The 72,089-nt window shown below is 36.7% G+C and overlaps 1 non-coding gene and 1 pseudogene across 1 annotated transcript; both read left to right on the forward strand.

Annotated features, from left to right (window-relative positions):
* Positions 1-33,489: 33,489 nt before the first annotated feature.
* LOC120094983 (U6 spliceosomal RNA) lies at positions 33,490-33,592 on the forward strand. Its single transcript, XR_005489649.1, has one exon. It is a non-coding gene; the product is annotated as a U6 spliceosomal RNA (small nuclear RNA).
* Positions 33,593-51,029: 17,437 nt separating this feature from the next.
* Nono-ps13 (non-POU domain containing, octamer-binding, pseudogene 13) lies at positions 51,030-56,937 on the forward strand (annotated as a pseudogene).
* Positions 56,938-72,089: the final 15,152 nt, after the last annotated feature.

A 72,089-nucleotide genomic window follows, 5' to 3' on the forward strand; every position in this document is an offset into this window, starting at 1 on the left:
TAATTCAGCTTGAGGTTGGGGATCATGATTCCCCAATTGTTCTTGTATTGTAAAGAAGAGTTTTCACTGTCCACCAGAGAACTCCTAACCTGATAAACAACTGCAACAAAGTGTCTGGGTATAAAATTAACTCAAACAAATTGGTAGCATTCCTCTACTCAAAGGATAAACAGGCTGAAAGAGAAATTAGGGAAATGACACCCTTCAAAATAGTCACAAATAATATAAAATACCTCGGTGTGACTCTAACCAAGCAAGTGAAAGATGTGTTATGACAAGAACTTCAAATCTCTGAAGAAAGAAATTGAAAATCTCAGAAGATAGAAAGATCTCCCATGCTCATGGATTGGCAGGATTAATATAGTAAAAATGGCCATTTTGGCAAAAGCAATGTACAGATTCAGTGCAATCCCCATGAAAATCCAACTTACTTCTTCATAGAGGTAGAGAGAACAATTTGCAAATTCATTTGGAATAAGAAAAACCCAGGATATCAAAAGTGAACTTTTTTTTGCAGTAAGCATTTTTTTTTATTTCTCCATTGCCTTTCTAAGCACTTTCCCTTTGCGTCTTCTCAGTTTTTCATTGACTAATATTTTAAGAAGATAGTCTTCATCGGGGAGGATCAAGCCAATCAGTTATCCAATAGCAAATTGTCAGCACTGAAAACATATATTGAAGTAACATTATATAGACTAAGCATGTTATATTTAGGATTATATATGTATGTTCACATACGCATATAGTAACAATATAAAGAGACCATTCAATATCAAAGAAAATAAGGAGGGCTGTATTTGAGGGTTTGGAGAGGGACAAAGAAGGAAGTATAATTATAAGCTCAAAGATAAAGTGACTAAAATTAAGATTAATGAGATAGCATGCTATTTTTCTTTTTACAAAATGGCATTTTCCTTTTTGCACAAATTTAACTCCAAAACAAAATAAATAAAACAAAACAAATAACACAGTTCCCAACCCACCTATTATGTGATAGGGAATTTTGCTGCCCTAGAGCAAAAAGACAGGATAGAAGAGATCCTCTAGACATGAACTAAGAGTCAGGTAGGTCAGAGCAATCCCAGATTGCTACTGAAACCATATATTTGCTACTTTAAATCTTAGTGGACATGGGCTTCCCAGTGTTCTCTAACATAACTTGTCAATGCAATAGGAACGTTCATCACCTTCACTTAGTGGGTTCTCATCAGGAAAAGGAGCACTAGGCTCTTCTATCTTCCTACCTTCATACATGACTGAAAACAAACAAACAAAATAACAAAAAAACGCATGCTATTCAATCCAGATGGCATTAAGTATGTCTAAAGACTCACCCAGACCAATTTTGATCATGTAAATACATGAAAATACAGAGAGTCTAGGGATTCTCAAAGGAGGAACAGTAGAGACCAGAGTAATTTCAAACAGCAGCATCACCGGGTCCCTGACAGCTTTGTCCAATTTGCTCACTTAAACCTTCTGCTGTAGAAGTCTTTACAATGAGGTGGCACAATACTGATGTATAGGTTCATTTTAGAAATTATGTAGTCCATAGTGGAATAGTCTTGAAATGCCTGAGCCTTCATCGTCCATCGCACATTGGCTGTTTGTCTTTGGGTGTTTGTCACAATGCAGCAGGGTGAAGATAAAACCCATTTGGACACTTTAGTCATAAGAGAGGTAGATGACCATCTGGACCTCCCCTGGAAGCTTCTTTTTCAGAAAAGTGACTTCACTTCAGTGATTTAAGGATAGCCTTATCAACTTTCTTATCCAAACATAATAAGGTTGCGGATTCTCACTTTTGCTTTATTGTTTTCCATTTTCCTCCCTCTCATCCTCTGGTAGGTCCCGGGTCTCCTTACCACTGAAACCAGTTATTTTCTTTCAAACTCCTTGAGCTGCTGTACGCAGTACTCATTGACACATAATTATGCAGTCACTTAATTTCCCTGTAAAGTAGACCTTTTGCATATTATTCACAAAAGCATTTAGTCTTCTGCCATTTGCTCTGATCAGTGGCATGTCTCCTTCATAAAAGACACACCATCTGACCTGAAGATGTGTGAGCAGAACAGCTCAGCAATGAGCTATCACTAAGGGGAGATTTCATCGATTTCAAGCTTTAAAGACTGGAGAATGCCTTGTAGAATTTCTTCTATTTCTCTCTTTCTTATGCTAGCTAAGAGAAGAGCTCACAGCACTTCTTCACATTGTTTATTTTTATTTATTTATTTTTATTTTGCTCCGGTCACACATTTCCCACAAGATGTTTAGGGCCATACATGTCTATGGTACTCAGATAGTAGCTCATTGTAGCTGTCCATGGGACATACACAAAGTATATATAGTTTGAGGTAGTCCTTTTTCTTATTATCAAAACATTCAAACATAGGTTGCCAAGGAATGAAGAACAAGGCCCTAAACTCAAAATGACATTGTACAGAGAAGTGTTAAAAAATAAAATAAAACCTACTAGTGTATTTCAAGACAAGATTTCCCAGTCCCAATCTTGTCCCATTATTAAACACCTAACATGAAACATTGCCACACACTAAAGCCCTAGGAACAGAATAAAATCTAAGGCAGCTACAGAGAAAATACCTCTGTTACTAAGTCAACTCAGAATGCTAGTAATAAAAGTATACCTGCAAACAGAATCATGCCTGTTGTGGCTACCATGTGGATTCCTAACAGAAGAGAAAATGAAACAAATGCCAGCCAAAGGTCTCACTGAGTAGATCCCAGTGAGTAAAGCAATATAGTTCTCTAGTTTGCAGTACACATCTAACACTTGGAAAAGTTGTTCCCTACTATCTTATGCATATTTTGCAAACCACTCTAGTTTATTCAACAAGCACCTTGATTACCAACTGACCTTACCCTTATTTGGTCAGGCTATTATAAATTTGATCATATCCATCCTTAGTGACATCAATGAGTATTCTGGTCCACATCGTCTTAGATTTATTCAACTCTACCTAAGCAATGTCTTTCTTCTTAAACTTTTTCATTTCTTCTTATCTTTGCCATTGTCCTTCTCTGCCTCAGTATCCAAGAAGTTATTGTTTTTGATGAAAAGATCAAAGTTTTCAGTTAGTTTATTTTGATTTATGAATAGACATGCTACAATGTAGTACCACCAAGGCTTAAATGTAAACTTATTTTATAACAATATTTTCAAAGTACAAGCAAAGAAATTATCCTCTTCCATGACTCTCTTCTTTATACATGTATTGAAAAGCATCCTTTACTCATTATTATCATACATTTTTAAAAAATTGTCTTAAACTTTTAAATTTTTCCAATATTAGCCAATTCCTTGGATTATAACATTTTGAAAAAAACTTCATACTTATATTTCAATATAAATTATATTTTGTCTGCTTTTTTTAAAATTTTTATATAGCAATTTTAATATCTTAGAAATGGAAGCTTTATTTAGCCAGTTATCTGTTATATTTCTGCATAGTGTGGATGATCAAGATTATATTTTGCACATAGGATTAGTATTTTATGTCAATTCAATAAAAAATATTTGTCAACATCTATTACCCAATTTCTAATTCACTCTATGCAGTCTTTACTTTTGCTTTCAATAACATATTCTTTCTACTGTGATTTGAAAGGGCTTTTATTTCAATATTCTCATGAAAGTTAAAATAATATCTACATATTAATGTATTCATTATATTCTCCCTTACATTCGTATATCCTTAATAAACAAGTAGAATTCATATAATTTTAATATACACATAAATAAATATTATACTTTTTATTTAGTTCTTTAAAATAGTCCAAATTGTATATCTTGCCCAATTTTATATCAACTTTTTTTTAGTTATTCAGATTCTTGAATAAATGTTTTACTTTTCATTTGACTTCAAGTTTCTCTTCCATGCTTTAAAAATATAGGTTAGCTTCTTTAAATTTTTGCTTCATGCATATTGTGAGTTTTGGAGAGCTGTATAATGTGAAAGCTATATCATTACATTTACCCATTAAAAAATCAACTTCAAGTGTATTTAAAATACATCATCCATCACTGAACTGAAAATAACACATAATTATTTCAAATACCAACTTAGTCAACAACTTCAGGCGCTGTGCATTTTCCTCAAGAAGATTGAAGCAATGAGTTGCAGAGTGCCTATTACGCCTAATTAAGGTTTTAAAAGCACATCAGTAGTCTCACAACACAGTTTCCAAAACAGCTTTGTTGTCATGTGACTGGAAGCACAAGTCATTCCTAAGCAGGCTGCCTATATTCCAGACTATCTTCATTCCATTGTCTCTAGTCATAAAGTTTTATCCTAATGAGACATTTTAAAAACTCAACTAGACCTCATTTATAATATTAAATCATGGTTCCTACAAACTTGTCAATATTTGGGAATCAAGGGCATTTTCTTGCTCTTTTACATTTGATACATACTTTTATTTCCTCAAAATCTTTTCATTACATTGGGTAATTCTGCTTTGGAAGTATATTAGTAACTGCTTTATTGTCATCCAAGTATTAAATGCAGTATATAAGATTCAGCAAATATATTAAATTTGCATTATGAAAAGAAGTTTCACTAAATAATCCATTTAATAATCAAAAGTAAACAAAAGTAAAAACGGCAGCTATTTTCTTCAGAATTTCAAAATAACACTGGATACTTTGTTTCACTGCTTTAGGGTGGTGTGTGTAACCGTCCTTGAACATTCTTAGACCTTATTTATAAAGGATCCTCTTCAAACAAACTTGGACTACGCCAAAAGTCTAGTCTAATTGTCTAATTTATAGTGAGTATAGTGAGTAATTTATAGTGAGTCAGTCCTTTCTGACTTTCTTCTAAGGCAGAAATTAGAACCAGGCATCCAGACCCACTCTAAATTTCAATTGGTTCTAAAACTCTAAAGTTACATCTTGCTGTCACACTTGTGCGGCCGGTGTTTTAACAACTGAACAATCACCAAGTTCCTCTCTAGTGTAGATTGTTCTAATGGTATTTGTGTTAATTCCGTTCCCAAAATCACATGAGAATTCACACATCTGTGTGTGAAATGCTCGATTCCCTGCTCCCAGCTGGTTCTAATTGGTAAATGAAGTTGCTGGCGACCAATGGCTGTACCAGAAGACACAGGCAGGACTTTAGATTTCCTGGGCAAGGGAGCAAGAGAGAGTTTTAAACAACTGGAGGTGAAGCCCTTGATCCTGTGAAGGCTCAATGCTCCAGTGTAGGGGAATGCCTGAGTGGTGACGCAGGAGTGGGTGTGCGTGTGTGTGTGAACATGCTCATAGAAGCACGGGATAGGTGGGGATAGGATAGGATAGAGGGTTTGCGGAGAGGAAACTGGGAAAGGCGATAACATTCGAAATGTAAATAAGTAAAATAACCAATGAGAGAGAGAGAGAGAGAGACAGAGAGACAGAGAGACAGAGAGACAGAGAGAGAGACACAGAGAGAGACACAGAGAGAGACAGAGAGACAGAGACAGAGACAGAGACAGAGACAGAGACAGAGAGAGAGAGAAAAGAATGAATCACCATGCCAGGAAAGGAGTAGGATGCAAGCACAAGAGCTGCGGCAGAAGGGAACCAGCCATGTAATAATCGGAGAAGCACAATCCCTCGGGCCACTGCCCCATCTGGGTCTGGGGTAGCGGAGATGAAATATAGATTTCAGTAAGAAATAATTCAGGAATATCAGATGGGAGATTTTGTTAGCCATGGCAAGGTGTGAAAGTGGCCCAGTCTTTGAGCTGTTTAGGGTATGTTAAAAATAAGGCTGGCATGTGTGGGACTTTCATTCATGAATCTAAAACATGTGGCAAGTGGTGAGAAGTAGGCTCCCACTACTGTCTAGTGCATTTCATTTAACTAAAATATACAGTATGTTTCTGTGATGTTCCAGAGATTTATTATAAATTCAGAAAAACTTTCGACTATTTACTCATCAAGTTTGAACAGGAATCTCATATTTTCACTTTTGTTAAGATAATTTAACAAATTATCACATTTGAAATGTTTGTTGATATTAATGTTGATATTTAATATTCTTCAAAAGTATCTTAGATTTTTAAAAATCATATGTGCTAAATATTAGGTAGCCAGTAAATTATTAATGTCTTGATGGTCATCGTGAATCAACTCTATTTTCATAATCAGTAGCTCTGATTTTTTCATAAAGTAGATCTGAATCCTATCTCTGTGGAAACAAGGCATTTTCTATTGCTGAAGAGATCATAAGATCATTACCTAGCCAGAGGTTTTCTGCCAAATAACAAACACAATATTGCCTATATTTTTTCTTCAGAAGTATGAAGCAAATGGTCCTGTCACTCACTTTGGCAAAAATCATCTCTTAAAGAATTTGCTTGTTCTAATTATTTTAAGAAATGTTTTAAACAGAAATATGCCCAGGGCTGCTTTTATTTAAGGTTACCTAATATGAGGGCCCAGGGTGAGGTTGCTTCATTCAACCTTCAGGGGCCCAGATCAACAAGGGAGGAAGGACTTCCGGTGAGTGGATTTTCATGTTGCCCTAACTAACAAATGCTTCTATCACAGTCCCTCCATGATGATAATGGACTGAATCTCTGAAACTGTAAGCCAGCCCCAATTAAATGTTTTCCTTTATAAGAGTTGCCATGATCACGGTGTCTCTTCACAACAATAGAAACCCTAACTAAGACAGAAGTATATATTCTGTGTGCATTCATATATCTGTTTGCAAATACCTACATATCTGTGGGATATACATGCAAATATATGCCATTATTTCTCAATTTAAGGTAGAGTTATAACTTGATAAACATATTGTAAGTTAAAAACCTTGTCAGTTAAAAATACATTAGTCAAGCCCTATCAGTTAACCCACCAAGCATCCCAGCTCACTGCATCATCCCATGCCTCTATGATGTTCAGAATACTTGCATTAACCTACATTTGGGCAAAATTACCTAACATAAAATCTAACACATACACATTTTCTAGTTAGGAACTGAATAACTTGAGTAATTGATTAAATACTGCACCAAAAAAAAAATGGAAAACTAAACGTTTTATGAATTTGCTTTTGCAACATCATAAGATTGGAAAATTATAGGTCAAGTCATTATTAATTAAGGAGCCATCTATATACAGCACACACACACACACACACACACACACACACACACACACACACACACACACACCAGTCTTAATGAAAATCAAATCAAATGGGAATTTGATGTACAGATGTCTGTTTTCTTTGGTTTCTATCTCTCAGAAGACATGTTTTCAAGCACGTGTGCTGGGGGTGGGTCTCTGGAGTTTTCAGAATGGAGCTCTGGGGCAAGCAAGTCTGACTGAGGAAGCCTATCAAGCTCTATGATCAGTTCCTTTTGATCCCTGTGGGCACCACATTCCACCAGTGAAACCTCAACCTCCATGAAGCTTTGTGAAGTCACCGGAGATAATAGCCACATCTCCACGCTAGAAAAAGCAACATAGGAAGCCTAGCAGGGCTGGATGCCTTTTGAGGTCTGGAAAGTGTTACCAAGTTTGCATCAACTCTATATTTTATAAATAAAACATTTGAAGGAAATTTTAAAAGAAAAGAAATGTTGTATGTTTGAGAATGGAGTTCCTAACTATTAATCATTTTTACCCCTTGAGCTTGCTTACTTTGCAATGGTCTCTTTGAACCGTGTCCCTTTTCTGTTTGTGTTAGTACTTCTCTCCATTCCATAGCAAACCCCATGAATCTTCTATGGTATACCCCTGGGTCCTGTATGAACTCATCTGATAAATTCTCTATGCTTGGGAAGCCTAGGAAATTCCTAAGTGATATCTCTTTACTATGGAAGATATTGTAATCACCAACATTAACATATAAGAATGTTTTCATTAATTGATATCAATGCAAATTGTGCTTATATCTCCCTTTGTAATCTGACCAGTTGCCAAAAGTCTGTGCAGCTATCACTTGTCTACTGTGATGGGAAATGCTCTAGAACTGTGAGCCAAAAATGAACACTCATTTAATTTATTCTGTTGGGGTATTTAGCACAGCAGCTAGAAAAGTAATCAATATAGCAAATTTTAACATTATCTGTTAAAAACAAAAAACAAAAACAAAAACAAAAAAAGGAAAGTGACAAAAAAAGAAGGAAAGGAAAACAATACAAAGCAGTTTCAAAATTTTTGGAAAATTTGTAAAAGAGATATGAACACAGAAACATACATTTTTCTTGACAATTTAAAAAAAAATGAACTAATGCCCTAAATAATAATTTTATCTCTTTATTGTAAATTTATCTTTAAAATAATTGTAAAAAATATATACCCTATAAAGAGAAAAAATATTTTGTAAAATATTTTATAAAGGGAAAAAAACTTGCTATATGAGTGTTTCCCTACTCTGGGGGAAAAAAAACTGACAATGCCAAATCAAAGGGAAATTCAGGGATTATTTTATTAGAGATAGAGACAAAAGGAAAGAGAATGCATAAAGTGGGAATTTTGACATTTTCCAGGAGAAAGGAGATGGAAAAGAAAAGAAAAACTACTGGCATTAGAGATGAGGTGAGCAATGGTGGTCTTCAGCAAGGAGCTTCAGTAGCTACAAGAGTATTACTAAAGGAATTATCAGTCACCCCAATTCCTTGAATATCTTTAGATGTATCTGTTTTTATGAGCTAGAATCTCCTGCTCAGACGATTATCAGATGCAGCTCATAAACCCAATATTATATACGGATTTTGGAACCTTAAAAGTAATGTCTCCACTGAGGGCCAAAGTTGAAACTCTTTTGAGAAAAAGAAATAATTCACTTCAGGGTTTGAACAAAGTCCTGATTTTCTACAGTATTTTAAATTTTGAAGAAAGACTATCATATTTAGAGTAGATAAAACCTAGTATCTTTTCCTGATAAAATTTCAAAATAAATTAAAGACAATAGAGAATATGCTTCAGCATAACAAGCCCAGAGTCAACATTATCCTAAAAGAAGAAAAACTTGTTTTTCTATTTAAAAAAAAAAAAAAAAGCTAAGTCACCGGAAAAATCTTGAGTGAACAACCGCACAGCAGAAATAAAGTCCCCTGCCACCTTGAGAGGACCCCTCAAAGTCTTTGCATAAAGGACTCCTGTAAATCCTGTAGCACAAAGTCTAGAGTAACAGAGCCAATGAGTAAATAATCAATTACAGTCAAGGATCCATGATAAAGTCTGAGAAGTACATTCTGAAGGGAGGATATACACTCAAAACTTTAGAAAAACATAGTTTCCATTAAAATGTCTATGTTTAAATTTAGTAGGAGGTAAGTAACCTCACTGCTAATTTGTAGTTTGATCTAAAACCCTAGATTTTGCTTAACAATTCCCTAAGGCTACAGAGCAAAGATATATGTATACATTTTAAACCTCCAGTGAAATAATTAATTATAACTTCAACAATATACAAATGTTATTTCATGAAATCTTTTCAATCTGCTTCTCAATCGTGTGGGGTAGGGAAAAATGGCACATTTTCTCTTTCAGTTATCTAAAAATGATGGGATGACTGGGGTTAGGGGAAAACAAGGCTGGCTACTATACCTACTCCTTTTAATAAAGTGCTTGTAGCACTAGGTAGAGCAATAAGAAAATGGAATGGAATAAACGGAAACAAATAGAAAAAGAAGCAAATCCTTTATTTGAAGAAATTATTTTATACATAAATATGCAAATTCCCCAGAAATTTTACACATAATCAACTTTTCAGCAAAATGACAAGGGAATATATTTACAACTTCTAGTAGATTTCTATTTATCAGTAGCAAAACATTAAGCATGGAACAACAACATTTTAGAAATAAACCTAATCTAGTAAATAAAAGATCAATGCAGTGAGAATGCTAAATCTGTAAAGAAAATGATTGAGGAAGGAACTAGAGGTTAGAAAGTCCTTCCATGCGAATGGATTGGTATAATTACTATTATGAAAATAAACACCTACTAGAATCAATTTAGAAATAGTACACAATCTCAATTAAAATGTTCATTATTTTCATCAAAGGAATAAAAAATAGATTAAAATTCTTATAGAACATATACTACTTTGACTAGTCAAATTGAACTATGCAAAAAAACAATATTTGGGGATTATGCATTTCAGAAATCATGATAGATTATATAAGTATAATAATATAAACATTGGATTGGGAACAAAAGACATATAGATCAATGCCCAAATAAATTAGCCAAACATTAGTGTATTTAACTACAGCCATTTAATATTAAAGAAACAGCAAAAACATACAGTGGAAAAAAGGTAACCTCCTCAGAAAATGGTATTGGAATAATAGGACATTCACATGTAGATGAATGAAACGAGTCATATATCTTTCACCCTACAGTAATCAAAATGTGAAATAGATCACAGACCTCAACATAAAACCTGAAATATTAGAAGCAGTAGACTATGATATAGACAATACCCTTCAAGTATAGATAAAAAATACTTTTTAATAGGACTGTATTTGTAAATAATTGAAACAAACAAGAGACAAATGGGACATTATATAAACTGAAAGCTTGTCTACAGAAATGAAAGAATCAATTAAGTGGAAAGGTAGCCCGCATGTTAGCAGAGAACTTTATCAGCTACTCTATTATATTACAGAATATACAGTGCATATAAAGCAATCTAAATAAAAGACTCAATATCTAAAATATAGACTAGACTCAGCGTTAATGGAAGAAATCAGTTTTGATTGTAAGGATTAGCAAAATTACTTTATTTAAATTCAGACCAAGGAAAAAGAAACCATCAATATACTAATGCCTGGCAAAAACAGTTCAAAGTAAAACTAAGAAAAACAGATAAAATTTCAGCCTAAACTAGAGACCAATTATCCAATTAAGGATTGCTATCATAAACATATAGGCACCAAACTCAAGTGAACCCAATTTCACGAAAAAAAAAATCTACTACTAAAATTAAAAGCAGAGATTAATATCAACTCATTAAAAGTAGGAGATTCCCATATTACAAATTTATCCAATGGACAAGACATTATGACAAATATTAGCAAAGAAACATCAAAATTAAATGACATTATGCATCAAATGGAATGACTAGATACACAGATCTATGTCTTTTTCCAATGCAATGTTGTTTATATTATTATACTTATGCAATCTATCATGATTTCTGGAATCATGATTTCTCAAACATTGTTCCTTTTACATAGTATTAATTTGGCTAGTCAAATTATATGTTTGAACCACACATAAAAATCTATATATTCTACTTAGCAACACATACAACTTTTTAAAAAGAAACTACAGTCTGGGAGAAAAGCTGAATTTTTACTACTTTAGAAAAAATCAAATAACTCTATATTGTCCTAAATGATCATAGTACACTAATTTAAAATCTATGAATAAGTCAAGAAAAAAACAATATTGAACTAAATGAAAATGCAACACAAAAACGTCCACTGGGACAAATTAAAAACAGTCCTACATATAAAATGCACAACTGCAAGTGAACATATTAAAAATGCAAAAGAACATAATAAATGACATAGTAATGTAACTCCACAAACTTAACTAAAATCTATAGATGGCAAAAAAATAATAAAAATCAGAGGTTAATGAAATAGGAACAAAGAAAGCAGTACAAAGTAACAACAATTTTAGAGCCAGTTCTTTGACAAGATAAAGAAGATCATCAGACTCTTGAAACAACTGACCAAAACAAAATTATTTGAATCAAAAACGAACAGGCAATTATTACAATAGCAACCAAATTCATTCAGAATATTATATGGGAATTCATTTAAAACTTTACTGCTTTATATCCAAAAACCTACAAGAAAAAATTTCAAGATTTAAATAGACCACTGAAATTAAATCAACATGAGATCAATAACCTAAACAGACCCTTTACAAATAAAGCTGTAAAATTGTTATGTTTTCCAATTAAAAAATCCAGCGGCAGCTGGAATCAAAATATAATTCTATTATTTGATTTCACTAATCTAAAGTCAGCTCTTCTTAAACTATTAAGAAGTCTAGACATAGAAGGAGTACCCTAAAGTCGCTAAATGCTCCCAGTATAACTTTAACACAGAAATGAAAACAAAATATAACAGGAAAGGGACAGGGGTGAGGTGGGACAAAGGCCTGATAAGCTTCGATCAAAAAAAAAATGTAGTATATACCGTGACAAATTTGATTTCTCCATAATTTGCAAGAATAGTGCAAGAAACACAAGTCAATAAATATAATAAATTGCATAAATGGAATTAAAGCCAAAAATCATATCATCTAAATGGATTAAAAAAATAAAAAATGAAGATGCTGTATACATGATGACAGACATAGAAAACAAAACAGTACTAAACGGAATATACTGAACATAATAAAAGTTACACATGTGTAATCGAAACCACGGAAAACTTGAAGCAATTTTATAAAAAATTAGAAGTAATACTAGACTGTGCACTATCACTTCTCCTGTTTAATATTGTGCTTGAAGCACCAACGTTAGGAAAAAAAGAAAGATAAAAACATATAACTAGGAAAAGAAAAATAATTTGTATATTTACAGAAGTGATAATTTACATAAGAAATAAAAAATTCTACCTCTCAACAATGTAGCTGGATCCAGAGTTGACCTTCAAAAATCACCCATTCTATACACACAGAGCAAATGCACAGAGCAAGAAATTAATACTCTCAAAATATAAAGGATCTAGAAATAAAACCAGTTGAAGAACTATTAAAGGATATTCAAAATTGATGAAGAAAAAGTTAGAAATAAAGTAACACTAAAATCACAAAAAGATATCCCAGATTAATGGGTCTGTACAATTACTATTTTGTCAAAAGCCCTTTACAGATTTAACTCCAGGGAGAATATTTTTTATCTTCACAGAAATAGAAAAACAAAGAGATATATGAAATTACAAAAGATCACACATAGTATCAATCTGGACCTCAAGATATAGTACAGAATACAGGATGGTACTGGTTTAAAGCAGACTTATAGATCAATGGAGCAAAACACAAGACCCAAGGATGGCTACATGTAAGTACAGTCACTCACAATTCCACAAAGGTGACAAAATCATACAGGGCAAAAAGACAGCACCTTAATCAGATAGTGCTGGAAAACTTGGATGGCCAAATCTTATTTTCCCGAAATTTAACTGGATATATCCTGTGTATGAGACCTGAAAAACTGAAAGTCCTAGAGGAAAACATGGACAGTACCTTACTGGGTAAAGGTGTGGGGAAATATATTTCTAAATATGACTCCATTTTCCCAGGACCTAAGGGTAAACCTCAACAAGTGGGACTTCATAAAACTAAATATTTTCATTACAGATAATGAAATCATCAGACAGGTTAAGCAGAAAGCCAGAGATGGGATGGAAATCTAAGTATATACAGAACAGACAACACTGGCAAAAAGCAACCATCAGTCAAAAAGATCAGCTTTATCTTTGAACAAAGAGTTATCAAAATAAGAAATAAAAGGAACTTTTAGATATTTCAAAAATATTCATTATCCTTATTAATTGGGGAAATGTAAGCCAAAATATTATACTAGTTAAATCAAAATGACCAACAAATACATTTCTCAGTGAATGTGGGAGAAAACAAACCTTTACTCAGTGTTGGTTAGATTGTGGACTGGTCTAGCCACTCTTGAAGCCAATCTTGAGAAACGTTTTTTTGTTTTTTTGTTTGTTTGTTTGTTTTTTGTTTGTTTGTTCTGTTCCAGAATATTGCTATTTTTATAACACAAATATTTACATATGTAAATTTTTCACACTTTCTTTTTTTGGGTGGGGAAGGAGGTTAAAAATCTGCTAAGTTATAAGTCTACCGTATAACCCAACTAAACCACTCCTTGGTGTATGCCCACAGGGTACATACTCCACAGATACTAGCTCAGGAATTTCATTGCTTTATTTACAATAGCTAAGAAATGGAATGCAGTGCTTTGATTTGCCCTGGCTCCATAGGTTCATATATTTGAATCTTAGTCATCATGTAATGACACTATTTGAAAAGATTAAAAATGTGGCCTGCCCAAGCCAGTCTCAGTGGATCTCTCTTCCAGCTGTCTGTGAGTCCTCATATAGAACTCTCATCTACATCTGAATCCATGTCTGTCTGGATGCTGCCTTCTTCTCCATCGTGAAGAGAATTGACAATCGGAAAGTGCAAGCAATTTCCAATTAAATGTTTTCTTCCATAAGAGTCTCTGTGCTCATGTTGTCTCTTCAGAGCAAGAGGACATGAATTAAGACAGAAGCAATCTTGATGTCCTTTACCTAACTAATGGGCAATGAACATGTACTGCACATGTATTTTAAAATGCTATTCCCACATAGAAATGCAGTTACAATATTTTCAGGAAAATAGACCCAGAAAAGTTTACAGTAAATGTAACTCAGACCTCAAAACAAAAATGCCACGTATTGTCTTTCTTCTGAGGTTTCAAGCTCGAATCTTCAGATGTAACTATATAACCTAGAGTGACTTCAAAAACCAGAAAAATAAAAGGGAACTACGGGACGGAATGGTAAGGGGAATAACAGGTTACAAGTAAGTTGAATGTAAGAAGAACAATTGGGGTATAGATTAGGGAGGCAGGAGGAAAATAGTAGAAGGGAGTTGTAGAATATTACAAAAGTAAATATATCTAAAAAAATCTCAATGCGTTATATTATTATCTATCTAAATTACAAAAATATGCATGAATAATTTAAATTTAACTATTTGGTCTGAATTGGCAAGTCATCTCCAAATAAACTAAAAATCAAAATCCATCATCAAGCAAGAAAAGCCCCTTCTGAGTTATTGGTAAGGTTGTACAAAAGACTTCCAGACTATCCTAGGCTGTTGTTCTTTGCTTTGATTGCCTCCCAGGATAGACATTGGGTCACTATTGATAAAGTGACCATATACTTTTGACACAATGGCTAGATGAAATGACATGACTTATAAATCTCTCTGAAAACTAGCATGTACTCTTGGTATAGCCTCCACATTTAAACAATGTGTTTCCAGCTGAAAACTTACTCAGAAAGCCTAGCATCTATGCATTTACTTTAATTGCTTAAACCCTTAAAAAGCTAAGCTCTTATGCAAGGGATTGTTGGAGCTAGCTGTTGTTAGAAAATGCTAGGTTTCATTACAAAACTGTGTACTATATTCTTGTTTTTATATAAAAATATATAATTATAACCTGATGAATCAATATTTTGCTGTTTATGTGTATATGGTATCAGAGCTAAGTGTTTCTGGCAACAACTAACATATTTACCACTGGAAGAGGCTAATTTATTTTTTTCATTTTATTTTTTAATTTTATTTATTCTTTTTTTACACTCCAGATTTTATTCCCCTCCTGGTCCACCCTCTTACTGTTCTCCATCCCATAACTGCTCCTCAACCCCTGTCTCCAAAAGGATGTTCCCCACCACAACCATGCCTCACCCCACCAGACCTCTAAACTCCCTGTGGCTTGTATTTTTTTCTAAGTATCTAAAAATAAGATTAAGAAATAGGTACAAAGGACGATAGTAAAGCAAATTAAACAGAAAATTGTGTTTTGTAAGGCAGATATGAAGAGCTTTGAAATAAGCTTCTCTGAAGGAGTAATTGATTTTACAATTACAGCATTTTTATCTCTTGCTTTTCTAAGCCTTGACCTTTGCCCTCTACCACTCTAGGCATCCATCTGCTGAGGGTAAGATTAAAAAGTGTTACAGATGGAGTGAAAGAAGAAATACCTATACAGTATTTTTGACATTCAAATTGGATTATATACAAACAATATGTCTGAAAGGCCAGCTATTACCCTGAGGAAGGATTTTCAGGATTTTCTATATTGCTTATTTTATTTTAGCATATCAACAGCTCTACTCCTGAGGACTCCAATAATTCAGTATCCCCAGGAGAGGGGAGGCTGCAGATATACCTACAGTGGCTAAGTGAAAAGCTTATAAGAGTAGCAGAAGCCCAGCTGCCTTGAGAGTACTGCAGGGAAGGCGATGTAAAAGTAATTTTTATTCTCCTGATGTAATTGTGGTCTTGGAGACTTACAGTGTTTGTATGCTAACTGAGGCCTAGTCTTGGAAGCTTCTACGCTCCCTACAATATAAACTACACCTAGTTTTCAGACTCTGAGATTTGCTGCTGAACAAGCTCACTCCTTCCTAGTTCTTTCTGAACTTTGGCTGACTGGTCAATTCAGCTGTGCTGGCTGAAACTTCTCTTGAAGCTGACCTAGTCAATCTTGCTTCTCTCTCAGTCTCTGACTTTTTGCCTTCTTTGGGCTCAAACTAACTCTGGCAATCTGTTCTAAACTTCTGGCTCCTTCTTATTCTCTAGCTTATTCTGTCTTCACATGTACAGCTTATTCTCTTTCTACAATCTGTCCCAGTAAAATTATCTTTCTCCTTTTCTTTCTCTGTTCTGTTCTCTCTTAAGTAACCTATTGTTTCTTTCTGTTCTCCTGAGAATTGGGCATATTGTGTCCTGTCAAATCTTTATCTGATTTGTCACTTTGTGTGCCATTCAATCAGACATCATTTTCTAACACTGGTGCTCCTTCTAAAAACTATATTTACCTTAATTGTTTGGATGAAAGATGTATGCTAAGAGCATGTCTATATACCAGCCAGAGGGATTAAAAGTGTGTGCTAAATTTGAACTACATAAACAACTAGCTTTTATTGTCAAGCCTACAAAACACCATAAAGACTAGCAGGACAAAAAAATCCTATGCGTACAATAGTGGCATCTACAATTGAGGTAACCATCAAATATCTGTCTAGATGTAGGATCCAATCAGCAAGATTGAAATCATGCCTGGTACTGGAAATCTAGACAGCTACCTAGGAACAATGAAGACACGGAACTTGGTGGAGAAACTATAACTATCTCTTTACTCAACTTGCATAATCCCTATCTATATTATAAATACTTACCCTCTATCAATTAACTCTTAAGTATACATTTTGATTTCTCATATTTGGGAAAAGACTTTAGCAATAGTAGGAAAAAAAATAGTGTTCATAGACTAGTACCAGGTCCTTCAGGACCTGGTAAATTATTCTAGTCTCTACAAACAACTGCTAGCTATAGGAAAATATCAGCAACTTCTCAGTATATCATGATTAGAGAAAGATTCTTTATGTAGCCTCGTATGCTTCTGGATCCCAGAGGAATAAAGAATCAGAATTGAGTCATGGCAATTACAATCAAGGTACTATATTGGGACCAAGTTAAGAAGGCAAGATAAAACTCATAAATATTTTAAGGATTTTGATCATGTGTAGCTTGTTATAGAGAATGAATACATAAAATAAAATTGAACACTCACATCTCTCATGACATCCCAACATAATGAATGTCTAAAAAGAATATGTTAGTATCAAATGGGGAATTCTTTTAGAGCACCACCCTTAGTGTTAAAAGCCAAAGATGCATCTAATGAGACAATCGTGGGGGGTTCTTTTTGGTTTGTTTGTTTGGTTTTGGTTTTTTTTTTTGTTTTGTTTTTTGTTTTTGGTTTTTTTTCTTTGAGTTTGTTTCTATAGTGGATTACATTGATGAATTTCCATATATTGAACCATCCCTGCATCCCTGGGATAAATCCTACTTGATCATGATGAATGACAGTTTTGATATTTTTGCATCAATATTTATAAAGGGAAATTGGTTTGAAGTTTTATTTCTTGGTTGGGTCTTTGTGTGGTTTAGGTATTACCATAATTGAGGCTTCATAGAATGAATTGGGTCATGTTCCCTCTGGTTCTATTTTGTGGAATGGATTGAAGTGTATTGGTATTAGGTATTTTTTGAAAGTCTGATAGAATTCTGCACTAAACCCATCTGGTCCTAGGATTTTTTTGTTTGGGAGGCTTTTAATGACGGCTTTTATTTCTTTAGGGTTTATGGGACTGTTGAGATGGTTTATCTGATCCTGATTTAACTTTGGTGTCTGGTATCTGCCAAGAAAATTGTCCATTTCCTCCAGGTTTTCCAGTTTTGTTGAGTATAGATTTTTGTAGTAGGATCTGGTGATATTTTTTTAATTTCCTCAGTTTCTCTTTCCTCAGTTGATCTTTTCATTTCAGACTGTTAATCTGGATACTGTCTCTTTGCCCTCCGGTTAGTCTGGATAAAGGTTTATCAATCTAGTTTATTTTTATCAAAGAACCAGCTCCTAGGTTGTTGAATCTTTGAATACTTCTTTTTTGTTTCTACTTGGTTGATTTTAGCCCTGAATTTGATTATTTCCTGTTGTCTACTCCTATTGGGTGTATTTGCTTCTTTTGTTCTAGAGCTTTCAGGTTTGCAGTAAAGCTGGAAAGAGGCATTCTCTTTCCAGGTTCCTTTCAGAGGCACTCGGCACTCAGAGTTTTCCTATTAGCAGTGCTTTCATTGTGTCCCATGAATTTGTATGTTGTGCCTTCATTTTCATTAAATTCTAAAAATTAATTTATTTTCTTTCTTTTTTCTACTTTGACAAAGTTATCATTAAGTAGAGCATTGTTCAGCTTCCATGTGTATGCGGGATTTCTATTGTTTTTGTTGTTACTTAAGTCCAGCCTTAGCCAGTGGTGATCTGATACTATGCAGAGGATTATTTCAATCTTCTTGCATCCATTGAGGTCTGTTTAGTGACCAAGTATATAGTCAATTATGAAAAAGGTACCATGAGGTGCTGAGAAAAATGTATATTCTAGATGCTGAGAAAGCATTTGACGAAATTCAGTACCCCTTCATGATAAAGTTCTTATAAAGATAAGGAATTCAAGGCCCATACATAAAAATAGTAAATGCAATATACAGCAAACCAGTAGCCAACATCAAACTAAATGGAGAGAAACTTGAAGCAATCCCACTAAAATCAGGGACTAGACAAGGCTGCCCATTTTCTCCCTACCTATTCAATATAGTACTCAAAGTCCTAGCCATAGCAATTACACAGCAAAAGGAGATCAAAGGGATACAAAATTGGAATGGAAGAAGTCAAAACATAACTATTTGAAGACGATATGGTAGTATACATAAGTGACACCAAAAATTACACCAGAGAAATCCTATAGCAGAAAAACAACTCTAGCAAAGTGGCTAAATATAAAATTAACTCAAATAAGTCAGTAGCCCTCCTCTACAAAGGATAAACAGGCTGAGAAAGAAATTAGGGAAATGACACTCTTCATGATAGTCACAAATAATATAAAATACCTTGATGTGACTCTAGCAAAGCAAGTGCAAGATTTGTATGACAAGAACTTCAAGTCTCTGAAGAAAGAAATCGAAGATCTTAGAGATAGAAAGAACTTCCATGCTTATGGATTCGCAGGATTAATAAATTAAACATGGCTCTCTTGCTGAAAACAATCTACAGATTCAATGCAATCCCCATCAAAATTCTAATTCAATTCTTCCTTGTGTTAGAAAGAGTGATTTTCAAATTCATTTGGAATAACAAAAATTCCAGGATAACGAAAACTATCCTCAACAATAAAAGAATTTCTGGGAGAGTCACCATGCCTGAACTCAAGCTCTATTTCACAGCAATAGTGATGAAAACTGTATGGTATTCATACAGAAACAGGAAGGTAGATCATTGAAAACATATTGAAGACCCAGAAATGAATCCACACTACTATGGTCACTTGATCTTTGACAAAGGAGCTAAAACCATCCAGTGGGAAAAAGACAGCATTTTCAACAATTGGTGCTGGTTCAACTGGCATTCGGCATGTAGAAAAATGATAATTGATCCATTCTTATTGCATTGTACAAAGTTCAAATAGAAGTGGATCTTTCACCTCCACATATAACCAGATATACTAAAACTAATAGAAGAGAATGTGGGGAATGCCTCTCACACATAGGCACAGGGGAATATGAAATGGCCTAGAAGAACATAAACAAATGTTCAACATACTTAGTATTCAAGGAAATACAAATCAAAATAACCCTAAGATTCCATGTCATACCAGTCAGAATGGCTAAGATCAAAAACTCTAGTCATAGTAGATGCTGTGGAGGATGTGGAGAAAGAGAAACACTCCTCCATTGTTGGTGGGATTGCAAGATGATACAACCACTCTGCAAATGTTCCTTAAAAAATTGGACATAGTACTACTTGTGCCCAGATATACCACACCCAGGCATACACCCTGCTTCCATGAGAGTGTTCTCTAACCCACATACCTATTCCCTCCTACCTCCCAGACTTGACATTACCTACACATCAAGCCTTAACAGGACCAAGGGTTCCTCCTCCACTGATGCCCTACAAGGCCATCCTCTGCTACCTATGTGGATGGAGCAAAAGGTTTATCCATGTGTACTTTTGGGATGGTGGTATAATCCCTAGGTTCTCTGGGGTGTCTGGTTTGTTAATATTGTTGCTCTTTGTATGGGATTACAAACCTGTTTAATTCCTTCAGTCCTTTCTCTACCTCCTCCATTGGAGACCCTGTTCTCAGTTCAATGGTTGGCTACAAGCATCCACCCATGAAATCCCACTGCTGCCGTTGGAAGCCCAGTGGACTCAGGACCCTTCAGCCCCCCAATACCCACTCCACCCCTGATTTCCACTCCTCTTCCGACCCATGCCTTCTGCCAGAACATATTGCCAGCTAGTCTGCTCCCCAGAAGACACCACAGCCTGAAGTCATCACAGGAGATCCTCTACACACAAGGCAACTGGGCAACTAAACAAAAATACATCAACATAATCCACAATATAAACAAACTCAAAGAAAAAAATCACATGATCATCTCCTTAGATGCAGAAAAGGCATTTAACTAAATATAACACCCCTTTATGTCAAAAGTATGAGAGAGATCATGAATTCAGGGCTCATACCTAAACTTAATAAAAGCAATTTACTGCAAACAAACATCCAATATCAAATTAAATGGAGAAATAATTGAATCAACCCCACTAAAATCAGGAACAAGACAAGGAGGCCCACTCTCTCCATGTCTACTCAATATAGTACTCAAACTTCTAGGTAGAACATTAAGATAACAAAAATAGATCAAAAGGATACAAATTGACCAAGTGACTGGATATAAAATTAACTCAAATAAATCAGTAGTTTTCTTTATGCAAATGACAAAAAGGCTGAGAAAAGAATGAGGGAAACAACTGCCTTCACAATAGCCATAAATAGTATAAAATATCTGGGGTAACTCTAATCAAACAAGTGAAAAATTCTATATGACTCTAAATTCAAGTCTTTTAAGAAAAAAAATTGAAAAAGATCTCAGAAAATGGAGAGATCTCCAATGGCAATCCTATCAAAAGCAATCTCCAGATTCAACACAATCACCATCAAAATCCTACACAATTCTTCACTCCAGTTACCACTACTTTTAGCAACTTCCTGATGATTCTACAGCCCAAAGAGTACTACCCACTGAAGACAAAATAATCAAGCTTGTAAGCCTCTGGGAGAGCATTTACACTTAAGGTACAACATTAGGCAAATAGAAGAACTAATGAAATGAGGAAAAAAGAAAATGAAATTTATTTCTGAGATCGTAAAAGAATAACAGTTTTGATTGAAGACCACATGCAGACAATCAATAAAAGAAGTTTAAATGTACAAATTGAAAATCATTTGCCAAATCACTCCTATCTTTCCACCCAGAGAAAGAAATTAAATTTCTTTTCTAATATTCCAGTTCTTAATTGGGTATGAGATGTTCGGAAGTGTTCGTACTTCAGCTTTCTGTATCAAGTTTGTGAATGCTGACAACCAGAAAGCTGCCAGGGTCTTCTCTTCTGACTTGCATTTTCTCTTGATTGTAGATAGTTGGCAACCTTGTTTGGAAACTACCTATAGATTAGTTATACCTGCTAGAGCATTATATAGAATAAAAGGAAAAGTTCCATGAATGTGTGGCTTGGTAAAACCAATGAATTGACTGAGGATATTTAATAAAAGCACACATTTCTTTTAAAAGACACCTGCTGAAGGACTCTAAGGGCTTTTGCCAGCCTTCCACCCACTGCCTCAAGTCAAGGCTAGGCCAAGTTCGGTTCTCCATTTATAGTTCTTGGGTGGAGCATAAACATTCTTGAAAAACCACACAACATACTTACTGATAGCTGCCTGCCATTCTGATTGCAGAATGAATGCTATATGGCGAGCCAATAGATTTAAATGTCAATATGCTTAGCCAATAAGTTTAAATTATAAACTTGCTGATGTAACCTGTACCCCTAAAAAGTATAAAATCTGCTTGTTGTAGCAATTCAGGGTCGTCTTCTAGTCACTCACCATGAGGGGCTGATTGAGGGTCAACCATGGTGTGCTGGAAAAATAAACCTCTTGAGTTTGCATCGAATTCTAGTCTCGTTTCTCACTTGGGTGGGGGGGGTCTCCCAATAGTTTAGACTCACTTTGAGCCTTACACTGCATCACTGAAAATCCCACATCTCCATGAATAATGATTCCAAAAAGCTATATGACCGGAGATATGATGACTGTACAAACTTATAGACAGCCTCTGTGGAAAAGTTTATTCTCTCCTGCAATACTTATTGTTTATAAAATTCAGATCCATTGGTGTTTTAGTAAGTCTGAGCTTCCTGAGGATTCTAAATTTTGTTATTTACCTAAGTGTGATGAACCGCTCTACAGGAAAGAATGTGTTACTAGGTTGTCCCCCAAGATCAATGGCTGTACTATTCCCTTACAGTTAGTTAGGTGGCTAGAACCAGATATGTATTTTTGCTGAACAATGTCACTTCTTAAAAGAATGTTAGAAGAAGTGTATCCATGAAATTTCATCAGTTTGGCTCCCTAAACATGACCTGAAGTCTATATCAATAGATGTGGTATTTCAAAGGTGGAGGGAAACTCTCTTCAGGCCTCACCAATAAAAGAACTATGGGTAACAAAGGAATGCAGAAGAGGGGAAAGAGTCTTCCCCAGGGAAGGGCACACCAATTTGTTATCCAATATCAAATGGTCAGCCTTGAAAGCAAATGCATAAAAATAATATTATGGATTGAGAGAGAACAAGGGGAAAATAAAAAGATGAAATAGCCAAACAAATAATAAACATTCCCCAAGCCTTCTGCCAGTTTTTCCCAAATGAAAAGCTTGTCTTTTTAAATTTATTCTTCTTTCTTATTTTACATCCTGACCACGGTTTCCCTTCCCACATGTCCTCCCAGTCTTGCTCCCACACCTTCTTTCCTCCCCAGATGCACTCCTCCTCCTTTCTGTTCAGAAAAGAGATATTAATCAAACATGACATATCAAGTTGCAACAAGACTAGGGGCAGGTCAGGCATGACCTTGATAGGGACAGATTGACAATGTTCTTGCCATTAGGACTGGGGCAGCACGCATGAGTCTCCAGGACTTCCAATGTCATAAGACTCATTTGTATAATAATGTACATATTTTCACATTCCTGATGAATGTTCTCCCCGTTGTTAATGTTAATGACTTCATGATTATCTAAGACAGCATGAGCCCAGGAGATAAAGATGTGGCTAATGTCTCAGCAAAATGGTAAATGTGGAGAACTTCAGGACAGTCCTTAAGTCTGTGGGAAAGAACTCTAAATTATGTTTGAAAATACATAATTTATGTAGGCAACTTTGGGCCTTCTTTGCTAAGGTCTGCTGATCCAATTTGCCTAGCTCTGCAAGTAGGCACTTTGTGTTTTTGAGCCAATGCACCTCACTTTCAGCCTCTACCAAAAAAAAAAATCAACTACATATTATAAGAGAGTTTCCTGTGGGTTGGCTCCCCTGTACATCACCAGGTCTTGGTGAAGAGCTTCAAAGATGGTAGGTGAATTTTTAAAACTTGGGGCAGTAGCTGACCAGGTACCCCTAGTTCACAGTCTTTCCATTCGAAGGATTTGGGGGGGGTATCAGCAAGCAAAAAAAATGCATCTATCAAGTCTAAGATAGTGTACCATGTCCTAGAGGGTGGCAGAGAGCTTAATAGGGTGTAAGGATTAGGGACCATAGGAGATTGGCCACACACTGGTTGACCTCTGGTCCTGAATTGGACGATAATCCTGGGTGCCCGGCTTTTTAATGGGCAAGGGTGACATGTTCCAGGCTGATGACACCTGTGCAGAACACCCAGTTGTAAGAGTCTGTGAATATGGAGCTTAATGACTTCCCAGGCTTCTTGGGACATAAGGTATTGACGCACCGAGATTGTGTTAGCCTGAGCCTTGAACTCTAAATGGATGGGCGTGGGGGGCAATGTATGGTCTTCCCGACACCTGTCGTCTCTGCCCAAACCTGAGGAAAGGTTTTTAGCCACCATTCAATGTCGAGGAAGCTGGTCCTTCAGGACCAGACTCAAACAATTTGTACTTGTCTTCTAATCTAACTGTGAGGACTTTGATGGGCTCATTATCCGGTTCCTTCAGTTGTGGTCCATCTGGGAGGAAATGAATTTGGGCTCCCAGTTTTGTGAGGAGATCTTGCCCAAGTAGTGGGCAGGCGCAGTCAGGGATAACCATGAATGAGTTTGGGATTCTTGGTCCACGCTCGTCGGGTAGTCTATGCATCCCGCTTCATCCCCGTGTCCCCTTGTACCCACGGCTTTGTTGGAGATAGGTCCATCCACCTGGAGCAGGACAAAGTACTATGCTCTAGTGTCCACTAAGAATTGGTGGCTTTCCCCTCCACTCTCAAGGTTACCCTGGGTTCAGGGAGGGGGTCTGAACTCCATCCACCCTAGTCATTTTCCTCACCCAGGGCCAGCAACTTTGAAGTAGGGAAGCGCCTTTCCCAAGTAGTGGCATCCCTTTCCAGCCTTCTTTCTGTTGGGACATTCCCAGGCCCAATGGCCCCGTTCCTCACAGTATGCACACTGGTCTTTAACAAGTGGCCTCCTCTCTGGTCTGGGTCAGGGCCCAGTTTCTCAACTCTCCCTCACTACTGTTGCCAAAAATCCTCTGCAAATTTCTGTTTTGGTGTTCTTCTTTCTTAATTTTCTCTCTTCTTCTTCTTTTTTCTTCTCTGTTCTTTTACTTCTTCTGCCTCAATTGTGGACAAATTTGTCAGCAGCCTGTACTAGATCCCTCAAACACCTACCCTGCATCTCCTCTAATCTGAAGTTTTGTTTTAATGTCTCTACTGGCCTGATCTATAAAAGCCATGGTTAACAGCAGCCTTGTGCTCTTCACTGTTAGGGTCATAGGGCATGTACTGACAGAGCACTTCCATGAGCCGCTCCATGAAGATGACTGGGGACTGAAAAGAACCCTGCCTAACTTCTCTTCCCTTAGTCAAATTGGTAGGTCACCGAGTGACACCTTTAACACCTGCCCACAGAGCCTGGCAGTAGACCTTCAGGCAATCCTTTCCTTCATTCAAATTGAAGTCTCCTGAGGGGAAAAAAATCTGTCATCAATGTCAGCCTAATTCTGGTGGGGACCCCGTTGGTCCGTGGAACATTGTTCCTGGTTTCTAAGAGAATATATACTCCTTCTCTTCAGTGGTGAAGAGGACCTGGAGGAGCTGCTGATAAACATCCCAGGTGGACTGATGTATAAAGAGAATTGATCTAGCAGGATAGTGAGTCTCTTGAAGTTGTCTGAGAAGGGGAGGTGCTGCACCTTCAATTTATACACAGAGGAAAAAGGTCAATATTTCATGACCTGATTCTCATCAATATCTATGTACCCATCGGCTTGCAGAGGTAGTGCCACAGTTATGTCAGGGGAGGTAGCTCTCCCGTAGGGGTTCCCATTGCTGGCTCTGGGTCCTCTCCTGGTCGAGGAAGGGGAGGATAGAATCTTGAAGGTGCCGGAGCTGGCAGACCCCTCAGATGATTGTGACAGGGCTGTGGGTGTCGCTGCCTTGGGGGTATGGAGGTAGGGTGTCCAGAAGGAGGTCTGTTGTGCCAGGATCCTATAGAGTCTCCTTCTGTGCTTTCTTCTCAGGGCAGCGGTCCTCCTAATCTTGTACAGCCATGAGCTATGTAGGCTTGATGAGGAGAAAGGCTTGATACAGAGGGGAGGGTTAGTTACTAAGTCTTCCCAGACAATAATGTAGGGGTGCTGGTCAGGGTAGCCGGCCGTGCTAGCCCCGAATACCTTCTTTTTTATTGCATTAATGACAGAGAGATCAAATGTCCCAGTTGTGGGTCACCTGACCTCAAAAGTGGGCCACTCAGATGGGCACGAAGTTTTCCATTTTCCCTTCCTAATGGTCACCGGAAGGTTGTGACCTCATCCCTTAGTATCATTCCAGAGAGACAAATATCATACAGGATGCAGGCAACCACTAGGTCACAGGTTGCCTAACTGGTGATAGGCCTGCTCCCTCTGATATTAAGTCAAACAGGTTCCACAAAGTGGGAGCATGAAGCTTCCTTCAGATTCACTACGGTCGCAGTGTTAAGGCATGTCTGCCGCAATTGGCAGTTTACTGTGCCACACCAAGTACTCCTTTTGCCTTACTGACACTCTCAAATAAAACCAAAACCGAGAAAGAGATGGGACAAGAGTAGTCAAACAAGAACATAAGCTACACAACCATAAATACCTAGGTCAGACACATCCAGACTCCCTGTTTGTTGTTTCAGTCTCTGTGAGCCCCTGTAACCCCGGCTTAGCTGAGTCTCAGTGGGCCATTTTCTAAAGGCTTTTCTTAGGAAGCTATGGATTACATCTTCAAAACCGGAATCATCAGAGAATTTATCTTTCCTGTATTTGGCAGAATGTGGTTCAGCTTTTTTATTCTTTTATTTTATTTTATTTTTTAACTTGAGTATTTCTTATTTACATTTCGAGTGTTATTCCCTTTCCCGGTTTACAGGCCAACATCCCCCTAATCCCTCCCCCACCCCTTCTTTATGGGTGTCCCCCCCCTTCCAGAATGAGATTTTGGGAAAATTTCCATTTTGTAGAAACCATTGTTATATAGAAAATGGAAGGGAGACACTCATTCCTCCTTAACATACTTTGACCACTGCATGGATGCTTACAGACAGACTTTTCAGGGGATAAACTGAAAATTTTGGTACAGAGTTGATGGGGATTAACTTGCTTGGTGTTCACAAAGGATTGGGACCTCATTTTATTCTTGCTGAGGATATAAGAGGTGTGCACAGATGTTTTCCGTTTTCACAGAGCATAGCAAAATATTTTAGTATATTTTATCAAGAATTGATGAATTATAAATTATCTGGCCCGACATCCATCTCCAGTGGCATTCTTAGCCTCAAGCTTGTTTACTGAGCATATTTGAATCTTTGTAGCTCATACCATTAAGAGATGTCATTCTACTTTCTGGCATGTATTCTCTCTCCATACAACTAAACCTACTTAACTCTTAAACTTAAATAAGTATAAAGCTAAAGGCTTACCTAAAGATCTCATATTCTGAATGTTCAGATAATTCATAGTGGGGGAGGGGGAGTGCCATCCCTTACAGTGTTAATTATAATATTTTAATTACTTTCTGATTATTCACATATGATCAAGTACTGTTTAATCTTCCATTTCTGCCACTGCCCCTTTTAGAATTTTGTCCGGGGACATCTAACATACTATTCAGAGAGCCTTTCACAGTCTTTGTATTCATTTATCACATATTTTACATTGAAGACATGAATGATGATCAACTGCAAAAATATGGAACAAGGAGTAATGTTTTCGATTAATACTTATTATATATCTTAAACAAAGGCATAAAACTAAATTCTCAGAATAAGTAGTTCTCACTGCAAACAAGTTACTGTCTGTAAACTCCTAGCATCCACTTGGTTTTCAGATCTCTGAAAACCATTCACATTCGATTCAGCTGTCTCACAAGCATTAAATGTCCACTAAAATCAATCTTTTCTGATTGGGCTTCAATGATTCTTTAAATTTTATGTCTTATATTTGTAAGTAAATATAAGTATAGGAGTTTTTTAATTTATGTCTAAAACAATCTCAAGGATCTTCATTTGATTCCCACATTCAAATTGAGATTTTATATTTATATTTATCAAAAGATTTTAAATAAATTGTTGAAACAGCAGTGATTAAATGTTAAGTTGGTGGTATAATACCCCATTGTGCAAGTAATGTTAAAATATAATTAACTGATATTCTTGTATTTTCCAGTAATTTAATATTATCTTTTCCTTTCAGCTTTAAGATTCCCATAGCAAAATATGTAAAGAATGACGTGACTGAGAATGTTTACCTTATAGAAAGGCTTGTTATTCACCTAAAACATTTGGATCAAGTTTATGTTTGTCACCTTTAAATGTCATCTTTACTGCTTTAAAAAGCCAGCATGAGATTTCGATTAGGGAAGAGAGAACTCCTCACCTTCTCAGCAGGAGAAATGCTTTTAGATAATCCTAAGAACAAGCTAAACTGGTGGCATGAGGGAAGAGGCCATGTTGGAAAGGGAGCAAAGGTTGTTTACTACTGAAAGAAATGCCAGTATCAGGTGCAACACTCATCTAACAGTAGGAATACTTGTTACATTAACAAGATTTACTGACAGACTCCATCTGTGTCTTCTCACCAAACAAGGTCACTCAGTCAGATGCTATGGTGCCTAATGAGGAAAATGCCAAGTCTCTGGAGTGATAATGGAGGTTCGCTCTGACTTACGCCTCAGGCACTGGCAATATTTTTAGGTCTAGAAAATAAAATAAGGTACAGAAAAAGGTCATAATTTTTATAGAGCTGATCCACCTTGAAAAATAGCTGTACATGTAAGTGAGTATCTTTAATATTTTTCTCCTTTCCAGAGAGTCAAGGTTACTTTTCTTTCCTTCAAAAGAAGTGATCCTTCAGGGTTTTAATACCTTACTTCAACAGTAAACATTATATATATATATATATATATATATATATATATATATATATATATATATATATGTATGTATATATACATATATGCAGTTAAGGGTCTGGCCATAGCTTTTATTGTTTCATAACTAGGAAGAAAATATCTATAAAATGCTAAGGTAGCCATTTGTCTTTTTATGCAAATAATATATTGTTACATGCTTGTTTACATAAAATAGGATTTCAGAGAATTGTTTTGAGGCATTGAAAATATCAATGATACTTGAATTCATGTCTTAGTGACTTTTAGTAAATAGCTTTTGACTGGAGCAAATAGTTTAGCATTTTAACCCTCAGAGTCTTTAATTTAAAAGTAATAGATGTAGAATTAAAAATAGTAGAGATCACTTCCAATAAATATATCCTACAGGGCCATTTTCAATTCTGTGACCTGTCATGCCCTCAACAGAATTTATCAGTGTAACTCTCCAAAACCGATTACCTAGAGTTCTAACCTGACTCATGACAGTTACATGGCATTGGGATACAACTACTCATACAAATACTTGATATGTCTTTATTCTTGTCTGAAATTTGCCCAGCTTGGACCTACTAATGTATAATCTCTGTTGTTTAATTTCCACATTAATTTCCAAATTTGAAGCATTTATCTGTAGCTTCCTCTATTAATATCAAGGTATGTTAAATAGTTTCCCTGATTCACTGAGCAGTTCTCTTATATTTTTAAATTATGATTCAGTTTAAATAAAATTAAAATGGGATATGGAGTTGGAAACCTATGATTTCAGCACTCAGATAGCACAAACAAGTGGATCAGGGATTCAAGATCATACTAGCGTGTTTGAGACAAGATTGTACTGCGTGAGATGTTGCCTCAGGAAAGAAAAATCAAATCTCTGAGACATGAATTCTTTTCTTTATTTGATATATGTTTCTAAAAAATCTTTATTTGTCATTTTTTTTTTGGTTCTTTTTTTCGGAGCTGGGGACTGAACCCAGGGCCTTGCGCTTCCTAGACAAGCGCTCTACCACTGAGCTAAATCCCCAACCCCTTTATGTGTCATTTTTAATCTCATAGTTATCTTGAGAACACATCATTAATAGTAACCTATTATACATAAAATGTAATTCGGGCAAGAACGTTACAGAACTTAATGGCTTGATGAGTTGTCTTGATGATCAAGCCAACTGGTGTGTGTTCCCTTAGTCTAATGCATGGAACACACATAATAAAGAACTAACATCTAAGTTGTTCTCTGATTCCATTTGCCCACACTAGATGAAATAATAAATACAAAGTAACTTTTCAGGATGAAATTTCAAACCGAATATAGAAATCAAACCATGTAATTTTATTCCAATGAATTTTGTTAATACCTTAAAAAGCCAACCCATAAAAGTATGGAGCATTGAGTTTTGTTCACAGTAAATTGAATGTCTTAGTGACTATACATTACTTTAACCTATAATATTATTTTATCACTATATCTTTAAAAAAATAAATTATGGGTGCTGTTGAAATGAAAACTAAGGGGTCTATTGAAACACAGTCCAAAAATGGAGTCATTAGAGAATTCTGTGTACTTTAAGAATACTCCAAAAAAAAAAAAAAAAACAGAAAAAAGTCTTCTGACCTCAGTTTCTCAAAATATAGAATTTTTTTTTGGAATGTGTTTCTCTGTTTGTCCCTCTGGTCTATCAGATACAAGTGAGTTTAATTTAGATTACTAATTACTGCTTCCTTATGTTATTCTACTAAATATCCTTAATATACCTCTATGGAAAAACATGGCTTTGCCACATGCACCTTGTCGTTGTGATTGTATAAAGCTTGAACTCATGAGAACTTTACTTATATGATCATCCTTAATCCTCAGGGTATAAATTGTCTGATGCTCTAAATAAAGCTGGCTATTGCATGTGATTGAAGTACGTCTCATTTATTAGCTTCATTCTCCCAAGTTCCACCACCTCTAGAATGATGACAAGACTAGAAACAAGCAACAGAGCAATTATCTCTAGTAGTCAATATTGAACAGTATAAGCAATTACATTGGAAGAAGAGTTTCAATCTGTTTCCACAACTTTTCAGTGTCTACAATCACATTTAATAGAGTTTTGTATGTACTGAGAATGAAAAATAAAATTTTAAAATATTGATAGGAGCCAAGCATAATCAGCTGAGTGAACAAAAGTTTATTTTATTTTGATTTATTTTTTAAGGAGATGAGAAAATCTTTGAGAAAATGAAATAACAGTCTTTGTTCTGGCTATGTAGACAAATAATAAAGTAGCTAGCATTGTAATCAATCTGGAGTGCAGACAGTAACTACTTATATAACTGTGATATTTTAATTCATTGATAAGAAAACTGAGGTCACCAGAAGGCTGAGAAGAGTTGACAAAAAGCCTAGAAGATACAGAATTTTTGAAGCTTCAATATTTAGAGGAAAGCTCCTAAGAACCAGACCCTAGCTGAAGACTGATCTCACTCCTATGGAAATGATAATTGTGAGATATCATGTAGCTTCTCAGAACTGAAACCAGGTCTTCTGGAATAGCATTCAGTACCCTTAACCACTAAGTCATCTACAGCTCCTTGATATTATTGTCCTACCTAATATTGGCTGACCCTTCTCTTCTATGCAAGTTGCCCTTATCTCCTTTCTCAGATTCCTTCATGTACCTTGGTGAGCCCTAGTAAACATCTTTCCTATCACATGTGCTTTGTTACCCACTCCAAACAAAAACATGTTTTCCCTTCTTATGTGACTGTTTCTATTTTCCTTTCTCATGTATTCCACTACTCAAAGCCTCTCTTCCCATTCTCATAAGTCTCTTTCTACATAGCAATAGGTATGAATACCCACTACCACATAATTTTACATGTATTTTACAAATATTGACAGACCTATAAAAGAAAACATTCAATGTTTATCTTTGTGAGCCTGGATTACTATACTATAATATTTTATTTTTTAATTTTATCATTTCTCCTGCTATAATATTGGATATGGAGTAAACCTACAAGCAAGTCATTATTGCACATCCTTGATCACTTTAAGTGGGAGGCTCCACTGTAAATGTAGGTGCAAATATCTGTTGGTAGTTTAGACAAAAGAAAAGTCTGAAAAAGAAATGTTTTACTTTCTTGCATGCTTGCCTTTACAATGTTCTGGTTACTTAATATATGTTGCTGTCATCACTGCCAACATAGTTCTTTTGCAATAGTATAACCCAGAATTGCATATTGAAGACCAGTGAGTCTCCAACGATCCTCCAAGTCTTGAACTACATTGGGACTGATGAGGCATCCAGCCCTGTGTGCTGTGTTCTAAAGCTATCTAAAGTGAAGGTAGCCAATGATGTGCTATTTGGATCATGACATGTAAGCAAATTTAATAAATCCTTTTAAACATATATTTATTCCATCCATTTTGCTCCTTTGGAGAGCAATGGTTAATAAACCAACAAATTTGATAGTTTTATATTTTGTATGGAATATTATTTCATTCTGAATTTGTAAATTCATGTTTTCATTAGTTAGTCATACAGTGATGAATATCTGGACAGGTACTATTTTCTTGTTTCTATGAATAGGATAGTGGTAAACAACGATGTGGTAAGACATTTTGGTATGGGTCCAGGAAAGATGCATCTACTTTGAAAGATTGTCCAGCTTTAGTTGTTTGGGTAGGGAAGTCTCTTACTGATTTCCACAGTAGTTTTATCAGTTTAAAATTCTAAATCAAGTAAGAAATTCTCTTCATATGTACTTATTGGCACTTTATATCATTTGTTTTCTTAATGTTAGCCAGTTTTATTAAAATGAGAAAACCATTCAAAATAATTTTACTTAATGTTCTAAATGGCTATATATGTTGAAACGTCTAGAAATATTCACTGGCTATGCTATTTCAAATTTGGTGAGCTATCTGTTAAGTATCCATCTATTGGTTGTATTTTCAGTATATCCTAGATATCAACCCTCTATCTGTGGTATGACAAAGATGCTTTCTCATTTTGGATGTCATTAATTTATTTTATCATGCAGATGCTTTTAATTTTATGTGATCCCATTTGTCAGTTCTTGAGGTTATTTTCTGTTCCTTGGGTCTCTCTATATTTTGTGTCCATTATAATTATTCTTTCATTGAATGCCTAAAATGTCAGTATTTTGAAATGTATTTCAGGGATCCTTTTCTGCTCCTGTTCCATGAACAAAAACTCCCATTCCATTTTTACTACCCTTTTAATTCTATGAATTATTAGCTCATTAAGTTTTCTCTCCCATCCTCTGCACAGATTCCTGTGTTCTGAGCTACGTTCACCCACAGTAATGGCTATTTCTGCAATTTGGGGTTAATGTCAAGTCTCATCAGAACATACCTTTCTCAAAGTGCATTCTTCAATTTAATCCTGATTTTTAAATTCAAGGATATATACTGCATGGCAAACATCTTTAAAAAAAGGGGGAGGGGAACCATAAAGTGTATGTTAGAGGTTATACATTGGGTCACACATTTACACACAAAAACATGGAAGAAGAAGATTGAAGAATTAGAATTTAATAGGACCATGAAAGATATAATAAAAGATAATACGTAAAAATGAACAAATAATATTATGTGTATATGGAGATTAATGAATGAATGAATGGTGTGCTCGCTTCAGAAGCAAATATACTAATATTGGAACGATATAGAGATGATAAGCATAGCCCGTGCACAAGGATGATATGCAAATTCGTGAAGCATTCCATATTTTTGTGAGTGGGTCTTTGAAAGCGAGCCCATGTTTCTCCAGCATATAAAGGATACTCGCAAGCCTGGATTTCTTATGTTTGTCAGGTGTGTCAATATCTCTCCCCTTTCTACTCTGAGGTAGGTAGGTATCCATTTTCAGAAGATTCATGAAGATTCTCGGCATTTGCCAGCATTGCCTAAAAGTCTTCAAAAATGGTAATGGCTCTAACAAAACTACATGAGGTAACAGAAGAGAAATGTTTATCATTGCAACAAATGCCGGTTGCAGTTTCTCTGCCGAGGGCAAAATTGAACTCAAGCTTCGACACTGTAAAACCTATGGTAAGCCTAAGCAACCAGAAGGGTTGAAACCAGACACCGAGGTGACAATCGGGGCTTCCCAGGGGGCAGCCATAAACTGATCCTGGGTCTTCAAATGGTACACCTTCTGGCACCTTACAGGAGGCAGCATCACTGACTCCACGGCCTGTCTTCCTTTACCCCACTGTCCAATGTCCAATGCAACATCCAGAAGAGAGCTGTTAGGAAAATGAGCGCCAGGGACTGGCAGGCAGGTCTGGAGTGCAGCTTTGAAATTCCAGATTTCCCTAATCATTTCCCTACCTATGGTCACTGTTCTCTCTGTTCCAACAACATAACCTGTTGCTCTCGAGCTTATGTCAATCACATGATCAGCAGTCATGTTCCTCAAGTATCTGGCTTTGTTTAAAAATTCTGTAAGTGGAATCAAGCTGGCAAGTACTTCGTGTACCTTTGCTACCTCCGTGAGAGATTCCATGGCCAAGAATTTAGTGTTCAACCCCTCCCATAGACCTAGCAACGTCTTATCACAGGACTCAGTTGGATGTCTCACTCGAGGCCTGACCGGACTCCTGAACAAATGTTCGATCGACTCATGAAGAATACATAACTTCCACCCCCTCTTCCCTAACAAAGCTGCCACTGTGAAGCCTTTAGGAGCCACCGCGCCTCAAGAGCTGGCAGGTCCTATGCTCCAGGCACTTCTATCACCAATCTCAACTGCAACCCCACCAGCCATCCCCATGCCCCAACAGACCTCTGCCCTGCCATCCCTGGCCACAGAGGGGACTGAGTGTCTAAATGCTGATGAATAGAAAGAGGGAAGCCCTGTTACCCAGGAACCTGAAGCAGCATCAGGTCCTGGAGGTGGCAGTGGGATTGACAAGAAAGAGCAGCTGTCTCTGAAGAATCTTCGGGTATTATTGTTTGCCCGGTGCTGCAACACAGAGCAGGCAACTGAACACTTTCAAAACCCCCAGCGGTGAATCTGCCATTGGCTTCAACACTTCCAGGCCTCTCAGGACAAATATGTCAGCTTTGAGGCACAAGAAAAACTGTCTGAATATATGCTGATCCAGAGAAAGCAACCGCTTTCTGTAAATGAAGAAATTTTGTTTCAGAGGGCCACCAAAATCTAACGTCTTTTGGAAGGGGTGCGCTTTATGCTCCAGCACCACTTTATGCCCCATGCCCAATAAGCTCTAGCCCACGCGTTACCAAAGCATGTAGCAGAAAATGCCGGATTCTTCATTGAGTTTGTGCAGCGGCAGATTCACAATCAGGACTTAACCTTTGTCTATGACTGTGGCTATGATGTGGAGGGGAGAACGCTCTGCAGACAGTGGGCACAGGGGAGCTTTGGTGTGACACTGTGCTCCCTATCCTTGCAGATGGTACTGTACTCCCCACCCTGGTTTTCTTCAGAGGACAAGTGAATCAGCTTGTTAATGTGCCAGACTCTATATTACTAGAGGCCAAAGACAGTGGTTACAGCGATGACTATCATGGAGCTTTGGTCGACCGTGTATGGAAGAAGCACACAGCTTGTCAGCACAGCAAAAGCATGCTGCTGATGGACTGTCATCGCACTCACTTGTCAGAAGAGGTACTGTCCCTGCTCAGTGCCTCTAGCACTTTCTGTGGTGGTTCCTGCAGGCTCTAGCTCCAAAATCCAGCCACTGGACCTATTCATTAAATTAACTCTTAAGAACTTCCTGCATAAAAAAATGGAAGGAGCAGGCTCAGGAAATGGTAGATGCTGCTTGTGATCCTGATGTCTTGCTTCAGCTGGTGTTGGTCTGGCTGAGTGAGGTGCTGGGTGTCATTGGGGACTCTCGGAGCTAGTTCAGTGGTCCTTCCTTGTGGCTGGTGTTCCGCCAGGCCCTGATGGCAAGGTTAACTCACCGAAATGCACCCTAGAGGAGCAGCTAAAGCTACATGGAGAACAATCCGAGGAGCACTCAGCTTCTACCCCACGACCCAGGTCATCTGAAGAGAGTTGAGTCTGAAAGCCTTCACCAGCGTTTTGAGGGAGAGAGAGAGTTTTTGAGGGAGATGACCTAGATCTAATGGAGATTTAAGTGCTGAGACTATGGAAGCATATGGAATCGGGTAGGAAAGTTGAGGGAAGTTGGAGAAGCATAGACAAGAGGGGTATCAGTGGGCTATTTGGTTTATAATCTCAAATTTATGACACCACTCTCAACATTCACTCCTCCAGTGAAATTGTGGGTTATCAGGAACTCCAGCAGTGATCAGTTCTGAGCCAAGGAGCTGTACCATTGGTTACTACTGCTAAAACTGTGTTTTTGTGACCTCCCCACATTCTTTAATTTAAATCACCATATTTGGTATTTTTCTGACAAAATCTAGGAAACCGATCCTTTGTGGACAGATATCAAGTTGTTTGGTTTTCCCTTTTACCTCAATTGTATCACAGCATTTCTGGATTTTGATTGTTCTACTGTGTGTCCAATGTCTTTGGGCCTGATACTAACTAATCACTGTTACCATGAGAACGTTGCTGCAGATAGAGAGAAGGAATATGTAGCTCACAAGCTGGCTTACTTACATATGTGCATAAGCTCTTTTTCATTGTGGTCTTAACACTGTTATATAAAAATGAAAATGAGAAATGAATCCCACTGAACTCTTTCCTTCTCCATTTCCCTCCCTCTCCAGAGGTGTTGGTTCTTTCCACAGCACTGGACATAAAATTGTGGTTTTAAAAAGTGCATGAACCACCTTGAAACATCCAGCTTGGATAGATTTTTTTTTCCTGTTCTTATCACCCTCCAACAAAATTCAACAGAAACAATATTTTTTGTACTTGTGACTTTTGACCCTTTTCCTGATTTTCACATTGTTCTTCACCTTGGACAAAGGAGCATATGTGCCCCTAGCAAGCAAGAGGTACTGAGTGAGGTGATTGGTGTTTAGGTGGAAGCCATTGTGAGTCTCTGTCTTCAACCAGCCACCTGGTGTAGTCCCTGCAATGTTGAACTTTGTCCTGTGAAGCTCACCCCAACAGCACGCCTATTCATCTCAGGTATGACTGGCATATGTTACATGTTGAACTAAAAAGACAGACTGCTCAAACTCCTGCTTATGCCTGGCTTTCCTGTTCCTCTCATATTCAGAGAAGAAATAGATGTGAAAAGCATGGAGGGGTGCACAAAGACATAAATCTTTATTTTTCACTGGTAACTTCAAGGAATATTTTTCTACAGTTTGCATGAGGGATTTTTTTAAATAAAATATGTACTCATGGTGATAAACCAAAATGTACTGTACCATAGAGGAGAACAAAACACCAAATCTAACTTTCTCATAGCCACATTGTTCTTGTCAATCCTGAGGCATTCAGTTTCCTCCTGTGAGCCAAGGTAGCAGCCTACACAAACATGTGAGTGGTTCATCTTTAAAGTGTTCATAGGTGGGGCATTTAATAAAACAAGAGGAAATGGATTTATTGTTTTTTTTCTGTGTTCCCATTGAATAGGGTTTCATAGACTGGGAGATATTTAAGACATTTGGGACTAGTGGTATAGGTGTGTGACATTTGTGAACACTACTCCTTTCCATGCAGTTTTTGTTGTCTTTTTGACAGCCAGCACGCTATAATATAGTGAACAGAACTGAGTCCAGAAGTTTGGCCAGCTCTAGACCCAGGGCATTGGAAATATGAACTGAGAATCCACCTGGGTTTCTCTTCCCCAGCTTTTTGTGCAATGCCATTTTATTGATAATGGACTACACTTCAAAGCCAAACTTCTGCCTCTGAAAAAGCTGGAGAACTGTAAATGATCATTTAAATCTACAGCCTAATCCTCTTTGGTTGTCTTTGTAGCAGCCATAGCCATAGTAGAGCTGGGTTCCTGGCCTCTGAACATTGACTTTGGATGGGTAATTTTTTTTTTAAGATCATGGTAACCATGAATCAGCTGGATTTTGGCAAGCAATTTGTTTTTGTGGACTCTGCCTACATGGCTCAGTAGTAGAATGAAGGTTCTTTTGTTGTTGTTATTGTTGTTGTTGTTGTTGTTTTCATTTTGTTTTGTTGTATAATTCTCTTTAATCAATAAATGTATTTATTGGCAAAATAATTAACAGTGAGGGTGTGAGAGAGAGACCCAACGGCCTGGTCAGGTGGTCACTCCTGAGGCTGCAGAGCGGAAGAGACCACCAACACTGCTCACCCCTGCCCACATCCCTGGCCCAAGAAAAAACTGTATAAGGCCTCTGGGCTCCCGTGGGGGAGGGCCCAGGAGCGGCAGGACCCCTGTGCCTGAGACACCACCAGAACCAGAAGGAAACAGACCAGATAAACAGTTCTCTGCACCCAAATCCCATGGGAGGGAGAGCTGAACCTTCAGAGAGGCAGACAAGCCTGGGAAACCAGAAGAGACTGCTCTCTGCACACACATCTTGGACGCCAGAGGAAAATGTCAAAGACCATCTGGAACCCTGGTGCACTGAAGCTCCCGGAAATGGCGGCACAGGTCTTCCTGGTTGCTGCCGCTGCAGAGGGTCCGTGGGTAGCACCCCACGAGCGAACTTGAGCCTTGGGACCACAGGTAAGACCAACTTTTCTGCTACAAGAAAGCTGCCTAGTCAACTCAAGACACAGGCCCACAGGAACAGCTGAAGACCTGTAGAGAGGAAAAACCACACGCCGGAAAGCAGAACACTCTGTCCCCATAACTGACTGAAAGAGAGGAAAACAGGTCTACAGCACTCCTGACACACAGGCTTATAGGACAGTCTAGCCACTGTCAGAAATTGCGGAACAAAGTAACACTAGAGATAATCTGATGGCGAGAGGCAAGCGCAGGAACCCAAGCAACAGAAACCAAGACTATATGGCACCATCGGAGCCCAATTCTCCCATCAAAACAAACATGGAATATCCAAACACACCAGAAAAGCAAGATCTAGTTCCAAAATCATTTTTGATCATGATGCTGGAGGACTTCAAGAAAGACGTGAAGAACTCCCTTAGAGAACAAGTAGAAGCCTACAGAGAGGAATCGCAAAAATGCCTGAAAGAATCGCAAAAATTCCTGAAAGAATTCCAGGAAAACATAAATAAACAAGTAGAAGCCCATAGAGAGGAGACACAAAAATCTCTGAAAGAATTCCAGGAAAACATAAATAAACAGGTAGAAGCCCATAGAGAGGAGACACAATCCCTGAAAGAATTCCAGGAAAACACAATCAAACAGTTGAAGGAATTAAAAATGGAAATAGAAGCAATCAAGAAAGAACACATGGAAACAACCCTGGATATAGAAAACCAAAAGAAAAGACAAGGAGCTGTAGATACAAGCTTCACCAACAGAATACAAGAGATGGAAGAGAGAATCTCAGGAGCAGAAGATTCCATAGAAATCATTGACTCAACTGTCAAAGATATTGTAAAGCGGAAAAAGATACTGGTCCAAAACATACAGGAAATCCAGGACTCAATGAGAAGATCAAACCTAAGGATAATAGGTATAGAAGAGAGTGAAGACTCCCAGCTCAAAGGACCAGTAAATATCTTCAACAAAATCATAGAAGAAAACTTCCCTAACCTAAAAAAAGAGATACCCATAGACATACAAGAAGCCTACAGAACTCCAAATAGATTGGACCAGAAAAGAAACACCTCCCGTCACATAATTGTCAAAACACCAAACACACAAAATAAAGAAAGAATTTTAAAAGCAGTAAGGGAAAAAGGTCAAGTAACATATAAAGGAAGACCTATCAGAATCACACCAGACTTCTCGCCAGAAACTATGAAGGCCAGAAGATCCTGGACTGATCTTATACAGACCCTAAGAGAACACAAATGCCAGCCCAGGTTACTGTATCCAGCAAAACTCTCAATTAACATTGATGGAGAAACCAAGATATTCCATGACAAAACCAAATTTACACAATATCTTTCCACAAATCCAGCACTACAAAGGATAATAAATGGTAAAGCCCAACATAAGGAGGCAAGCTATACCCTAGAAGAAGCAAGAAACTAATCGTCTTGGCAACAAAACAAAGAGAATGAAAGCACACAAACATAACCTCACATCCAAATATGAATATAACGGGAAGCAATAATCACTATTCCTTAATATCTCTCAATATCAATGGCCTCAACTCCCCAATAAAAAGACATAGATTAACAAACTGGATACACAACGAGGACCCTGCATTCTGCTGCCTACAGGAAACACACCTCAGAGACAAAGACAGACACTACCTCAGAGTGAAAGGCTGGAAAACAACTTTCCAAGCAAATGGTCAGAAGAAGCAAGCTGGAGTAGCCATTCTAATATCAAATAAAATCAATTTCCAACTAAAAGTCATCAAAAAAGATAAGGAAGGACACTTCATATTCATCAAAGGAAAAATCCACCAAGATGAACTCTCAATCCTAAATATCTATGCCCCAAATACAAGGGCACCTACATACGTAAAAGAAACCTTACTAAAGCTCAAAGCACACATTGCACCTCACACAATAATATTGGGAGATTTCAACACACCACTCTCATCAATGGACAGATCATGGAAACAGAATTTAAACAGTGATGTCGACAGACTAAGAGAAGTCATGAGCCAAATGGACTTAACAGATATTTATAGAACATTCTATCCTAAAGCAAAAGGATATACCTTCTTCTCAGCTCCTCATGGTACTTTCTCCAAAATTGACCATATAATTGGTCAAAAAACGGGCCTCAACAGGTACAGAAAGATAGAAATAATCCCATGGGTGCTATCGGACCACCACGGCCTAAAACTGGTCTTCAATAACAATAAGGGAAGAATGCCCACATATACGTGGAAATTGAACAGTGCTCTACTCAATGATAACCTGGTCAAGGAAGAAATAAAGAAAGAAATTAAAGACTTTTTAGAATTTAATGAAAATGAAGGTACAACATACCCAAACTTATGGGACACAATGAAAGCTGTGGTAAGAGGAAAACTCATAGCGCTTAGTGCCTGCAGAAAGAAACAGGAAAGAGCATATGTCAGCAGCTTGACAGCACACCTAAAAGCTCTAGAACAAAAAGAAGCAAATACACCCAGGAGGAGTAGAAGGCAGGAAATAATCAAACTCAGAGCTGAAATCAACCAAGTAGAAACAAAAAGGACCATAGAAAGAATCAACAGAACCAAAAGTTGGTTCTTTGAGAAAATCAACAAGATAGATAAACCCTTAGTCAGACTAACGAGAGGACACAGAGAGTGCGTCCAAATTAACAAAATCAGAAATGAAAAGGGAGACATAACTACAGATTCAGAGGAAATTCAAAAAATCATCAGATCTTACTATAAAAACCTATATTCAACAAAACTTGAAAATCTTCAGGAAATGGACAATTTCCTAGACAGATACCAGCTATCGAAGTTAAATCAGGAACAGATAAACCAGTTAAACAACCCCATAACTCCTAAGGAAATAGAAGCAGTCATTAAAGGTCTCCCAACCAAAAAGAGCCCAGGTCCAGACGGGTTTAGTGCATAATTCTATCAAACCTTCATAGAAGACCTCATACCAATATTATCCAAACTATTCCACAAAATTGAAACAGATGGAGCACAACCGAATTCCTTTTACGAAGCCACAATTACTCTTATACCTAAACCACACAAAGACCCAACAAAGAAAGAGAACTTCAGACCAATTTCCCTTATGAATATCGATGCAAAAATACTCAATAAAATTCTGGCAAACCTCTCTTGGGCATATACCGAAAAGATGCCTCAACATATAAAAGAGACACGTGCTCCACTATGTTCATCGCAGCCTTATTTATAATAGTCAGAAGCTGGAAAGAACCCAGATGCCCTTCAACAGAGGAATGGATACAGAAAACGTGGTACATCTACACAATGGAATATTACTCAGCTATCAAAAACAACGAGTTTATGAAATTCGTAGGCAAATGGTTGGAACTGGAAAATATCATCCTGAGTGAGCTAACCCAATCACAGAAAGACATACATGGTATGCACTCATTGATAAGTGGCTATTAGCCCAAATGCTTGAATTACCCTAGATCCCTAGAACAAACGAAACTCAAGACGGATGATCAAAATGTGAATGCTTCACTCCTTCTTTAAATGAGGAAAAAGAATACCCTTGGCTGGGAAGGGAGAGGCAAAGATTAAAACAGAGACTGAAGGAACACCCATTCAGAGCCTGCCCCACAGGTGGCCCATACATATACAGCCACCCAATTGGACAAGATGGATGAAGCAAAGAAGTGCAGGCAGACAGGAGCCGGATGTAGATCGCTCCTGAGAGACACAGCCAGAATACAGCAAATACAGAGGCGAATGCCAGCAGCAAACCACTGAACTGAGAATAGGTCCCCCGTTGAAGGAATCAGAGAAAGAACTGGAAGAGCTTGAAGGGGCTCGAGACCCCAAAAGTACAACAATGTCAAGCAACCAGAGCTTCCAGGGACTAAGCCACTACCTAAATACTATACATGGACTGACCCTGGACTCTGACCCCATAGGTAGCAATGAATATCCTAGTAAGAGCACCAGTTGAAGGGGAAGCCCTGGGTCCTGCTAAGACTGAACCCCCAGTGAACTAGACTATGGGGGGAGGGCGGCAATGGGGGGAGGGTTGGGAGGGGGACACCCATAAGGAAGGGGAGGGGGGAGGGGGATGTTTGCCCGGATACCGGGAAAGGGAATAACACTTGAAATGTATATAAGAAATACTCAAGTTAATAAAAAAATAATAGTAAATTAAAAAAACAGTGAGTATAATACTTTCTTTTCAATAAAATAATCACAATCTGTTCCTCTTAGTCAACTTTGTCATAATAATGATCTAAGAACTTTAAGCTAGTCATCCGATCTCCATCTACACCTTGAGTTAACACTGTGGCACAGTTCTCCAGAAACCGTATCCTGCACTGAGAGAGCTGGTGTCCCAGGAGTACTGACACAGCTAAGATCACAGGTACTCAGGCTCACAGGAGGGACAGGCTCCAGTCAAAAATAGCAAGTCTAACTAGTCCAGAGATAACCAGATGGCAAGAGGCAAGTGCAAGAATATAAGCAACAGAAACCAAGGCCACTTGGCATCAAAAGAAACCAGTTCTACCACTACAGCAAATCCTAGATACCCCAACACACAGAAAAAGCCAGAATGGGACTTAAAAATCACATCTCATGATGATGATAGAGGACTTTAAGAAGGACGTAAATAATTTCCTTATAGAAATACAGGAGAACACAGGTAAACAGGTCAAAGCCCTTAAAGAGAAACATAAAAATCTATTAAAGAATATAGGGAAACACAAACAAACAGGTGAAGAAATTGAGCAAAACCATCCAGGATATAACAATGGAAATAGAAACAATAAAGAAATCACAAAGAGAGACAACCATGGCAATGGAAAATCTAGGAAAGAGATCAGGAGAAATAGATGCAAACATCACCAACAGAATACAGGAGACAGGCGAGAGAATCTCAGATGCAGAAGATATCATAGAAAATATTTACACAATCATCAAAGAAAGCACAAAAAGCTCCCAACCTCAAACATCAACGAAATGTGGAACAAAATGAGAAGATCAAACATTAGGGCCAGTAAATATCTTCAATAATTTTATAGAAGAAAACTTCCTAACATAAAGAAAGAGGTACTGATAAACATAAAAGAAGCCTATAGAATTACAAATATACTGGACAAGAAAAGAAACTCCTTCTGTCACATAATAATCAAAACACTATATGTACAAAATCACAAAATCAAGAATATTAAAAGCAGTAAGGGAAAAAGGGCAAGTAGCATATAAAGACAGAACTATCAAAATTACATCAAATTTCTCACCAGGAACTCTAAAAGCCAGAAGATCCTGGGCAGATGTCACACAAAAGACCCAAAAGAACACAAATGCCAGCCAAGACTACTGTACTCAGCAAAACTCTCAATTAACATAGATGGAAAAACCAAGATATTCCATGATAAAACTAAATTTACACAATATCTTTCCAAAAGTCCAGCCTTTAAAAAGGATAATAGATGGAAAACTATACATTAGAGAAAGCAATAATGTAATCTTCTTTCAACAAACTCAAATGAAGATACCCACAGAAACATAATTCCACCTCTAAGAACAAAAACCAGGAAGCAACGGTCATTGCTCCTTGATATATCTAAACATCAATGAACTCAATTCCCCAATTAAAAGACATAGACTACAGACTAGGTACATAAACAGGACACAGTACTTTGCTGCATTCAGGAAACACACCTCAGTAACAAAGAACTCAGAGTAAAAGTCTTGAGAAAAAAATTTCCAAGCTCCCAAGAAACAAGCTGAAGTAGTCATTCTAATATTGAATAAAATTCACTTTCAACACAAAATTATTAAAAAAGATAAGGAAGGACACTTCATACACATCAGTGGAAAAATCTACCAAGATAAACACTCAATTGTAAACATCTGTGCTCCAAATACAAGTGCAACCATAAAAGAAACTTTAGTAGAGCTCAAATCACACATTGTGCCTCACATAATAATAGTGGGAGACTTCAACAGCCGGCTCTCATCAAAGGACAGATCCTGTAAACAGATACTAAACATAGACACAGTAAAATTAACACAAGTTTTGAACCAAGTGAATTTAAGGGATATCTGCAAAACATTTTATCCTAAAACAAAAGAATATACCTTCTCCTTTGTACCTCATGATACTGTTTCCAAATTGATCATATACAAAATTGACCATATGCCAGTTACAAAACAGACCTCCACAGATTTAAGAAGATTGAAATAATCCCATGCATCCTATTAGATCACAACCATCTAAGGCTGGTCGTCAATAACAACAAATACAACAGAAAGCCCACATAAATATGGAAACTGAACAATGCTCTGCTCAATGATAACTTGATCAAGGAAGAAATGAAGAAAGACATTAAAGACTCTTTGAATTTAATGAAAATGAAGGGACAACATACCAAAACTTATGGGACACAATAAAAACAGTATTAAAAGGAAAACACATAGCTGTGAGTGCCTCCAAAAAGAAACAAGAGAGAACATACAATAGCATCTTGACAGCACATCTGAAAACTTTAGAACAAAAAGAAGCAAATTCATGAAAGAGATGAAAGAGAAGTAGACAGCAGGGAATAATCAAACTCAGGGATGAAAGCAACCCAGTAGAAACAAACAAAACTATACAGAAAACTAAAAAAAAAATAAAGCCTAGAGCTGGTTTTTTGAGAAAACCAACAAGATAGATAAACACCAAGGCAGACTAAACAGAGGGCACAGAGGCAGTATCCAAATTAACAAAATCAGAAATGAAAAAGTAGACATTGTAATAGGAACCATGGAAATCCAAAAAATCATTAGATCCTACTACAAAAGTCTATACTCAACAAAAGGGAAAATCTAATTGAAATGGACAATTTTCTAGACAGAGACCAAGTACCTAAATTAAATCAGAATCAGATAAAACATCAAAATGGTCCCATAAACCTGAAAGAAATAGAAGCAGCCATTAAAAGTCCTCAACCAAATAGAAGCTAAGGACCAGATGGGTTAAGTGAATATTTCTATCAGACCTTCAAAGAAGACCTAATATCAATACTCTTTAAATTATTCCACAAAATAGTAATAGAAGAAACACTACCCACTTTGTTTTATGAAGTCACAATTATGCTCATTACTAAATCACAGAAAGGCACAACAAAGAAGGATTACTTCAGAACGATTTGATTTATTAATATTGATGCAAAAATACTCAATAAATTTCTAACAAATAAAATCCAAGGACCCATCAAAATGATCATTCATATGATCAAATAGGGTTCATCTCAGGAACTCAGGAATGGTTGAATGTACTGAAATCCATCAACCTAATCCAGTATATAAACAAACTCTCAAAGGGAAAAAAAACACCACATGATCATTTTATTAGATGCTGAGAAAGCATTTGACAAAATTCAACAAAATCAGAAATGAAAAGGTAGATATAACAACAAACTGAGGAAATTCAAAATATTATATATTACTACCAAAGCCTATACTTAACAAAACTGGAAAATCTGAAGAAAATTGACAATTTTCTAGACAGATAACAGGTACTAAGACTAAATCCGGATCAGAAAAATCATGTAAACAGTCCCATAATCCCTAAAGAAATAGAAGCAGTCATCAACAGTTTTTCAACCCAAAAATAAATAAATAAATAAATAAACAAATAAACAAATAAATAGGAAAGAAAAGAAAAGAAGCAAGCTCAGGACCAGATTTGTTTATGCAGAATTTTTTCAGACCTTCAAAGAAGATGTAATACCAAGACTCTTCAAACTATTCCACGAAATAGAACCTGACAGAGCACTACCCGATTCCTCATATGAAGCCACAATTATGTTTATACCTAAACCACAGAAAGACCCAACAAAGAAAGATAAGTTCAGACCAATTTCCCTTATGAATATTGATACAAAAATGCTCAATAAAATTCTCACAAACTGAATCCAAAAGCACATTAAAAGGATCATCCATCATGATCAAGTAGGCTTGATCCCAGGGAGGTAGGGATAGTTCATTATACTGAAATCCATCAACGTAATCCACTCTATAAACAAACTCAAAGGAAAAAAAACAACACAAGAACATTTCATTAGATGCTGAGAAAGCATTTGTCAAAATTCAATACCCCTTCATGATAAAAGTCTTGGAAAGATCAGAAATTCCAGGCCCATACCTAAACAGAGTAAAAGCAATATACAGCAAACCACTAGCCAACGTCGAACTAAATAAGAGAAACTTGAAGCAATCCCACTAAAATCAGGGACTAGACAATATAATATTTGATGTCCTGATCAGAGCAATTAGACAACAAAAGTTGGTCAAAGGGATACAAATTGGAAAGAAAGAAGTCAAAATATCACTATTTGCAGATGCAATGGTAGTATACTTAAGTAATCTCAAGAATTCCACTAAGGACAGTTGAACTTGATAAACGACATCTGCCAAGTGGCTGGATATAAAATTATCTCAAATAAGTCAGTAGCCTTCCTCTACTCCAAGGACAAATAGGCAGAGAAAGAAATTAGGTAACTGACACACATCTCAATACTTACAAACAATATAAAATACCTTGATGTGACTCTAACCAAGCAAGTGAAGATCTCTATGACAAGAACATCAAGTCTCTGAAGAAAGAAATTGAAGATCTCAGAAGATTGAAAGACCTCCCATGCTCATGGATTGACAGTATTAATATAGTAAAAATGGGCATCTTGCCGAAGTCAATCTACAGATTCAATGAAATCCCCATCAAAATTCCAACTCAATTCTGCATAGAGTTAGAAAGAGCAATTTGCAAATTCATTTGGAATCACAAATATCTCAGGATAGCAAAAAATATTCTCAACAATATGAGAACTTTTGGTGGAATCACTGTCACTATTCTCAAGCAGTATTACAGAGCATTAATAATAAAAATTGCATGATATTGGTTCAGAGACAGGCAGGTAGATCAATGGAATGGAATTGAAAAAATGAACCCAGACACCTCTGGTCACTTGATCTTTGACAAAACTAAAACCATTTAGCAAAAACCAGCATTTTCAATAAATGTTGTTGTTTCAACTGGAGGTCATTATGTAGAAGATTGCAAATTGATCTATTCTTATCACCTTGTACAAACCTCAAGTCCAAATGGATCAAGGACCTTCACATTAAACCAGATACATTGACACTAAACAGACCACCAGTGGCTTATGCTTTATGATCAAAAATTGACAATTGGAACCTCATAAAATTGCAAAGCTCCTATAAGGTAAAGACACTGTCAATAGGACAAAATGGCAACCAACAGATTGGGAAAAGATCTTTAACAATCCTACTTCTGATATAGGACTAATATTCAATATATACAAATATCTCAAGAAGTTAGAGTCCAGAGAAACAAATTACAGTAGTAAAAAAAAATAGGGCATAGAGCTAAACAAAGAATTCTCTCCTGAGGAGTATCAAATGGCTGAGAAACACCTCAAGAAATGTTCAACATCCTTAGTCTTCATGGAAATGCAAATCAAAACATCCCTGAGATTTCACATCTCCCTTGTCATAATGACTCAGATCAAAAACTCAGGTGACAAAAGATGCTGTTGAGGATGTGGAGAAAGAAAACAGTCCTCCATTTTTGGTGGGATTGCAAGGTGGTATAACCACTGTGGAAATTTCATGGTTTCTCAGAAAATTGAACACTTTATGTTTCCTTTATGTTTTCACTTTATGTTTCCTGAAATATTTGGCTACCACTTCAAATATTTTATTCTAATGTTAAGTCACCAAAACACGTTTATGTTCAAGTTAAAACTGAATAAATATAACAGAACAATGTAATAAATAAATGGTCTTTTGGACCTCCTGAGGACCAAGATCATATCACTGCTAGACATATACCCAAAAGATGATCCAACATATAACAAGGACACATGTTCCACTATGTTTACACCAACCTTTTTTATAATAGCCAGAAACAGGAAAGAACCCAGATGCCCTTCAACAGAGGAATGGATACAGAAAACATGGTATATTTACACAACAGTGTACTGCTCAGCTTAGAAAAACGACTTCATGAAATTTTAGGCAAATGGATGGACTTAGAAAATATAATTCTCAGTGAGGCAACCCAGTCATAAAAGGACACACATGGTATGCAGTCACTCACAAGAGAATATTAGCCCCAAACCTCGGAATACACAAGATACAATTCATGGATCACACTAAGCTTAAGGAGAAAGAAGACTTAAACTTGGATTCTTCTGTCCTTCGAAGGTGGAACAAAATACTTACAGGAGGAAATATGGAGACTAAATGTGAAGGATAGACTGAAGGAAATGTCATCAAGAGCCTGCCTCACCTGGGAATCCATCTCATATACAGACACCAAACCCAGACACCACTGGGGATGCCAAGAAGTGCATGGTGACAGAAGCCGGTCTCCAGAGAGGCTCTGTGAGAGTGCACAAATACAGAGGTGGGTGTTCTCAGCCAACCATTGGACTGAGCATACGATCCCCAATGGAGGAGTTAGAAAAAGGACTGAAGTACCTGAAGGGGTTTGCAACCCATAGCAAGAACAACAATATCAACCAACCAGATTCTCCAGAGCTCCCAGGGATGAAACCACAGACCAAAGAGTATACATGGAGGACCCATGGCTCCAACTGCATATGTAGCAGAGGATGGCCTTGTTGGTCATCAGTGGGAAGAGAAGCCCTTGGTTCTGTGAAATCTGGATGCCCCAGTTTAGGTAAATGCCAGGGTGGGTAGGCAGGAGTGGATGGGTGAGTGGGGAAGCACCCTGATTACAGGGGGAAGGAAGATCGGAGAAGGTTTTTTCAGAGGGGCAACCTGGAATAGAGGTAATATTTAAAATGTAAATAAATAAAATATCCAATAAAAATGATAATGCAAAAACAACAACAGCAACAACAAAAACAAAAACAACAAAAAGAACTTCATGCTCTGTAGATGTGGGCCAATGTTATTGGTTTCATAATCCATTTAAATCACCTGTCCTCAACCTCAAGTAATTTTTATATTTGTCTTTTTATTATAGATCTTAACCAAATAAGAAATTTAAAATTTATGAATGAAATAACAAATAAACAAATAAACAAACAAAAATATAAGAAAAAACACTGCAACCATATGTTCTTCTGGGTTTTAATGCCTTGATGTTTTGATCAAGCTTTCTGAAATTAAAGTATTCAAATGCAAAATTTTAGGTAGTATTTTTTAGGGAGCAGAAGAATACCCAATCAATCTAGATATTTCTGTTATTTCTCTTATGTCAGAAACTATTTCAAATTTAATAAAGGTATTTTTATATAACCATGATCTGTCTCAGGAATGTTAAGTGAATAAATAAATAAAGGAAAAGAAAAACACACGATACTAGGTCAAAATGGTTAATGCATAATACACAAGTCTCTAACATAGATTATAAGTATAAAATATTTAGAGATCGACTGAAAGATTAGAATTTGAAAGTTAGGTTTTCACTTTATGTTTCCTGAAATATTTGGCTACCACTTCAAATATTTTATTCTAATGTTAAGTCACCAAAACACGTTTATGTCCAAATTAAAACTGAATAACTATAACAGAACAATATAATAAATAGATGGTCTTTTGGACATCCTGATTTTCTTAACTTTCCCTATTGGAGTTTAATAAAGATGGACTTGCTAGTCCCTGAGAAAAGTGTAAGTTTTTATATATTTTATTTACTTCAGTAAATTATTAAAAAGTTATAGCTTTGAATTGAAACATTTACCAATATTATTTTCTGAAAATTGATACATAATATAGAAACAGAAATGAATATTTTTAGCATTGTATTTCTTTCACATTATAGACTTCAGAGCAAATCTATAAACAATCTACCACCTACAAAAGTAAAGCTATGAAAAATTTTAACCATGTACATTCATTCCAACACATAACTCAGAATAGTAAGCATTTTATCTAATTATGATTTCTGATTATAGTCTATAAGGCAATATGTTAAGGAATACTTAATGAAGAGTTAAAATAGTGTTAATGGTTAATAATTAGACAGGTAGGATCTAATTATAGTGTGGGCTGAAAAAGCAGGGTAGATGAGGCAATATGGAAAGGATAACAAATCTGAAGGATTTTCAGAAATATATATGAAGTTCTATTCCTGTAGAATCTTTCTAAAATATATACATATATAGAAGCTTTTAAAATCAAGTTACCCTATAAGAAATAGGAAGATAAATACCCTATCTAGATACTCAGAACATTAAACACAAACTCTAGTATCAGCAATAAATTGCTTCTTTTCATGTTGTGAGCAGTGTAGTCCTATTGCCTTCTCAAAATTATAGACTACTGCCAGTACTGTGAGCAACCCTCCAAAATTTGAACAAAAGGTCTTATTGATGAAGAGCCAACACATTCAGAAAGTGAAGAAATCAAGTTAATCCTGACTGGATAATATTAACAGTACTAAGTAACTTCCATAATGCTGAGATATTTTATGAATTTTACCAGCCATGAGAAGTAATCTTCACCCAGCTATGATTCCATAGTTACATACTGACTGGACTGACAATGCCGGGCTATCGGTATAATAGTGTTGGTAACGCTGTGGAAGTCAACAACCACTTTTGGACTAGAACTAAGTTCTGCAATATGAGATGGTTCAAATACCTGGTACTATTATTGAGGTCAAGATTATGTGAAAAAGTTGATCATAGGCCCTTGTGGAAATCAAAATTCTGTTAACCTGCTAGATCAACATTATATTAAATTGACTCCTAACAATTCTATTCTAATAAATCATTCCATCTTTCAACCCTCATCAGAGAAGTTTCTCTCTGTAGTTAAGGCAAAGAAAGTTTGAAATAGTCAATCTGATGAAATTAAATGACTTGAGAAATATTCAGTCGTAAACGAGTCATACACTTTAAATTGTACTCACCACCCAAAGACCAGGGATCTATGAAGATAAGAAGCAGGGTAGAAATATTGTAGAAAAGAGAAGTGATCAATTGTTACCACTCTAGGAGGAGTGGGATCTGGGTGATTAGAGGATAAACTTGAAGCTGACTAAACCTTAGTCAGAACATCAAACAATTTACACTCTATAGGTTAGTAAGAATCACATGAGTAAAGTCTGCAACCACAAGGAGAAGCTGGCACATGGCTGACAAGGTGTATTTGGCAGACAAAGTGCATACATACATATACATATACATACACATACACATACACATACACATACACATACACATACACATACACATACACATACACATACACATACACATACATATACATATATACATATGCATATGCATATATATATATATATATAGTGGTGCATTCAATAAAAACTGCAAACGGTTATGAGTAGCCTGAAGTAAATGCATACCAATTGACTATATACCGAGGAATAACACAAAGCACAGCACATTCTAAGAAGTATTTTTGGTTCTTTGTTTGTTTCTTTTGGCTTAGGGGTTTTGTTTTGCTTTTTTGTGGTTTTTGCTTGTTTGTTTTGTTTTCTTGAACATAGAATTTTATTGATTCTCAGGAAATTTCACATCATGTACCCCAATCACACTCACCTCCCACTCCTTCCATATCTGTCCCCAACCTTTTGTCCTCCCTCCCTCCAACAAATAAAAAAGGGAAAATAAAACCAAGAATTAAAAAAAAAATAAAAAGAAAACCCTCCAATTTGTGTTATCTATATACTCACTGGAGAATGGTCAAACTGTCAGTGCCCAGCCCCTTAAATAGAACTAACTCCTTCCCCTCCTTCACCTCTACAAGAATCCATCAATTGTGGAGAGCAATAATTCAGCATTCCATCCCACTGTGGTGGCTTGCTGTCTAAGGCTGTTCTTTTTTGGGGTATAGGGGAGGCTGTCACAGAAGCCTTTCAGGTGCCTGCTATCAAATGAATATCTGAAGTTATCCATATCACAGAAAGATAGCTTCCTGGATCTTCACAGTCAGCAGGAGCACAGATCATGGGCCTCTACATGGTCCCTGGTGACAGCACAGATTATGAATACAGTCCATGAAGATAGTTTCAGCGCAACCACAAACCCAGACAATGTCCTCAGAGGCAGCATGAAAAGGGCATCTACATGAATAATATGGCCCTGGGCAGCAGCATGGCCCACAGGCATCAACATGGGTTCAGGAAGCAGCACAGGCCATAGACATGTTCATGATCTTCATTGGAAGCATGGGCCATGAACATCAACACAGACCCTAGCTGCAGTAACAACAAGAACCCAAACACGGCCCTCAGTGGCAGCACAGACCTAGAAATCACCAGGAACTTAGATGGCAGCACAGATCTCTCTGTCTCTCTGTCTCTCTGTCTCTGTCTGTCTGTCTGTCTGTCTCTCTCTCTCTCTCACACACACACACACACATACACAAACACACACACACACAATCTCCATTACACAATCACATAAATATGGCACCCAGAAGCTACAACACAGAGCATCAATAAGGACAAGGCCTGGGAGCACAAGTGTGGGCCTGGCCTCAATTCTATATATTGAAAAGACTTGGGGGTTGGGGATTTAGCTCAGTGGTAGAGCGCTTGCCTAGCAAGCACAAGGTCCTGGGTTCAGTCCCCAGCTCCGAAAAAGAAAGAAAGAAAGAAAGAAAGAAAGAAAGAAAGAAAGAAAGAAAGAAAGAAAGAAAAGACTGAGGTCACAAGATTCTTATCTTATTTCCTTGGATTTTCCTCAAAAATACTCAGAGTTCTCCTTCCATGACTTCATTCTCAGACCACATTTGACAGTGGATAACTTCAAGGAAAAGGAAACACTTTTTCTAGAGCCAACATCTCAATAGCAGAATTCAGCAATAGTGACAACAGACCTGCACAGGACTAAAGTAAACAAAATCTCAGCACAGACTTCTAAATGTGAAGAAGGAATCCCACCACTGACTGAAAAGCTATTAATATTTGATAGTAATTGGGAAAATAAAAATCAATTAAAACTTCCATGTCCCATTCCCAATAGTAGTAGAGCAACGCAAATGGACTCAATTGGAAGGGGCATGGGGGAGAGAAGAGGAGGAAAACTTAAAATTGGTGGGTAGGTAGGAAGGTGAGGGTGCAGACAGTGGCTGTGGTAGAAATTTTAGGAGAGAATACATATGATTGTTGTATGAAATTCTCAAAGAATTACAGAAATATTATTTCATAAATGTATATTATCAACCAATGAAAATCAGAAAAACTTCAATTTTCTTAGCATGTGATATGTATTTCATTTTTAGGAACTACAACTTTAAATTATTTAAATAGTTATTTAAACTACTTTTGAAAATCACTTCCATATCTTCAGAAGTAGTGCCATCACTTGTTTCTCTTGTGCTTTGTGAACGTATATTATATGCACTTTGTATTTCAAAATCAACAAATTCATACCACCCAAATTAATAGTTACAATTAAGTTCAAATTATTAAAATCGTATTCATTATCACATTCAATGCTTTGTTTGACCTGTTCCTCAATTGCTTTTCTTATACAGGAAAAATTAAAAGGTCTAAAGTTTGCTTGTAGAATTATTGTATTCGCTATTTTAATTGGTTTCCAAAATTATATCAATAAAAATTTAAGTAAGCCAGACACCATTGGCTTTTTTAAAAAAGTAAGACTTTCTTGGGGAAAGGATTAAATTAAAGGTACATTGGTAGCCTAGAGACATAGTCTACTTCCCAGAGAGTCTAAGAGCACAAAAAATAAGCCTGTCTTAAACACACTTAGTGTGGTTTATTTCTGGTGGGTTTCTGCTTACAGGATATGTGAGTAAGCAAATTCTTTAATGTCTTTATGTAGGGTAAGCCCATCTGTACAAAAAGGAAAAAGAGAGAACAATAAAAGGAAGAAAAAAGGAGGAAGAGGAAGAAGCACAAACATCATAAAACAGAAAAATGAGACCCTAATGTAAGACACTTAGTCTTATTAGTAATTTCAAATATGTGATAGCTCTTATTCTTTGGAACTTAGAGTAGGCTCCATAACAACTTTCCCCTTAGATGGCTCACAGGCTTCATGGGGGCAGCTAGCAAGAGCAGCATGGCTCACACAGATCGCACTGTTATTCAGGGGCCACATGGTAGATGATTTCTCAGGACTGTTGGCAGAATGGATTCTTGTTCTTCTCTGTGGCCTAGTATAGAAACCCAGGCATATGGTTCTAATTGGAGGCTGCCATGACACCATCTTGTGATCTGCAATATTGTCCAGAAGTGACACAACCACACTTATTATTGCTTCAAAGATAATTCTCCAGTAGAGCGATTGAAACTGTAACAAAGTTTTATGTGTAACTATGCTTGCACAATTATATTTATCACGTAGGTTAATTTTCATGTCATGCATTAAAGCAACAAAATACCAATATATGTTCATAATTTTTATTTATAATTATTTTATTTGTCACCTGTTTTTTCAGTGTCTAGTATAAAATATATTTGAGGATGAATGGCAAGTTTGAGCTGACTTTAGCAAATTTTCACATTATAGACATTCAATTATACACACACACACACACACACACATACACACACAGTCTCAAGCTGTAGAAAAATAGTTGTTATGAAGAGAAAGGAAGAAATAGAAAATAAGGACCTCTGACAAATTATATGAGATTTGTAGATTTTTCCACTTTCTAAAAACCAAACAACTTTGAACAAATTAATACAATTTTAATTTTGATTCTTGTCACTTTCATATTGTCCTGGCTTGTTTTGACACAAGCTGAAGGCAGCTTTGAGGAAAGAACCTTAACTGAGAAAAACATATCTATAAGATCAGACTGTGGGAAAACCTGTTGGGCATTTTAATTAAGTAGTGATCGTTGTGTGAGGTCCCAGTCATTGTGGATGGGTATCTTCATAGGCTGGTGGTCCTGGATTCTCTTTAAAAAGCAGGCTGAATTGCCCTTACTCTGAGTAAAGAACTCTGGGTAAGGGAAGTCAAGGATAGAGAGCGCTGGGAAGCAGACACTTTGTTGTATTCAAATCGAAGTCAAGGGTGGAAAAATGCAGAGTAATAAAACATTTAATTTGGAGAAGCAGAATTATACTCCAAGAAAGCACCATCCACATCACCACCAGCAGCGCCATAACCATTGTCGTTATCATCATCGTCATTGTCGTCATCGTCATCATCATCATTGTCATCGTCATCATCATCATCATTGGCGGTGGCGGTGGTGGTGGCGGAGGTGGCAGCGGCAGCAGCAGCAGCCACCCCCACCAATATCTGGAAATCAACAGCAGGCCAGCAGCCAGAATGAAAGCTCAATTATTGTCCTGAAGAATTTTAGGAAACCAGGAGAGAAGACCTTTATCCAGTGTAGCCGTCTCTTTTTGTGCAATCTTTCCCCTGACATCACTGAGGAGGAAACTTTTTGAGAAATATGGAAAAACAGGTGAAGTTTCCGTTCATAACGATAAAGACTTCGGCTTTATTCACTTGCAAACACGAACCCTAGCAGAAATTGCCAAAATGGGAGTAGACAATATGCCACTTTGTGGAAAGCAGCTGCAAGTGTGATTTGCCTGTCACAGTATATCCCTTACGGTCTATAACCTCCTTCAGTATCTGTCCAACTAACTGCTGGAAAGGCCTTTTCTGTGTTTGGCCAGGAGGAGAGGCCTCTAGTCATTGTTGATGACAGTGGAAAGCCCTTAGGCAAACACATTGTCCTGTTCTCAGGGAAGCCAGATTCTCTGAAAGCGCTGGACAGATGCAGTGAAATCTCCTTGCTAACCACACTTCCTTGAGCTGTGACTGTGAAGTATATGATGAAGAGGGACTTCTAGAAAAACTGTTTATTAAAATCCAGCAACTTCACAGAAAGAATAGACACTGAGATTTGCATACTCAGTACGAGTATGACACGTGCGCCAAGGCACTCATAGGGATGGAAAAGCAACAACAGGATCAAGTGGACAGAAGCATCAAGGAGGCTTGTGAGAAGCTGGAAATGGAGATGGCAGCAGCACACCTTGAGCGCCAAGTTATGATAATTAGACAGGATTTGATGAGACGTCAAGAAGAGCTTCGGAGAATGGAGTGGTTGCATAACCGAAAGTTTCAGAAACAAAAACAGTTAGAACTCAGGCAAGAAGAGGAATGCAAGTGCCATAAGGAAGTGACACCAGCAGGATTCAAGGGGACATTCCATAATGCAAAAGGACAAGAGATAAGGATGGACCATATAGCAATGGTTGGTGCTATGGGCATAAACAATAGAGGAGCCATGCCCCCTGTTCCTGTGCCAATTGGTACTCCAAGATCTGCCATCATGATACCGTATGGAACCCTGGGACTGACCCCACCAACATATGAAAGTTTCAGTCAACCTGCCACAGTGGAAGGAACTGGAACAATTGGAGGACCTCCTCCTACGTTCAACCGTCCAGCTTCGAGCAGAATTTGCTCCAGTTAATCTCCAGGTATATTAGATATAAAGTTGCAGTGTGTAGTTTCCCACTGTCCTTAATAGGAGGGCCCTTTTGGGACTAGCCAGCATTCTGCCCTGGAAAAGTATTATGGTTTCTTCCCAGTAGATAGGTTTTGCCTTCTTGTACTTCTAGAAAGTATGCTTGTAGGTAGCAGGCAAGGGACAGGTGGCATTGAACAAATCAAAGTCTGTGGTATAGTGCTTTATCAAGTCGGTCTTAGTACACTCCCGAAGTATATTGATCTTCCAGTGCCTAGAGAACCATAGGAAAATGGACTCAGAGATACATTAATCTTGCTCATTCCTTTTCCTTTCCTTTCTTTATCTTTCCTCACTCCCCTTTCTCTCTCTCTCTCTCTCTCTCTCTCTCTCTCTCTCTCTCTCTCTCTCTCTCATTTTAATTATTTTTTTCATCTATTCCCCTCAACCCCAAAGACATTGGCATATATACCACAAAACCTAAACATTCTACAATGACCTAGCACCATTCCTCCATACACACTCAGGTGAGAATTCAAATATTCACAGTTTACAGTATACATACAATCTCTTTATATCTAATATATAACCTATTCATGTCCTGAGGAATTCATTTTCTCTTAGAGGTTTTCATTTTAGTATATCTTAAAAAACTCTTGTGTTAACTTGCCTCCACCTTTTTCTCTGGTAAGGACTACACTTCTGCACCTCTGATGTTGCTGTTCACAGCTTCTCTTAATAGGCCCAGTACAACCTTAGGAACAGGGTTGCTGTGTCTTGAAGGTTTGACAGGAGCACTTAATCTTGCCTATCTTAGGTTGTGCGTACTTTATTGGTGTACTATGATTTGTTCCTGGTACCTACAATTTGAAATTTTTCTGTGAAATGGAACAGTAATGCAGCATCACCTTATTAAAACACACTCGATGCCTTCTCAAAAACAAAAACAAAACAAAAAGGCAGGTCGAACAAGTCATGAGAAGCAAACCAGTAAACAGAATACTTCCATGTCCTCTGTATGAGTTCATAGCTGGTCCATGCCTGATTGAGTTCTTGTCCTGATTTTCTCAGTGATGAATGAAAACCTAAAACAAACATAATACATTAATATAAATCTTACACATACGATTATGAATTAAAGGTTTTATAACTCCTAACAGAATTTATAGTCTCAAAGCAAAGCAATTTTTGAAATGACGTTTAAAATGTCTTAGCACTCAAAGGAAAGTGCTAATTACACTTAATGTGCCAGGAATTGTGTGCTTTCTTCTTATATTCACTGACAAAGATCAGTTAATAACTCACATATTATAGAGCAATTTTCAAGATTAAATTGTTTTCAATTGTGAAATGATGCTCATTATGAAGGCAGTCCAATACTGCGAAAGCAGACATATGTAAAGGTGTCTAATATATGATGCCTATATCTAATAGATGACAGAAAATAATTTCATCCTAGGTAGGATACCTATTTCTTTTTTTTTTTTTCCACTGTTTTTTTTTTTATTAACTTGAGTATTTCTTATATACATTTCTTTTTTTTTTTTTTTATTATTAACTTGAGTATTTCTTATATACATTTCGAGTGTTATTCCCTTTCCCGGTTTCCGGGCAAACATCCCCCTCCCCCCTCCCCTTCCTTATGGGTGTTCCCCTCCCAACCCTCCCCCCATTCCCGCCCTCCCCCCATAGACTAGTTCACTGTGGGTTCAGTCTTAGCAGGACCCAGGGCTTCCCCTTCCACTGGTGCTCTTACTAGGATATTCATTGCTACCTATGGGGTCAGAGTCCAGGGTCAGTCCATGTATAGTCTTTAGGTAGTGGCTTAGTCCCTGGAAGCTCTGGTTGCTTGGCATTGTTGTACTTTTGGGGTCTCGAGCCCCTTCAAGCTCTTCCAGTTCTTTCTCTGATTCCTTCAATAGGGGACCTATTTCTATAAGTTCAAAGATTATTGTTTTGAAATGTGTTGCAAAGTTCATGCTGTTTCACTTAGCTAAATTTCCATTAGAGATCCTACTTTAAAATATTCCTCTAACTTTCATTTAAGGGATTATCTTAGACCAATTGGAGTTCTCTTGAGTCAGCAACGTGTGTGGTGGAATTTAGGCACCTAGTGAGCAAGTTGTACTGCTTTAATTGTACCGTAAATTAACACTTATAATCTTTTTGTATTGTCTCCCATGAGAAATTTTAGCTCCTGATTTGGCTACATCTAATTTGTCAGATTTTTGCTCTGTTTGCCAGAGTTGAGGTGCAAAGCTTATAACAAATGCATTTACATATCTCTCTACAGCATTTCATGCTTGATATTCAAAACACGCAGTATTATAACTTGTAATTACATCACTGAGTACAGCAAAGGTCTAGGCATGAGCTAAATGTCACAATACATGACTATGAGGGCAGCCATCATGATTACAGCTGCCCTGCAATTGTTCTGTAGGAAACGTCACCTTCCTAATGTCCAACTGTGCCCATTACTTATCAGCAGTCATGCATTTTGTGTTATTTTCACACAGATCCATTTATTATTGTCCTAATCACCTTGTGCTGAACTAGATAGATCATCTACATTTGTGACCCCAGTGCTCTCTGGAGTTTTCCTCAGGGCCATTATAATTATTAATACAGCAGTTATAGTAACCAGGCCATTTTCATGACAGCCTATAATTCAAAAAACACATACTGAGAATCATTATACAAATCTTATCACAGATGTTTCAATAAAAAATACAAGGTATTTTAGTGACCTTTATTTTTTAAATTAATTAATTAATTAAAATGCTGCTCCCCCTCTTGGTACCCCCGTTAAATAGACCTCCCCCATCCTCCTACACTGGTGCATCAAGTCTCTGCAGATTAGGTGAATGCTCTGAGATATTTCATGGGTATTCTATATTTTATGGCTTTTATCCACTTATCTGTGAGTATATACAATGCATATCTTTTTGTGTCTGGGTTACCTCACTCAGGATATTTTCTAGTTCCATCCATTTGCCAGGAAAATTTGTGATGTCCTTGTTTTTAATAGCTAAATAGTAAACCATTGTGTGTGGGAGACACATTTCTGTAACTGTTGTTTGGCTGAGGGACAGCTGGGTTTTTTCCAGTTTGTAGCTATTACAAATAAGCTCCTATGAACGTAGGAGAGCACACGTCATTCTGGTATGGTGGAGAATCTTTTGGTTATATGCCTAAGAGCAGTATTATTGGGTCTTCAGGTAGAGCTATTTCCAATTTTCTGAGAAACTACCAGATTTGCTGAATTTGTTTCTTCAATGAAGCAAAATGATGCATTCTGATTCAATTTGATATCCTGTGTGTATTTATTACTGAATTGAGTCTATTGATGTTGCTCATTATTAGTGAAAAATCATTGGTAGTTCCTGTTACTTTAATGTTGGAGGTGTTACTGTGTGTGTTTATAATGATCTTCATTTTGTTTTGCAGTAAGATGATTAATTTCTTTTTTCTTTTCTTACTTTGCTTGTTTTGGAGTTTTCCTTTTAGTATAGTATCCTCTGTAGGGCTATATTTTTAGAAAGATATTGTTTACATTTGGTTTTGTCATGCAATATTGTTTCTCCAACTATGGTAACTCTCCAGGCTTTAAGAGTCTCTGTTGAGAAGTCAGGTGCAATAGTGGTATGTCTCTATTTGTATGTTACTTAGCCTTTTCCCATTGCAGCTTTAAAAATTCTTTCTTTACTCTGTACATTTAGTGTTTTGATTCATATTTGGCTAGAGGATTTTCTTTTCCAATCTATTTAATATTTGTAAGCTTCTTGTACATTTACAGCCATTCCTTACTTTAAGTTAGTAAGTTTTCTTCTATGATTTTTGCTGAAAATGTTTCTGGCTCTTTTTACTTGGAATCATCACCTTCTTCTATTTCCATTATTCTTAGGTTTAGTCTTTTCATAGTCTCCCTAATTTCCTGGATGTTTTCAATTAAGAACTTTTCAAATTTGGCATTTTCCTTGACGGGATTGAATTACCAATTTCTAGTATCATCTCTTCCATCTTAACTCATTTGTATTTAGTGATTCTTGTATCTGTTGTTCCTGTTCATTTTTGTAGTTTTTCCATCCCCAAGGTTGCCTCCACTTTTGTTTTCTTTATTTATTCTACCCCCATTTTTAGTTCTTGGACTATTTTATTCATTTGCCTCACTTTTTAATTGAATTTTCTTGTATTTTTAAGGGATTTATGTATTTTCTCTTTAAGTGCTTTTACCTTTTGATCATGTTTTCCTGTACTTCCTTAAGTGAATAATTTATATCCTCCTTAAGGCCTCTGTGGTGTTCAAAAACTGGGGTTTAAGATCACATTCCTTTCTTTATGTATCTTAATATTACCAGGACTTGCCCCAGTGGGACAGCTGGGCTCTGATGTTGCCATATTGCAATTGGGTTCTGTTGATTATGTTCTTAAGAGTCAATAGAGTCGCTGAGTTTAGGGAGCTTCACTGAAGTATTAACTCCATCACATTAACCAGAGGTTGTAGTGGTAATTTGTTAACTGCTTTGTATTCCGTTAGGTTGCATGTGAACACCACTCCAGAGATATCTGGATTTGCGAATCACACACACACACACACACACACACACACACACACACACATATTCCAGTTACTTTTAATATGCCTTGACTAGATTAATGGCTGGGTGTTTTTAATCCTTCATGCTGCTAGCAAACATTCCCCTGGGGTACTCCTGATTTAACATCTTTTCAAAACTATATTTTATCTCTACTACCCATAACACAATTGGGGAAGTGGCCCATGTGGCCATGTTCCCTAATTCTCTCATGTGTGTATTTAGGACTTGTGTTTCTTCTTCGTGGCATGGTGATCTCTGCCTCAAAATATCTCCTGGTTCCTAGCCTGCGCAAATCTCCAAATTCTGCCTCAGACTCTTAGCCATTGGCTCTTAGCTCTTTATTGATAGATCAAAATACAGTTGAGAAAAAAGACTGCTTTCTTATTTCAGAATTCAATGAAAGATATGTAAGACAAGAACTTCAAGTTTCTGAAGAAAGAAATCAAACATCTTAGAAGATGAAAAGAACCCCCATACTCATGGACTGGCAGGATTAATATTTCAAAACTGGCCATTTTTCCAAAAACAATCTACAGATTCAATGTAAGATCCATAAAAATTCCAACTCAATTCTTCATAGAGATAGAGCAATTTGAAAATTCATTTGCAATAACAAAAACTCAGGATAGTGAAAACTATCCTCAACAATAAAAGAACTTATTGGGGAATCACCATCCCTGAACTCAAGCAGTATAACAGAGCAATAGTGATAACATCTGTATGATATTGGTTCAGAGACAGGCAGGTAGATCAGTGGAATAAAATTAAAGACCCAGTAGTGACCTCACACACCTATGTTTACTTGATCTTTGACAAAGGAGCTAAAACCATCCAATGGAAAAAACATAGTGTTTTCAACAAATGGTACTGGTTGAAGTGGAAGTCAGCATGTAGAAGAATGAAAATTGATCCATTCTCATTACCCTGTAAAAAAACTTAAGTCCAAGTGGATCAAGGACCTCCATATCAAACCAAATACTGTCAAACTAATAGAAGAAAATGTAGGGAAGAGACTTGAATATATGGGCACTGGGAAAAATTTCCTGAACAAAATACCAATGGCTTAAGTTCTAAGATCAAGACTCAACAAATGATAACTCTTTTTTTTTTTTGGTTCTTTTTTTCGGAGCTGGGGACCAAACCCAGGGCCTTGCGCCTCCTAGGCAAGCACTCTACCACTGAGCTAAATCCCCAACCCCAAATGATAACTCTTAAAACTGCAAAACTTCTGTAAGGCCAAGGACACTGTCATTAGGAGAAAATGGCAACCAACTGATTAGGAAAAGATCTTTACCAATCCTACATACGATAGAGGGCTAATATCCAATATATACAAAGAACCCAAGAAGTTAGACTCCAGAGGTCCAAATAACTCTATTAAAAAATGAGGGGCAGAGTTAAACAATGAATTCTCAGCTGATGAATATTGAATTGTTGAGAAGTTTCTAAAGAAACATTCAATATCCTTAGTCATTAGGGAAATGTAAATAAAAACAAAGCTAAGATTCGACCTCACACAAGTCAGAATGGCTATGATCAAAAAGTCAGTTGACAACAGTTGCTAGCAATGATGTGGAGAAGGAGGAAGACTCTTCCATTGTTGGTGGGATTACAAACTGGCACAAAAATTCTGGAAATCAGTCTGGAGATTTCTCAGAATATTGGACATTCCACTACCTGAAGACCCAGCCATACCTCTCCTGGGCATATACCCAAAAGATGCTCCAACATAAAACAAAGACAAATGCTCCACTATGTTCATAACATCCTTATTTATAATAGCTAGAAGCTGGGAAGAACCCAGATGCCCTTCAACAGAGGAATGGATACAGAAAATATGGGACATGCATACAATGGAGTACAACTCAGGTATCAAAAACAATGACTTCATGAAATTCATAGGTATATGTATTAACTAGCAAACATCATGGTGAGTGAGGAAACCCAACAACAAAAAACACTCATGGTATGCATTCACCGATTAGTGGATATCAGGCAAAAGCTCGAATTTCTGAAGATATAAACCATAAACCACATGAAGCTCAAAAAGAAGGATGACCAAAGTGCAGATGGTTCAGTCCTTCTGAAAAGGGGAAACAAAAATATTCATAGGAGGGATATGGAAACAAAGTTTTCCACCGAGACTGAAGGAATGGCCGTTTAGACCTTGCCCCACCTGGGGAAATAGCCTCATATAGCTGTATCCTCAGAGGTCAGCCAGAGCATGACGAATACAGAGGCAAATGCTAGCAGCAAACTATTGGACTGAGAACGGGGTCTCTGTTGGAAGAATTAGAGCAAGGATTTGAGGAACTGAAGGTGTTTGTAACCCTAAGAATAATAATACCAACCAACCAACACCCCAAGGGACTAGCCTCTAGCCAGAGACTACACATGGACAGACCCATGGCTACAGATGCACATGTAGCAGAGGATAGTCTTTTTGGCACCAATGGGAGGAGAAGCCCTTTGTCCTGTCAAGGTTGAACCCCACCCCCAGTGTAGGTGATTGTTAGGGCATGGAGGCATGAAGGGGGTGGTTGGATGGGAGTATACCCTCATAGAAGTAAGGGGGGCAATGGGTTATGCACAGGAAACTGGGAAAGGTAATAACATTTGAAATGTAAATTAAAACTATCCAATTAAAAAAAGAAATATACATTTTTGTTGTTTCAAACCATTATGTGTGTTTGTAATTTAAAAATAATAAAAAAACTAACACAATGTGCTTTGTTCCTTGGAGCTCCCTGTCTTTCATCATAAGCTCCCTGTCTTTCTTCATAAGCTCCCTGTCTTTCTTCATAGCACATTCTCATGTATGCTTCTCACTTTGGGCCATTATATTATTCTTATCAATGGGAAAACTAAAAGTATTCCTAGAAATTCTCATTGGTCACCACAATGATTTTGTTATATTTTTGAAATAAACAGGGACATAATAGTTTGTCTTTAATTCTGAGAATTACATGGCGACAAATTATCTATGGACCAGGTTCTCACTATGCTTCTCCTTTTCTATCAACATATAACAGGAAAACTTGTGGTTTCATAAATCAGAGCTGAATAAAGATTTAAGGTAGTAGGGTTAGCTGCAAGAATTGCCTGTTAATATTATTTACTTAAGTACTCTGCACATGGCCTAGAAATAGTCTGGATAAGCCATTGCCAAAATTTAATAGAGTGTTTCAGAACTTTTATTTGGTGATTTAAAACCATCAAGCTCATTATTGTTAACATCTACCATATGAATAACTAATATCGCATGACTAGATCTTCCTGTTTCTACAAAATAGTCTTCTAAGAAACATTTCTCAATGTCTTGTTCTGTCAATGGAACTTTTCATGAGCTGTCAACTGGTATCTTTTACAGAACCAACTATAAAGCCAGTCTGGCTTGAATGGTAAAATCAATGTATGGGTGAGTTCTGACCTGCAAAAGCCTGGTCTCATCTAGCATTGCTAAACTTGCAAATCTATGGAAGCAAAGAGTTCAACAGTCATTTTCACTAAACAGTTTTTACATGCTACTTCCAAAATCAAATAGTTCTGTCAAATTTTCAGCCATTATTTATATTAGAATGAAGAAACTGATATTATGAATTAATGAATTTCGACAATGTTATGAAGTTGAAGGCCTTTTAATCTCTCTAAATTTATGTCACAGATTTTGCAACTCATTCCTTTTTCTAGGACATCCAAACCTGTCTGCATTTATCTTTACAATAGTTTGGCTTAAAATAATGTCATCACTACAGTGATTCAGAGTAATGTTTGCAAATGTTTGCAGAATGTCAAGTCAATCAAGGTCCCTTTGGACCACACAGTAATAGAGCAAAATTAACATAGCCCTAGAGTAAACTGTGAGGTTAAACTGTATCTTCCCAATATGAATGCAAACTGTTTTGGTCACCCTTGCTGATGAGGATTGATATAATATATTCCACACATCCAGAGCCACATAACAAGTGCCAGAATTTGCAATCCATGGTTCAGTACACACAACTATCAGAATATGCAATTGCAAATATCATCTTATTACATTTTGAGAAGCCAACTGTCATTAACCTTCTTTTTTGTTTGTTTTCTGATCAGTTGTTTTGTTTTATGAAACAGAATTTTTTAGTAGGCATGCCTTTAGTTGATCTCATTCTTTAGGTCAGGCTGGCCTTGAACTTAAAGCAATATACCTGTCTCAGGTAAACCATTATCTAGTCTAACCAGAGGGCACAGAGAGTGTATCCAAATTTAAAACATCAGAAACAAAAGGAAGACAAAACAACAGAATCTGAGGAAATTCAAAAAATCACTCAGCTCCTACTACAAAAGCCTATATTCAACAAAACTGGAAAATCTGGAGGAAATGGACAATTTTCTAGACAAATACCATGTACTGAAGTTAAATCAGGATCAGATAAACCATCTAACCAACGCTGAGCTCTTAAAGAAATTGAAGCACTTATTAAAAGTCTCCTAACAAAAAGAGCCCAGGAAAAGATGGGTTTAGTGAAGAATTCTATCAGACCTCCATAGAATACCTCATACCAATACTGTGCAAACTATTCCACAAAGTAGAAACAGAGGGAAACTACCCAATTCCTTCTATGAAACCACAATTACACTTACACCTAAACTACACAAAGAACAAATAAAGAAACAGAATTTCAGAATAATTTCCCATATGAATATCAACACAAAAATACATGATAAAATTCTTACAAACCAAATCCAAGAACATATCAAAAGGATCATCCATCAGGATCAAGTAGGCTTTATCCCAGATATGCAGGGATGGTTCAATATACAGAAATCTATCATCATAATCCACTGTGTAAACAAACTCAAAGAAAAAAAAACAAGATAATTTCTTTAGATACTGAGAAACATTTGACAAAATTCAATACCACTTCATTATAAAAGTCCTGGAAATATCAGGAATTCAAGGCCCATACCTCAACATAGTAAAAACAATATACAACAAACAAATAGCCAACATTAAACTAAATAGAGAGAAATATGAATCAATCCTACTAAAATCAGGGACTAGACAATGCTGCTCACTCTCTCCCTACTTATTCAATATAGTTCTAGATGTCCTAGCCAGAGCAATCAGACAACGAAAGGAGGTCAAAGCACAAAAATTGGAAAGAAAGAAAGAAAAATATCACTATTTGCAGATGATGTGATAGTACACTTAGGTGACCCCAAAAGTTCCTCCAGATAACTTTTAAGCTTGATAAACAACTTCAGCAAAGAGTCTAGGTATACATTTAAGTCAAACAAATCAGTAGCCTTCCTTTACTCAAAGGATACACAGGCTGGGAAGAAATTAGGAAAAGGACACCCTTTATAATAGTCATAAATAACGAAAAATCCCTTGGTGAGATGCTAAGCAAGAAAGTGAAAGATCTGTATGATAAGAATTTCAAGTCTCTGAAGGAAGAAATTGAAGAAAATCTCAAAAAAATGGAAAGACTTCCTATGCTTATGGATTGGCAGGATTAATATAGTAAAAATGGCCATTTTGCCAAAAGCAATCTACAGATTCAATGCAACACCCATCAAAATTCCAACTCAATTCTTCATAGAGTTAGAAAAAGCAATTTGCAAATTCATTTGCAATAAGAAAAAACTCAGGATAGCAAGAATTCTCCTCAACAATAAAAGAAATTCTGGGGAAATCACCATCACTGACCTCAAGTAGTATTACAAAGCAATAGCGATAAAAACTGTATGGTATTGGTTCAGAGAGAGGCAGATAGATTAGTGGAATAGAATTGAAGATCAAGAAATGACCCCACACACATGTGCTCACTTGATCTTTGACAAAGGAGCTAAAATCATCCAATGAGAAAAAGATATCATTTTCAACAAATGGTTCTGGTTCAAGTGGAAGTCAGAATGTAGAAGAATACAAATCTATCCATTCTTATCACTCTGTACAAATCTTAAGTCCAAATGGACCAAGGACCTTCACATCAAAACAGATACACTCAAAAAAAGTGGGGAAGAGTCTCGATCACATGGGCATTGGGGAAAGTTTTCTGAACAGAACAACAATGGCTTATGCTCTAAGAGCAAGAGTCGACAAAGGGGACCTCATAAAACTGCAAAGTATCTGTAAAGCAAAGGACACTGTCATTAGGACAAAATGGCAACCCATAGATTGGGAAAAGATTACCAATCCTACATATGATAGAGGACTGATATCCAATATATATAAAAAACTCAAGAAGGTAGAATCCAGAGAGCCAAATAACCTAGTTAAAAATGGGGTACAGAGCTAAACAAAGAATTCTCAACTGAGGAACATCGAGTGGCTGAGAATTACCAAAGGAATGTTCAGCATCCTTAGTTATCAGGGAAATGCAAATTGAAACAATTCTGAGATTCCACCTCACACCCATCAGAATGGCTATAATCAAAAACTCAGTTGACAACAGTTGCTAGCAACGATGTGGAAAAAGAGAAAGAGTCCTCCATTGTTGGTAGGACTGCAAACTGGCACGACAACTCTGGAAATCAGTCTGGAGTTTCCTCAGAAAATTGGACATTCCACTACCTGAGGACCCAGCCATACCTGTCCTTGGCATATACCCAAAAGATGTTCCAACATAAAACAAAGATACATGCTCCACTATATTCATAGAAGTCTTATTTGTAATGGCCAGAACCTAGAAAGAACCCAGATGCCCTTCAACAAAAATGGATATAGAAAATATTGCACATTTACACAATGGAGTTCTACTCAGCTGTCAAAAACAATGACTTCATGAAATTCGTATGCAAATGGATAGAACTAGAAAATATCATCCTGATGAGGTAATCCAATCACATAAAAACACATATGGTATGCATTCACTGATTAGTAGATATTAGCCCCAAAACTTGAACTACCCAAGATACAATTCACAACCACATGAAGCTCAAAAAGAAGGACTAACAAAGTGCAGATGCTTTACTTCTATTTAAAATGGGGGAGAAAAATATTCACAGGAGGTGATACGGAGGCAATGTCTGCAGCAGTGACTGAATGAATGGCCATTCATAGCCTTTCCCACATGATGGGTTTGTGTGTGTGTGTTTGTGTGAGTGTGTGTGTGTGTGTGTGTGTGTGTGTGTGTGTGTGTGTGTGTATATATATATATATATATATATATATATATATATATCCACAAAAACTAGAAAAGAGTGATGAAGCTAAGAAGTACATGTTGACAGGAGCCAGATATAGCTGTATCCTGGGAGGCACAGCCAGTATATGGCAAATACAGAGGCAAATGCTAGAAGCAAACCATTGAGCTTAGAATGGGGTCCTGATGGAGGAATTACAAAAATGATTGATAGAGCTGAAGGTGCTTGCAACCCCATAAGAATAAACAATGCAAACCCACGAGAGCTTCCAGGGACTTAAAAAAAATAAATTAAATTTTAAAAAAAGTAGTTCTCAGCCACAAGCCAGGTCATTCTCCTATCTTACTTACTTTCTGCCGTATTCCTGCTTGTGAACTGAAGGAATTCTGACTGAGGTCCACTGTGCTTATGAGGTAAAATTATTTCTGGAACCTCAGACAATACCTAGTCCTATTTCTAATTTAAACTAATTTATGATGATAGGAAGTAGATGAAGATTGGGTACCTTAAAAGTTGTGTCTTTACCTCACTTCCGAAGTGGCTTTCTAGCTATATACCAGCAATTTTTGCAAATGCTCTGTAAGAGATCTGAGATTTTATTGTTGTTGTCATTCTCTACACAACAGTGCTGGAAATTCTTGAGCATTCCCTTTTCCTATGTTTTCAATGGCTATTTGCATGTGTTATCTGAGAAATCAGTGAAAAACATTTACATATTTCTATTTCATTTTATACTTCCTCAGTAGTAAATACTGTCGTTTTTACTCATTTAATTGTGGGTTTCAAAAATAGCTCAGATATAGATACTGGGTAGTTGATTCCCTAATTTGTGGTTAATATCTACCTCATGTCCATCATTTGTCATTTTTTTTAGTCAGTGAAATTTGTTTCCACAGATAACGTATCGGATTTTCATGAGTATTTTCATAGACACGGGAAATAGAATATGGAGTATACTTTTTATTACATAAATACCTTTAAATACCTTGAATATTTTTATGTTATTTTCTAAAATATCCCAGATTTGCTAAATCAAAATGATTATTTTGAGGCAATAACAACACAAACTCCAGGAACCTTCCTTTTTACATACTGACCTTAGTTTGGGACTCTATTTGCTAGCGAAGCTTGCCAGAAGATCCTTCTGACCTGATAGAATATGTTGGAAGAAAGTCAGAGGGTCGAAAAAGTATAACAAAAGGGAAACAGGTTGTATTTTGTTGGATGACAGGGCAGTTATGTTAAATCTCATGTATGTTTACTAATCATAGTAGAACCTTTCTCTAGTTAAATAATATTAATGTCAAAACTAAGTATAGAAATGAATTAAAAACCCTCTATATAAAGTAATCACACCATGGTAAAGTTAGGGAAGTATAATAGCAGTAAACAATAACACTTATGTACTGACTGAAAAGCAGTCAACATGATTCAGCATGATCAACAATAAACACCTCAATCTTATTTAATGTTACATGTGCTCCCTTGAAGATGATAGAGTATCCATTTAACTAATTATAAAATTATGACAAATATGGTTTAATAAAATAGATTTGGTTGTCAGCATGCAAATACAAAGGTATTCTTAAAATTTGAATAAAAGAACTGTAGTTATTCTCCTAAGATATAGGGGTATAGTTGAATAGTAATATATTATTTGGTTGGTTCATGAACAGAGGAAAGAGAAAAGGGAAAAGTAGATAATAAACATAACGTAGATGCAATAAGGAAAAGGCAAAATTCAAACTATTTTAGTCAAAAAATAAAGATGATGGCAATTATGAAATAATCTTAAAAACTTTTATTTTTTACAGTCAATATTGTGTAGGTCAACTTCCTTTTCTCAGATTAGGGAGCTGTTACCTGCAAAAGCTCCTACATAATCAGCTAAAAAGAGCACCTTGAATTCCTTCTTTGAAACATCTTCAATTCAGAGATTGCTGTGTTCGTTTTTCATATAGATTCTGTTTACGAATGTACCTGACAGATAGCCTGAGCCTGGTTAACTGGCATATGAGCTATGGTTTTTCCTATAAATATTCAAAACCAGTAAGTTTAAAAGTTCCATTCCTCTTTTCCAATGGAAACCCAAAGTAGTGGCTGGTAGACTCATGCCACATATCTTACTTGCCATATATCTTACTTGAATTTAAGAAAATTTCTAGTAGAAGTTTGAAATCTCTTCTGTTCTTAACCACATTCATACATGCAACAAATTGCCAAGTGCAACTGTGTCCATGCTAAACGATATTTTTTAAATCATTCTATCCATTCAAATAACTTTCCCTAAAATGCAGTTTATAATATTCTATTAATTTAAAGATTGCTTATCTCCTTAATGACATGTTAGTCCTCACCAAAATGTAAATGATTTTAAAAGAACAGTCACTTCTAGTCTTCTGGAATGCAATCTGGCTATTATAAATGATCTCAATTAGTGACAAATGATGGAAGAAATGACAACATAATTAAGTAGCTCATTCGACAGTGACAATGCCTAATTTTTGTAATATTTTCTTTTACTCTAAACAACCAGTTATATTATTATCTGTGAAATAGTCTTAGAAAGACAGATAAGGGGCACAGTTCTGTGGTGACTCCTGTGCAAACCTGAGGTCACAGAGACAGAGATAGTCCTAAACATCAACCATAACAACATGCAACCTCATTTTGGCACGTTTTCACTCAGAATGTATCATTTTCGCTTCAAATTTCTAGTAATTTTTCTTACTTTTTGTAGTGCTGGAAAGATAGTTAACTTTTTATGAATATTCATTGCTCTTGCAAAGAATTAGTTTGAACCCCATCACCTTTATCATATTTCTCACAAACACATATACTTCTAGTCCCAGGGGATTCACAATGAGAGAGAGAGAGAGAGAGAGAGAGAGAGAGAGAGAGAGAGAGAGAGAGAGAGAATGTGTGTGTGTGTGTGAGATTGAAAATATCAAAATAAATCAATTTTTAAAGGAAAGAAAAAGAAAATGTTCTCTTATGATGCTGTCCTTGACCTACACATATACATCTTCATTCAAGAAGAAAATATATCACCTTTAGTGAAATATATCACCTTTAGTGTGAAATGTTCAGCATGAGAATTCTTGCTAGTAGTTAAAATCCGGCATCAATAAAAACACAGTCTTTTACAGAAGAGCCAATTGTTTTCTGAATTTTCAGGATCTTAGATCATTTACTTTCTATAGGCTTCAAATTTCAGTAACAATTATTTTGGCAAATGATTTTAGAAGGTAGAATATTGAGTCTGCATTCATATGATAAAAAATTCTAAATTTATTTGATCCTTGAGAATCCTTAATCTCATAATAGCTACTCAGTATTTACAATAACCCTAAACCCCAAAATTAGTGTTTATGTAATGCATGTAGACTAAATGTGTGATTTTCATTTAACAACATTTAGGGATTTTCCTTGATATGAAACT

This window comes from Rattus norvegicus, chromosome 9, assembly GCF_036323735.1.
Source record: "Rattus norvegicus strain BN/NHsdMcwi chromosome 9, GRCr8, whole genome shotgun sequence".
Lineage (NCBI taxonomy): Eukaryota > Metazoa > Chordata > Mammalia > Rodentia > Muridae > Rattus > Rattus norvegicus.